This window comes from Apium graveolens, chromosome 11 (genome assembly GCF_009905375.1).
Source record: "Apium graveolens cultivar Ventura chromosome 11, ASM990537v1, whole genome shotgun sequence".
In the NCBI taxonomy this organism is placed as follows: Eukaryota; Viridiplantae; Streptophyta; class Magnoliopsida; order Apiales; family Apiaceae; genus Apium; species Apium graveolens.
This window is the reverse complement of record NC_133657.1, coordinates 168,437,082-168,496,841: the sequence shown is the minus strand read 5'-3', so window position 1 is coordinate 168,496,841 and position 59,760 is coordinate 168,437,082. Positions and strand designations below refer to the sequence as shown.

General features: G+C 36.7%; 3 protein-coding genes and 1 long non-coding RNA gene across 5 annotated transcripts; 3 read left to right on the top strand and 1 right to left on the bottom strand.

Moving 5' to 3' along the window:
• The first annotated feature begins 18,069 nt into the window (after positions 1–18,069).
• Positions 18,070–19,834, top strand: LOC141696119 (uncharacterized). The gene is made up of 3 exons (XM_074500305.1): positions 18,070–18,246; positions 18,520–18,861; positions 19,292–19,834. The coding sequence occupies exons 1-3, from the start codon at positions 18,202–18,204 to the stop codon at positions 19,832–19,834; spliced, it is 930 nt and encodes a 309-aa protein (XP_074356406.1). The 5' UTR covers positions 18,070–18,201.
• A 2,271-nt stretch (positions 19,835–22,105) lies between these two features.
• On the bottom strand, positions 22,106–26,334 carry LOC141698337 (uncharacterized). Its single transcript, XR_012565068.1, has 3 exons — positions 26,272–26,334; positions 23,092–25,930; positions 22,106–22,420 (listed from the first exon to the last, which is right to left on the bottom strand). It is a non-coding gene; the product is annotated as an uncharacterized LOC141698337 (long non-coding RNA).
• Positions 26,335–34,678: 8,344 nt separating this feature from the next.
• On the top strand, positions 34,679–36,682 carry LOC141698129 (large ribosomal subunit protein uL2mz, N-terminal part-like). Its single transcript, XM_074502751.1, has 2 exons — positions 34,679–34,863; positions 35,571–36,682. Exons 1-2 carry the CDS (start codon positions 34,795–34,797, stop codon positions 36,384–36,386), a joined length of 885 nt encoding a protein of 294 aa, XP_074358852.1. The 5' UTR covers positions 34,679–34,794; the 3' UTR covers positions 36,387–36,682.
• A 16,799-nt stretch (positions 36,683–53,481) lies between these two features.
• LOC141697721 (TMV resistance protein N-like) lies at positions 53,482–58,580 on the top strand. Of its 2 annotated transcripts, none has more exons than XM_074502227.1 (6): positions 53,482–54,240; positions 54,560–55,655; positions 55,956–56,228; positions 56,311–57,839; positions 57,925–57,989; positions 58,114–58,580. In XM_074502227.1, exons 1-4 carry the CDS (start codon positions 53,744–53,746, stop codon positions 57,769–57,771), a joined length of 3,327 nt encoding a protein of 1,108 aa, XP_074358328.1. In that variant the 5' UTR covers positions 53,482–53,743; the 3' UTR covers positions 57,772–57,839; positions 57,925–57,989; positions 58,114–58,580. The 2 variants fall into 2 exon arrangements, with proteins under 2 accessions (XP_074358328.1, XP_074358329.1); XM_074502228.1 differs by having other exon boundaries at positions 57,925–58,000.
• Positions 58,581–59,760: the final 1,180 nt, after the last annotated feature.

The window sequence follows — 59,760 nt, the reverse complement described above, 5'->3', positions numbered from 1 at the left end:
ATTCATGATAAGCAACCGGGGAATTGAAGCCAACCCGGAGAAAATAAAGGCGATCCAGGAGATGAAACCTCCCAGAACACAAAAAGATGTGCAGAAGCTAGCAGGGTCACTGGCAGGACTCAGAAGATTTATCTCAAAGCTGGCCGAGAGATGCTTACCGTTCTTTGACCTTTTAAAAGGAGCAACCAACAAGAAAGAAGTTAATTGGAGCCCGGAATGCCAAAGCGCATTTGAAGAAATTAAAAGGTACCTCTCTCAACCCCCTGTGTTAACCAAAGCCCAACCCGGGGAACCCCTTTCCCTTTACCTATCAGCAGGGGCCCTGGCAGTTGGAGCAGCCCTGATCAGGGAAGAGAATGGCAAACAACAACCAGTTTATTATGTGAGCCAAGTGCTAAAAGATGCAGAGACCCGATACCCAAGACTAGAAAGATTTGCTTTTGCCCTGGTCACAACATCCAGGAAGCTCAGGCACTACTTCCAGGAAAGGGAGATACAGGTGGTAACTAACCAACCCTTAAGGAAGATAATACACAAGCCAGATATCTCAGGAAGATTGGTAAATTGGGCGGTTGAGCTAAGTCAATTCAATTTGAGTTTCATTCCAAGAACAACAATCAAAGCCCAGGCTCTAGCTGATTTCATCATAGAATGCAACTTCCCGGAAGAAGAGCCTGTGCCCATAAACATTGACCCTGAGAGAAACACTGATCAATATATAAGAGTCCGGGCTCTCAAAATTGATGGTTCCTCAACAAATGAAAGATCAGGAGCCGGGCTCATCCTAAAGAGCCCATAACGATTCACAATTCAAACAACAATCTCCTTTGGCTTTTCAGCAACAAACAACCAAGCGGAATATGAGGCCCTGATAGCAGGATTGAAGCTAGCAAAAACCCTCAGGATCCGGGATCTAAAAATCTATAGCGACTCGTAGATCGTGGTAAAACAAACAAACGGCGAGTACATAGCCAAGGATCCAGTTCTAGCCAAGTACCAGGCTCTGGTCCAAAGCTACCTCGCCTTGATACCAAAAACTCAAGTCATTCAAATCTGCAGAGAGGAGAATTCAGAAGTTGATACACTATCGAAACTTGTTCAAAATTTGTCAGATCTGGATTGCTCCGTCTACTTCGAAGAGTTACAGAGACCAAGCATAGAATTTGAAGAGGTCATGGAAATAGACAATAGTCCGAATTGATTGACTCCATTCATCAACTACTTGGAGAAGGGAAAGCTCCCGAAAGACAAAGGGAAGGCTCAAAGGTTAAAAGCCAAGGCAACAAAATTCTTCATTGAAGAGGGCGTACTCTATCACCGGACCTTCTCATCCCCAATCCTAAAGTACATTGGCCCGGGGGAGGCACAGTACTGTCTGATGGAAGTTCATGAAGGAATATGCGGGGATCATATGTCCGCAAAGGCCCTAGCTCATAAGATCATAAGACAAGGGTACTACTGGCCAACTATTCATTAGGATGCAATAGATTTTGTGAAAAAATGCAAGGAATGTCAGCTCTTCAGCAATGTAACCCGGATGAGCCCAATCCTACCCTCCTCAGTCTTGTCACCAATTCCCTTAGTTGTATGGGGCATTGACATCATGGGACCCTTCCCTAGGGCCAAAGGAGACCTCAGGTACTTGCTAGTCTCAATTGATTATATGACCAAATGGGTAGAGGCAAAGGCCATAAGAATAATAAACCAGCAAGACTGCATCAAGTTCATGGACAACATCTTGATGAGGTTTGGGATCCCGAGAGTACTGGTCTCAGATAATGGGCCACAGTTCGTTGGATCAGAATTCGAATCCTACCTTCAAGAGCGGGGTATCCGGCACAGGAAATCATCTGTAGCCTACCCCCAGGGGAATGGCCAAGTAGAAGTAACCAACCGGATCCTATTCCGGGGGATTGAGAAGAGGCTCAGGGAAAGCAAAACCAGATGGCCAGAAGAATTGCCTAATGTCCTATGGGCCTATAGGACCAACCCCTGGACAAGCACAGGAGAAACACCCTTCGAACTGGCCTACGGAACAGAAGCGATGCTACCAATTGAAGTAGGATCCCCATCCCACCGAACAATAAACTTTGACGAAATAGCAAATGGGGAGGGGCTCAGAACAAATATTGAGCTAATTGATGAAGTTAGAGACCAGGTTGTTGCAAGGATGGAGAAGTACAAGGAAAAAACTAAAGAGCACTTCAGCAAGAAGTCCCGGGTCAAAAACTTCCAAGTTGGAGACTTGGTTCTTCGAGACACGGAAGCTTCAGATCCCACCAATACTGGGAAGCTAATACCAAGATGGGAAGGCCCATATAAAGTCAAGGAAGTTCTAAGGCCATACACATACAAGCTCATGAATATGGATGAATCTGAGATCCCAAACACTTGGCATGGACTCAGGCTCAGAAAATTCTACCAATAGAAAAAGCAACCAAAAACTTGTAGCCTATGGCAAGCAACCAATCTATGATCCTATATTTTGTATGAACAAAATTTCAAATCAATGAAAAGAATTTTCCTTCCCCAGAAAGTTATTACTTCTTTAAAATTACTAGTAAGGAAAACAAAAAACAATCCGGATATAGTCTCACATCCGGATTGGAAGCAAAAAGTAAAAGCAACCACTATTTACTTAGAAAATTTTTAAGTAAACAGAGCAATCATCAGTCCAGATATGGTGTCATACTCGGGTTAAAAGTAACATTACAAGCAAAAAAAACTCGGACATGCACCCAGATCCGGGTTGAAAACAACCATTATGTACTCAGATTGTTTTCAAAGTACATAAAACAAAATAAGCAATCTTCAATCCGGATTGGCATAATACCCAGATTGAAAGCATTATTATAAGCAAAAACAACCCGGATAAGATTCCAGATCCGGGTCGCCACAACTATTATGCACTCAGATTCATTTCAAAGTACATAAAGCAAATAAGCACCCATCAATCCGGGATTATAGTATACCCGGATTGGAAGCCAATATAAAACAGAAAAACCCGGATAAGAATCCAAACCCGGGTCAAAAGCAACCATCTTGTACCTGGATTATTTTCTAAGTACAAAAAGCAGAAGCAACTAATAATTCAGTTATGGTACTATAACCGGACTGATATACCCGGAACCACCCGGCTATAAAGCCAATTCGGGTTGAGGGACATATCCACAGCCCGGATTAAAAGTCAGGATCCGGACGGCTCATGAGAGCAAAAATTTCCGGGCGGGGTGTCCTACCCGGACCAAAAGATAAGCAGAAAATATTTTCTAGAATGAAAGGAAAATACAAGACAAAGAAAGTAAAATTTAAAGCATAATCCGGATCAATGCCTGACCCGGAACAAATCCAAATATTACAGTCAAGTTCAGAAAATCGAAGTGCGAGAATTGGAAATCCTAGAAAAAGGGAAATTATAGGGGCTGGGCCCAAGAAGCTTAGCAAAGCTGGTCCGGATCTAGAGGAAACTGGGGCTGGGACCGTCATATGGTTCTGGTTCACCCTTGCCCTTTTCGACAACAGATTTCGCAGCAAGGAACTCCTGAATGAAACTGTCCCGGTTGGCCAGAGGGTCGGATTTTATCTGCCTCTCCGCAACAAGCCAAGCTCTGCGGACCTCGGGGACTCCAGCCTGAGCCACCTCGAAGTCATAAACGTCACTAGCCTTGAACTCAACGATTATAGCTTCCTTGTTCAAATCTTCCTTAACAGCAAGCTCGACCTTCAGCCTCTCCACCTTTTTAGCAAGACCCTCAGCCCGGTCCTGCTCCTCCTTCAGCTTCTCGTTCAATCCGGATTCAACCGTCTGGAAGCTCTCCCGGGCCTCCTCCAGCTCACCCTTTAAACCATCAGCCCGTAACTTCTCAATATTAGTCCGGTTGTTGGCCTCCCAGATCTCCATAAAAGCAACATCTGAGCAGATGGATATGGCGCTCCCAAGCTAGAAAAAGACAAGGTAGAAACTAAGTACAGAAACAAAGTTAGGGGGCACAATTTGGGACTAAAAACATAGAAATTCAGTAACTACCTGCCCCCATTGCCCGATTACCCTCTTCAAGGCAACAACCATGTTGTACCCCTCAACCTTCTCCCAATCATCCTCGGAGGGGATGCTGGACATAAACCCGGCAAAGTCGATCAGAGACTTGGTGCCTATCTTCACGGCATTCCCATCTGGACCTTTTCCCTCCGAGTCGCAGATGACCCGGTTGGAGATCACAACTTTGCCCCGGGGAGGCTTGGTTGGGACGAACTTCATTTTCTTCCTCGGAAGATCATCATTACCCGGGATCTCCTGGACCTCAGGCTCAGACTCATGACCCGGATCCGGGATGTTCTGGGGAACAGAAGATTCGACCCCCCCCTCAATATCGGCAGACCCAGATCCGGGGCCCGGGGCCCCCTCACTTGTCTTGAAGGCCAGACCGAGGGTATTGAATGCCGCAACATAAGCAAAAGAAGACATGATTCTGAGGAAATTATGATTGAAATGAGGCAAACCTGCAGAAGTAAAACAAGAGGAGGTCAAATACCCGAAATAAGGGACCCATATCAAAAGCCAACATCTTATACAGACAGATTACAAGTAAAAAAGCAAACAGGACCTTGATTCAGATCATCAAGCGAAGCAAGAGACCCGGGTCGAAAGCCAACATCTTAAACAAATTACAAGTAAAAAAGCAAACAGGACCTTGATCTGGATCGTCAAGCGAAATAAGAGACCCGGATCGAAAGCCAACATCTTATATAAACAGATTACAAGTAAAAAAGCAAACAATACCTTGATCTGGATCGTCAAACGAAGCAAGAGACCCGGATCGAAAGGCAAACATCTTATGTAAACAGATTACAAGTAAAAAGGCAAACATGACCTTGATCCGGATCATCAAGAGAAGTAAGAGACCTGGATCAAAAGCCAACATCTTATGTAAACATATTACAAGTAAAAAAGTAAACGGGGCCTTGATTCGGATCATCAAGCGAAGCAGGGGACCCGGATCAAAAGCCAACATCTTTTCTAAACAAGTTACAAGTAAAAAGCTAACAGAACATTGATCCGGATCAGCAAGCGGAGAAAGGGATCCGGATCGAGGGCCAACATGGTTTAAAGAAAAACTTACAGCCAAGATTAAAAAGCAACTTGTGGTTCATAAACGTGTCCCGGGTCGGCTGGAACTCAAGGGAGTCGCAGAAACACCTCATCTGGGACAAAGCCCGTCCTTCAAGCACAGCCGGGCTGAACTTAGTCTGAACGTCCTCCATTGTAAAATAGGGGAGATAAGCCAAGTCATATCCCTTCAACAGAATAATCTCCCCATTCCAAAATTTCAGAGAGGACTGATGCATGATAGGCTTGGCTCTACCCGGGCCATAACCACACTCCGCGACCCGGAACCTAATCTCGTAAAAAAGCTTCTGACTGGATTTAGAAAGATAGAAGATCTGGTGGAAAAGCTTCAGAGTCGGCAGGAATCCAGATTTGTTGCAGCAAGCGATAAACCAGGTCATCGAATTTATCCCATTCGGTGTAATCTGCATCGAGGATATCTTGTACACATGCTTGCAGAGGTGTTTGATGAACATATGATACCGGGGGCTCCACCCGGATCTGAGATGTTCCATCCAGACCGGAACAAAGTCGTCTTTCGGGTGGTGATAGATCCTTTCATGAGGTTTCGGCCACCTCCACTCGATAACATGAGTCAACTGGAAAACAGCCCGTACCGCTTCATCCATCTCAGCCGGATCCGCCACAGAGAACGAATCTTTCAGCTGGTAATGATCCCGGCTTATAGGAAACTCGGCAAACATCCTCTCGAGAGCTTCCTGGTTATACACCCCGGGGTGACCGTTAGGCTGTCTATCATACCTAACCCTGCTATAATATACTTTATTTTTAATCTCTGCGGGCTTCTCAACAAAATGGTATTTTACGTCTATCCAATAACCTTCCGGAGTGAAGGGGATCGAATTCCCCATAATCTTCTTATACCTAAACTTTGAAATTATCTCAGTAGAAGGGGAGGCTTTCTTGTCCATCTCTACCCGGATCTGTGTCCTCTTGGCCAAATCAGAATCACTCTCCTCGTTACAAAAACCCGGGTAACAGTTTAAAGCTCTCCTGGGAAGCCTCTTGATCCGGACCATATACCTATTAAAATGAAGGTGCGTTAGTCTGGAATCCTACCATTTTTTAAGTTTATGCTAAGCGGTCCGGATCAAGGATGTAAGTCATATGTCATAGACCTATTTGTATATTCGAGGATTCAACTCAACTCAAATAAGAATGTAATAAGTAAATAGTGGATCTACCGTCAGAGAGATCTCGCAAAGTAATATCTGTCAAAGGATTCAGAGACAAGGTTCATCTACAGACTTGAGGAGGTAATTCACTGGAAGAAGTTCAAGAAGTTGATCATGCCTCAGTGATATAAATCAAGATCGTGGATTTAATCAAGTGACAGAGATCTCGTCAGAGTATCATTAATTACAAGGATTTAATCTGAAGAAAATCAAAGTGTCAAAGTCAAGACATGAAGAAACGTCACGGAAGTTAGTCACTCATGAACCAGACAGTACATCGAGTGTCAACGTTGAAGTGGTGGAATTGATTCATAATTTTCAGTGATTTTCAGAAGATTTGCAGAAGAATGGTTGCTGCTCAAGACTAGAATTAATTCTCTATTAATTAATTAAGTCATCTAATTTAATTAAGAAAATAAATTATATCTGCGAAGAATAATTTATTTATTAATTGAATTAATTGATTAATTAATTCTGAATTAATTCTAGGAATTTTAGGAATTTTCAGAAGCTTAATTGGATTAAATTCAAGGCTTAAATCAGCAAAACAAATGGAAATGAACTAGCATGACAATCTGGATTGTCATACCGATTGTCATGCTAGGCCATTCTCCATTGTCATACCGAAAGTTACTCTAGGAGGGTAATTGTCTTGCTAGTTCATTCTGATTGTCTTGCTAGTTCATTCAGATTGTCTTGCTAGTTCATTCAATTGTCCTACCGAAAGTCATACAAGCTATAGGATTGTCATGCCAATTCAATTCTATTGTTGTGCTGATTTAAAAAAAGAAGCAGAAGACTTTTCTTTCAATATCTCAATCATTATTAAAGAACAAGAGACAGCAGCCGCAGCAAAACATTTTATCTTCATCTGCTTATTTCAAAGATCATAATTTCTAGATTGTAATGTTAAATCTAATCCACTAGAAATCTTTATCTTGTTCTTGTATATCAATCTAGCGGATTAAAATCCCTAGAACTTAATCTCAAATCGCGTTTAGCATTTGAATCTTTTTTTATTACAAAAATAGAAAAAGTTCATGTCGAATTTATTCTAGATTTGTGATAATTAATTTGAGATTAATTCCTTGTAATCGATACAGTTGTTGTAACACCTTTCAAGTTTAATAATATTTTTATTTAACTTGAATTTTGTTTCACATTTTTTATTCCGCATTTAATTCGATTATTCGGTACTGTTTGTATTCAACCCCCCCTTCTACAAACACATTGGGACCCAACAATTGGTATCAGAGCCTTCTGATTAACGAACAAATCAAGATCCTAGACTTTTGTGATTTTTCAACTCCTTGAATTTTTATTTATTCAAAAATTCATAATGACTTCACATAAAGTTGGAACCGTTAAAATTCCACAATTTGATAAAGAGAATTATATCATGTGGAAGAAGAAGATGCTATTATTTTTACAAGTTGCAAATCCCAAATATTCAAACTTGTTAAAGAAGGGTATAAAAACTCCGATGATTATTGAACCGGAGGTAATAATAGATGGTGTGGTGACTACTGAAGCTAGAACCTATCCAAAAGAGCCTGAAGATTTTACTCCTGCTGAGAAGGAAGAAGCCTCCTTGGATGCCAGCCTTCAATTAATATTAATTGATTCCCTTGATCCCTTGATGAACAGACATGTGATGAACTGTAAAAATTCCAAACACATGTGGGAAACTATTGAGGTGATTAATGAAGGCACAGAGGAAGTTAGGGAGAACAAGTTGGAAATCCTAACCTCTGAATATGAACATTTCAAATCAAATCCAGGAGAAGGAATTACTGAAGTGTTTGAGAGGTACAATGCGTTGATCAATAACCTGAACATCAATGGAAAGTATTATTCAATCAGGGAGGTCAACAAAAAGTTCCTTTTAACACTACCAGCTCATCTTGAACATAGAATCACTGCCATTAGAGAAGCTAGAGATCTGAGTGAGATTTCTTTGGACAGGCTCTATGGAGTGTTAAAAACCTATGAGTTGGAGCAGATTCAACAGAAGGAAGTCTACGGGAAGGATAGAATGGTCAGCACATCTACTGCACTTGTAGCTGAAGGTCAACAACAACAACAATCTCAACAGTTAGAAAGAATGGTACAGTTTTCCAAGGGTGAGGAAAATGAGTTAGTAGCAGAATATGATCCTCCTACTACAAATCAATCAAGTGATGATTTTTATTCCTTGGAAGAGCTGGAGCAATTGGAAGATGAATCAATGGCCCAAATTGTCAAGAGATTCTCCCATGTCAGATTCAGGAGGAATCCCAAGCTTAAGTACAAGTCCAACTACAACAAATTCCAGAAAGTTGGATCTTCATCCTCTAACACCAGCAGTGGTGGGTACAAAACAGGGATGGTTGATCGAAGCACCATTAGATGCTATAACTGCAATGAGTTGGGACACTTTGCCACAGAATGTAGGAAGCCAAAGCAAGTAAGAAAGAACTCTGAAAGGGCTTATCTGGCAAAGGGAAGAAGCTGGGATGATACTGACAGTGAAGATGAAGATGAAGGAAATCTTGCTCTTATGGCTGTTGATGGAAAAGCTTCATCGTCAAGAATAGAGGTAAAACTTTCTGATGCTGAAATGGTTTATCATCTAAGAGGTAACTTAGATTGTGCACGTCGTGATAATGAACTGTTAAGTTTACAGATCACAGACCTTGAGAAAGAGGTCAATGAATTAAGACTTGTGCACATTAATCAAGACAGATTAAAAGAACAGGTATCTTTTCTAGAGAATAGAGTTGACTGTTATAGAAAACTCGAAACTATTCTCAAAGACAAGATCACCGGTCTTGAGACTAAGGTTAGAGCCTACTTCAATTCTTGTTCGAAGGCTAAAGAGTTCTACAGTAAGCAAGCTGTTAATCAAACATCTGGAATAGGTTATGATTACAATGCTGCTATTGGAGAATTAGGCATAAACTCCCCTCCTCATGTCTGTGCTAAAGGGAGGGAAGTACCACATGTGCTTAAGGGTGTTGATGAACCCCTCTATAAAGCATCAATTGCTGAACCATTTGATGCGACCTCTTCTGTTATTCAAGAAGAAATACGTGCTGAAGATCTTGCTAATGAGAAGATTGTTTCCAAGTCAAGTGAGTCGAAAGTTCCGGTCAAAGTTGTGAAAGCAACTGAGACTAACTCAGACACACATGAGTTGGATAACAATAATGCCATGTCTACCATGCATAAATTGCCTGCTGTTAATCACTCTCATAAAGCATGTGGTGTTGCTAATTGTATGTCTTGTGCTTTTAATATGATGTATGCTTATTTTAATGGTAAGCATGTGTCTAATGATAAGACTACTCCTCGTCAGCATGTGAATAACATGAAGCATGATAGGTCTAAGACTGCTAGTCCTTCTAAGGCTAGAAAGGAGACATTTGTGCCTAAGCTTAAACAGAAATTTGTTAAGGCTGTTTACAAGGTCAAATGTTCAGTCATTGAGAAAGTTGAGACAATTAAAATTAAAAATGTTGTTTTGCCTGACAAAGGACAATTCTACAAGTATGCCGGGCCCAACCAAGTTTGGGTTCCGAAGAAGGTCTAATCCATTTGTAGTGCAGGGCATTAAACAAGTATAACCGGTAGTGTGGATTCTTGACAGTGGATCATCAAGACATATGACCGGAGATAGAGCCCTGCTATCAAATGTGGTTGAGAAAGCTGGCCCCATGGTTACCTTTGGAGATAACAGCAAAGGTTTATCCGAGGGATATGGCTGTTTGCAAGCTGGGAATGTTATCATTATAATTTTGTATATTGTGCTAGGTTATTATCAGGAAGCAGTATCTAACATATAGCACCAGTGACGAGACTTGAGAATATTACGACATATCAGGCACCTGCTGCACATTACACTTGGAATTGGACTCTAGTAAGATGTGTACAAGTGTACTCCTGGTTGGTGAGTTAAAAAAAAAGGAAGTCAGTGCACCACAGTTCATGGACTTTGCAGCTGCAGATCTATTGGACTATGCAATCTCTTCTTCACAATCTCACTTCAGGTTGGTATGAACTAGTATACTGCTCAAGCAATCGTCAAGGACATGGTATGGCACTCTAACTGCAGTTACAATTTTATATGAATAAGTAGAGTCGTCATATTAATAACTATCTTATCACTAAGCACAATCATATTGTTTTATATGTGCAGTGGTATATTATTTATGCAACATAACAATTAGTATCTAAAGTACTTGACAAGTATCGGTCAATGATATCTTGTTAACATTATATTGCAGATATTTGTAAGCTTTTGACATGAATGAGAATTACTTAGACTTTACCCTAAGTGATCAATGTTTTATCAAAAACTCATTCATATTGAAAAACAAAATCAAACTTCTTTCTACATTAGTGATTTCTTATTTCGTGTAAAATCTTTTGAAATCACTATTGTAAATCATTTTCTCTCTATCACCATATGTTCTATGTTACAGGTTCAGTCTCCAATGACTTTCTTTCATTGACAGTCATGAGGTTGAAAACCCACAACGTCTATCCCAGACTGTAAAGACAAACACAAAAACAGAACCAACCAACACTCTCTTACCACTAAATGTAGTATGAATGAGCGTGAGGGAGATAGTGCCTTAGTGCACCACATAAGGAAGGTTCTGTAGTCAACCCAGTAGCTCTGTCTCCTACATAGATGAGTAGTATTTAAACCGAGACAACTGCTAGCCCCCATACATCTTCTCAAAAAGATGTAATGGCTGAAAAGGCACAAAAACAGTTACTAGATTCATTCTCTCAACAGGGTGAGTCTATTGAATTTTGCCTGTCGGCCAAGGTATCCGATGTAGTGTCACCACTTCAAACATAATCAATTCTTGATGCACAAGGAGAGGTTACACACACAAAGGATGAGTTGACGGAAACAAGAGTTTCGACCATTTTAAGGTCAGATTCGATTGTTCAAGGTTCGTTAGTGGACCAATTGCCTTTACAGGTGTTAGGAGAGGATACTGATCCAAAAGCCATATGTCAGTGGTCAGTGTCTACCTCCCCAGGCTTAAATCCCCTGGATGCATCTGCGGATAGTGGATCTGACATAGGTGCAGATCGGCAACTTGTTGACAATGATTCAGATATTACCTGATGAGTCACAAGGAAATGTCTTCACAGGCATTAGAAGGGAACTGTGATCTTTATGCTAAATTCTTTGGATCATTGTTTACCTTCCCAGAATTCAAATCTGGAACCCTAAAAGGGAAACTAGCAACTTGTAGATTATGACTCAGATTTATCTGACGAGTTTAACAAGGATGGGGATTTGTGAACTCCCATTGCACCACCTGTGACCTCCTTAAGGATGGCTAAGGTGATTTTCCTTGCAGGTATAGCTGATTTTTGGAGCTATGAGAGGAGTGATACACTTGTGAGAATGAGTGTAAACACGAGTGGAGAGAAGAGTGAAACACATGTGAGGTACACTAAAACACAATCACACACTCACAGTGAGGAAGAAAGAGAAACACTTGTTATTTCTTTTCCAACCAAGTGAAATATGAGAACTCCTTCAGACGACGGCATACATTCCTTCTTTAAGGGGGAGATAAAAGCTTAAGTAATAGTTTGGAGGATTCCTCAACTAAGGGGGAGAAATAGCAGGGAGGAAGAAAAAGATCCTAAAAATGTACACTACACCACACCATTGTTGTTTGTAACTACGGATCCTATTGTACGGGAGAGGTGGTAAACACAAGGTGATTTCCTAGTAAGGGAAGAAGCTGTTAGGGGAGTACCATTGGTTTTTATCTGCGGATCCTATTGTACGGGAGAGGTGGTAAAACGAAGGTGATCTTCTTTAATCAGTTGATTCTCATAGGGGGAGAAGCAAGAGATATGGGCTTCTCAACAGGAAATGTGGTTGTACAAATGAAGATGGAACTACTTGAAGATATGTTCAGTCTAGAGGAACATCTACTTGGAATCTGGAAAATGTTAAATCTCATCCAGAACTTTTCTACTATTTACTTTGCATGTATGTTTATATCTTTTTCTTATTTGTTAGTTGAGTTATCCTCTAGGTATTTGTGTGTCATTGTCTAACAAACAAATAGGGGGAGATTGTAAGTCATATGTCATAGACCTATTTGTATATTCGAGGATTCAACTCAACTCAAATAAGAATGTAATAAGTAAATAGTGGATCTACCGTCAGAGAGATCTCGCAAAGTAATATCTGTCAAAGGATTCAGAGACAAGGTTCATCTACAGACTTGAGGAGGTAATTCACTGGAAGAAGTTCAAGAAGTTGATCATGCCTCAGTGATATAAATCAAGATCGTGGATTTAATCAAGTGACAGAGATCTCGTCAGAGTATCATTAATTACAAGGATTTAATCTGAAGAAAATCAAAGTGTCAAAGTCAAGACATGAAGAAACGTCACGGAAGTTAGTCACTCATGAACCAGACAGTACATCGAGTGTCAACGTTGAAGTGGTGGAATTGATTCATAATTTTCAGTGATTTTCAGAAGATTTGCAGAAGAATGGTTGCTGCTCAAGACTAGAATTAATTCTCTATTAATTAATTAAATCATCTAATTTAATTAAGAAAATAAATTATATCTGCGAAGAATAATTTATTTATTAATTGAATTAATTGATTAATTAATTCTGAATTAATTCTAGGAATTTTAGGAATTTTCAGAAGCTTAATTGGATTAAATTCAAGGCTTAAATCAGCAAAACAAATGGAAATGAACTAGCATGACAATCTGGATTGTCATACCGATTGTCATGCTAGGCCATTCTCCATTGTCATACCGAAAGTTACTCTAGGAGGGTAATTGTCTTGCTAGTTCATTCTGATTGTCTTGCTAGTTCATTCAGATTGTCTTGCTAGTTCATTCAATTGTCCTACCGAAAGTCATACAAGCTATAGGATTGTCATGCCAATTCAATTCTATTGTTGTGCTGATTTAAAAAAAGAAGCAGAAGACTTTTCTTTCAATATCTCAATCATTATTAAAGAACAAGAGACAGCAGCCGCAGCAAAACATTTTATCTTCATCTGCTTATTTCAAAGATCATAATTTCTAGATTGTAATGTTAAATCTAATCCACTAGAAATCTTTATCTTGTTCTTGTATATCAATCTAGCGGATTAAAATCCCTAGAACTTAATCTCAAATCGCGTTTAGCATTTGAATCTTTTTTTATTACAAAAATAGAAAAAGTTCATGTCGAATTTATTCTAGATTTGTGATAATTAATTTGAGATTAATTCCTTGTAATCGATACAGTTGTTGTAACACCTTTCAAGTTTAATAATATTTTTATTTAACTTGAATTTTGTTTCACATTTTTTATTCCGCATTTAATTCGATTATTCGGTACTGTTTGTATTCAACCCCCCCTTCTACAAACACATTGGGACCCAACAAAGGACGTTATGTTAACTTTACCATAACCTAACGATCCGGACCGCTAATGCAAGTCCAACCTGGAAAAATATCAACGATCCGGATCATGTTAACTACAAGCCAAAAAACTTAACAGCAATGGACCCGGATCCTGATAACAAACACCCAGATCCGGATCCAAAGCAGCCAAACACTTTGAAAACCACGTTCATATAATTCTAACCAAACAGGTGCCACGGATCCAGGATCTACACCCCCACCCGGGTCCAAAATAAAACCCCAACCCACAAACACTTACATCGAGAATCAAAAAGCAAAATATACAAAACAAACATATACATGCAAATATTTTCCTCAAGAATATTAAGAACAAACCCAAAAAACCCAGCAAAATCAAACACGAAAGCCCAATTCCCCGTGCAAAAAATGCCCAAAAAACCATCAGATCTTAACATGCACAACGAAAAATAGTCATATCAAAAACAAAACACAACAAAAACACTGATCCGCGAAGAAGAATACAGATCGACGCATGTAAAATTCGGTGAAAACCAAAGTAACTCGAAGAGAAATACGGTAAATACAAAGACGGAAAGAGAGAGGCTTACAAGTTAATCGGAAGCGAGATTAAGAAACGGCGGAACGACGGTGAAAAATCGAGCAGCAAAAACGCCAAAGCTCCGAAGAAATCCAAGGAAATTCAGAGAGAAAAGAGAAGGGAGAGGTGACTTTTCATTTTTGAGGAAGAATAAAAAAGAAAACAAAGGGAGTAGGCAGCCTTTTATAGGGACAAGAGGGAGTAACTCCTCTGCCACGTGGAAGCCGAGGATTCGCTTATCCAGCAGTTACAATATATGCATATATAAACATATACATATATCAATCACATTTAAACCCCATAATCATTGTGGGGCACTTTTCTAGGAGTACAACTGTCAAAAATTCTAATACCTTAATCCGGATTGGAATCAACTACACCAGATCCGGATTGGGGGGCAACCAGGGAGCAGAAATTTTTCAAAAACATCAAATTTCTTCTACCTTAATTCGGATTGGTCTCTACTGCACCAGATCCGGATTGGGGGGCAACCAGGGAGCATAATTTTTTCAAAAATAGAAAATTTCTTCTACCTTAATCCGGACTGGTCTCTACTATACCAGATCCGGATTTGGGGGCAACCAGGGAGCATAAATTTTTCATAAACAACAAATTTCTTCAACCTTAATCCGGATTGGTCTCTACAACACCAGATCCGGATTGGGGGGGCAACCGGGGAGCAGAAATTCTTCAAAAACAGCAAATTTCTTCTACCTTAATCCGGATTGGTCTCTACTATACCAGATCCGGATTGGGGGGCAACCAGGGAGCATAATTTTTTTAAAAATAGCAAATTTCTTCTACCTTAATCCGGATTGGTCTGTACAACACCAGATCCGGGTTGGGGGCAACCAGGGAGCAGAAATTTTTCAAAAACAACAAATTTCTTCTACCTTAATCCGGATTGGTCTCTGCTACACCAGATCTGGATTGGAGGGCAACCAGGGAGCATAATTTTTTTCTAATGCAGCCAAATTCTTATACCTTAATCCGGATTGGCATCCACTACACCAGATCCGGATTGTGGGGCAACCAGGCACAGGAAATTTTCTAAAGCAACAAAATTCTTCTACAATAATCCGGATTGTCATCTAATACAACAGATTCGGATTGGGGGGCAGCAGAGAATCATAATTTTTCTCCAAAAGCAACGGCTATTTGAAAATACTATACTCCCTCATCTAGAAAATCTGCATAAGGGAGTGGGGGGGAAATGACAGGGTATAAGTAACCTGACTAGGATCCAACCTGGACCTAAAGGGTATCAGGCTCAATCGATGGACCAAGACCCCCCTCTCCCAAAATAATCAAGTGGAGAGACCAGGCCCGGGGCCGACCCATGACCCGGATCATCTCCCAACACGGATCCAACCTGGGACCTGGATCACCTGCTCACCAGGATCCAGCCCATGACCTGGATCACCTGCTCACCAGGGTCCAGCCCATGACCTGGATCACCTGCCTACCAGGATCCATCCCATGACCTGGATCACCTGCCTACCTGGATCCGGACCAGGACCAAGATCACCATGAGGGGGGGTCCCAGCTAGCACATGCACACTCCACAACCCGCCAGGGAAGGGCACGTGGGCACGTGACGGTGACAGCTATCAACAACCAATATATCAGACAAACACGACGCGTGTCAGAAGGCCGTTAGGACACCCTGGAGGTGGTCCTCCCCTGGACACGTGTAGGCAATCCACCCAAGCCAAGCGTCCTCCGCCCCCAAGAACCAACGGCCCTGATCTAGAAGTAACAACCCCTAAACCCTACATTTGGGCTATATATACCCCCAAAGATGAAGGGTTTAGGGGTTAGAAAAAACATTCACACTATTACACATTCACACTCTCACATTCATATACACACACAACAACCTTGCTATTACATACATACATCTTCATCTTCTCCAAAACCCTATTCTTATTCTTACATCGGAGGCGCCGTGGGAGCCAAACCCCCCTCCCGGTATTGTTTTGCAGATACCCAACCAACAGCTACACCTCATCAACACCCAGAAGGTCCAGGAACGGTGTCGGACGGAGCCGCCCCACTCACCGGAGTTATTAACAAATTTCCTTCAAAACCTGCCGGCTGCCGCAATGGCCCCAATTAAATGTACAACTGAGTCTCTCGAGCAACCACTACTAGAATTATGTCAATAGACATCGGTCCTTAGACATCGGTTGCTCAGACGACCGATGTTAAAGTTTTTTTAGACATCGGTTATTTTAAAACCGATGTTACTGCTTGTCTTAGACATCGGTCGAGAAAATAACCGTTGTCTATAGTTATTTTTCAAAAATGAGAAACGTTAGTTAGACATCGGTTTTCTATATAACCGATGTCTTTGCTTTATAGACATCGGTTGTATTTTACAACCGTTGTCGATGGTTAACTTAAAAAAATTAAAAAAAACACGCGGAAACTTTCCCCCCTTTATTCCCCAAATATTCCCCCTTTAACCAAAAAAAAACCTGTTTTCCCCCTAATTCTTTTTCTTGTCTCTCTCTCTCACTCTCATTCTCTCTGCTCTCTCTCACTCTCACTCTCTCTGCTCTCTCTCTCTGAGCTCTCTCTGTTCTCTATGGTTCTCTCTCTCTCTCTCTCTTCTATCTCTCTGCTTCTCTCTCCCTCTCTCTCTCTCTCTCTTCCATCTCTCTCTCTCACACACACACAACATATCAGTTGATTGCAAGTATATAGGGTCTCAATTAAACCCCAAATTGAAGAACACCCACAATTAATCAAACCCCATCTACGAGAAACCCTAATTTCTGAATAGGTTTGTTTGTTCAATTAGGTTTGTTTGTTCAATTAGGTTTAATTTGTTCAATTAGGTTTGTTTGTTCAATTAGGTTTAATTTGTTCAATTAGGTTGTCTAGAGAGGCTTTTGAGGACGGGACTAGAGAGGCTTTTGAGAGAAAAGGAACTTAAGAAATCCAGCAGGTCACTCAATATAAATGAGGAAGAAGGGAAAGATTTTAAAGGGGATAATGGCACTGTCGAGAATTGCTTCTGCTACCAAAACCAACGCCGCCCCCTCTCCGTCTCCCTTTCATATGCCCACCAGAAAGCCATCTCTCTCCACTCGTTTATTCAGGTACTAATTATTACACACACTCTTGCCTTTTATATTGTGCTATTACGTTTATTATTTACACACAGTGATGATATTTGTGTGTGTTTTGTAGTTGTCCGGTTGAAATGAGTTCGATGCAACCCTATCACACGACCACTGCTTCTGCTTTGATGACTTCTATTCTTACGCTTTCGAGAGTCGGTTACGGTTGGCTCCCCGAAGGTATTTTCTTTTTTCATCCTTTTTTGATGAAAATAGGTTTATGTAGTTTGTTTCAATTTCTGATGTTAAGGATAGCTCTTGCGTGTTTCAGCAATAGGAACTTTTTTCGATAGTTATTACTGTATGCTTATTCGTGATTTGGAATTGGAGTGCGTAGCTTAACAGTTTTTGATGATTCTGTGTAAATGTGAAATTATAGTTACTCATGTATCATGACTGTTACGGAGTCTATGTGCTGAGACCTAGAAGTTGTGCTTTGAAGGGTGTAAATAACTAGAGTTATAAGACCAATTATCAACCTAAATATTGCAGACTCTAAGCAATATCAGTTGCTAAGTTACCTAGTTCGGTGTATATTGGACACTGCATTCCTATGCATTTTAAGCTGTACAATCTCTTGTGTAACTTCTTTTCGGAAACTAGAAAGATGGTTATAGGTAATTTGTTGTTTTGCAGGGCTTATTGGCTGCACACCGTGGGGGATATATGGATTCTCAGAAAGAGGAAGGACCTGCCCCTCTGCTTTAGAGATTTTCAGACTTTCTTAAGTGGGCAAATCTATGTCCTTCAGAACCTGAAATTGGCCATGCTCTGATGCGATTAGTGATTACTGGGCAGGAAATACCACATGCCTGTGAGGTACATTATTTGTGACCTTGAAATGATAAATGGTGTCATATATCATGAGATGAAGTGAATTGTAAAATCGTCTTAAGTTTGTATTTGTTGCACATTATGATTTTTTTTGGAAAATTCTTGTTTTGGGCATGGATATGATATAATAGAATAATATACTTAGCCCTAACAATGGAGCTTCCTAGTAATCGATGAGTAGACTCCTGAATCTAGTTAAATTGTTGATTCTCTTTACTTTATGGAGTTAAGTTCTCACTCATCTTTATGATCTTTTAGGTTGAACTTCTAATACTGTCCCACCACTTTTACAAGTCATCAGCTTGTCTTGACAGAGTTGATGTTTTAGTAGCCCTTGCAGCCACCAGGGTTGAAGCTTATGTGTTAGAAGGTGATTTTTCATGTTTGGCTCGTCTTATAACTGGTGTTGGGAACTTTCATGCGCTCAACTTCATACTAGGAATTCTTATTGAGAACGGGCAGCTAGATCTTCTTTTTCAGAAGTATTCAGCTGCTGCAGACTCGAACTCCAGCACTGCTGAGGCTGTTAGAGGGTTTCGAATGGTTGTTCTGACATCACTGAAGCAGTTTAATCTGAATGACCTTGATGCATTTGCTATGGTTAGTATCCTGGGTTATAGATATTTACTACTTTCATGCATTATTGATACGGAAACATTAAACATAGGCCAATCTAGTGTCCTGATCGTCTGATAGACTATGTAGAGTATAAATTCAGTCCGTTGTATATCATACTAGTCTTTCTAAATAGCAAGCTCAATAAAATGTTATTGAATCTCTGCAGATTGTTAGACCTTTTCAAAAAAGTATTCTTTGCCCACATCTTATTTTGTCCTAAATTTATACAAAAGTGAAAAATACCCGTGAATTAGCTATTTTAGAGCTATAATATGGTCCTACAAGTTTGTATGAAATAAAACTGTTGCAGTGTTAAATTATTGGTACACTGTAAGACGGAAATTCTTCAGGTTCTCAGAAATTCACATGCATGGAAGGTTTTACATTTAACAAAGTTTTCTTGATGTTACAGGTTTATAATCATTTTGACATGAAGCATGAGACTGCTTCTCTTCTGGAGTCGAGAGCTCAGCAATCATCTCAGCAGTGGTTCTATTGCTATGACAAGGATCAAAATGAAGACCTCCTAGAGTCGATGCGCTATTACATTGAAGCTGCTGAAGTTCACTCCTCCATTGACGCTGGCAACAAAACGCATGTTGCCTGTTCTCGGGCTTCCCTCGTGTCCCTCCAGATCCGAATGCCAGATTTCAAGTGGCTAAATCTATCGGAAACTAATGCAAGACGTGCTCTGGTCGAGCAATCCCGTTTTCAGGTGGCACTAATTGTTGCTGAGGCTTATGGTCTTAACCAACCTAGTGAATGGGCTTTGGTAATCTGGAATCAAATGCTCAAGCCGGAACTCACAAAACAGTTTGTTGCTGAATTTGTTGTTGTGCTCCCTCTCCACCCAATGATGCTTGCTGAACTCGCACGATTCTATAGGGCTGAGGTTGCAGCGAGAGGGGACCTCTCCACCCGCATGAAAGGGGATGACTTGAGTACTAGAAATTGAAATATGGTTGATTTTACACATTAGTTGTACTTTGTTTAGAATGATAAACATATTTGATATTAGTTGTACACATTGAGAATTTGTTGATCTTAAATTCAATTAAGTAATAATATATATGTATTGGTTGAGTTTTGAGAATTAAGGTTTTTCAATATTGTGGTTAATACATTATCTAATATTCGATGTTAATAAAGGGATATTAACACATATAAACAAGGCAATAACATCAATTCAAAAATAAACACATGTTGTCTATTTATCATATTAACATCGGTTATTTAAAAAACAATCGATGTCTATTGTTCAAATTGATATCGGTTATTTAGAAAATAATCGATGTCTATTGTTCAAATTAACATCGGTTCTTTAAATACAACAGATGTCTAATAGGTTATAGATATCGGTTTTTTATTTGTAATCGATGTTATTTTATAAATGGGTTAAATGGCATTTGGGTCACTCAACTGACTGGAAACTTGCAGTTGGGTCATCCAACTCAAAAAGCTTTCAATCACATCATTTTACTCTTAAAACTTTTCATCCAGGTCACTCACCGTTACATTCCGTTAAAAACTTAACGGAATGCTGACTAAGCTTGGTGACTTGGCTTAAATAAATATGTCGTGGCATGTACAGTCAACGGATGCGGCATTTGGGTCACTCAACTGGCTTGAAACTTGCAATTTGGTCATCAAACTGAAAACACTTGTATTTATACCACCGACCGTTATTCCCATTAAAAATTTATAAGAAAACTGAACGAACAGGTCTCCTACAACAACATTAAGGACCCTCCTATCACAACTCTTTACAACAAATACACAGATTATCATCAATGATTTTACTCACTGGAAATTAGAGGTGACACAAAGGTCGGGTTGGTCACGTTAAAATGAATTTTCGCAACCCGATCCAAAGTTTGAAATTTTTTAACCCGACCCAAAATATGAATTTTATAACCCGACCCTTAAAAAATAAAAATGCAACATAACCCTACCATTTGTTCGTCGGTTTGGATCAGACTGAATTGAGTTGTACGGGTTATTAAAAGTCATTTAAAATAAAAAATTGTTAAAACAATATATTTATGATAAGAAAATATCTTGCAAACATACGAGTCCAAAAATAATAATCACGTTACAAGTCATTATAGAACAATTTTGAGATTTTGAAATAAAATCCCAATAAAAATTTTGAAAACAATTTTCAAAATTCTGAAAATTTTAAATTTTTTGAGATATTTTTAGATTTGTAACGACTTAAATATGGGAATTGAACAACATATTGATACATTTATGTATTGCATTTATATGTTCCAAAAATTTTTAAGAGAGAAAAGAGTGGTTGTAGGAGAGCTCTTCCTTCGGTAATTTTTTTTCAATTTTTAATGGACGTAATAGTTAGTGACTTGAATGAAAACTTCTTTAGTATGATGACCAAATTGCAAGTTTTGAGCCAGTTGAGTGACCAAAACGCCGCTTCATCTAACTGTACATGCCACGATAGAATTATTTAAGGCAAGTCACCAAGCTTAGTCAGCATTCCGTTAAGTTTTTAACGGAATATAACGGCGAGTGACCTGGATGAAATATTTTAAGAGTAAAATGATGTGATTGAAAGTTTTTTGAGTTGGATGACCAAAATGCAAGTTTCCAGTCAGTTGAGTGACCCAAACCCCATTTAACCCTTTTATAAATATTGCTTGTGTGTTATAGTTTTAAATAGGCCTAATCGTCCTAATATTACATTTCTGAACTTGACATTACACAATTATATAACATCAATATGAATTAGACATCAGAAATTTTCCAGAAACGATGTGTAATATTACATAGACATCGGTTATGATAAAATACATTTAACATTAGTCGCGAAGACATCATACATTTTTTACATAGACATCGGTTTTTAACCGATGTCTAAGGTCTTTTTTCTAGTAGTGAACAACAGCAAAAGCATATGTATGGTTGCGTCAACATTTAGAGATGTACAAAAGACCTGATGGGCCAGCCTTTTATCCGGGCCTAAAAAGTCCGGGTTTTTTATAAGAAAATCCGGGCCGGGCTTTTCTACAAAATGGGTCGGGCCGAGCCGGGCCTATTAGTGAAATATGTGGCATGATTTGTGTCCGCGGGCTGGGCCGTGCCGGACCGGGTTTTAACCAGGCCTCATCTCTCAAAAAACAACTATATTCACATTTTTTTGTAAAAATCTGTGACTTCAAAAGTTAACTTGAAAATAATGTTTTGAGTAATTGAGCTACAACTTAGAACCAGAAATAGTAATATTACAAAGTTATAAGATTTTAATTGCAACTAATATATTAGAAAACAAACTAAAATTGTGGATCAATGGTGAAATTTCCACTCTCATGAATCGTTCCAGATGAATATGTCCGTCTCTCTTTCAAAGTTGGAGTACTACTAGTAGACTTCTGGTTTCCAGGAACTTGAATATCATTTGACAGTTGTGAACTTGATTTGCTATTTACTTTGCTAGACTAAATATCAAAAGAACTTCTTCATCATTGTTCCTTCAACTTGAATCTTTAATGTCAAACATCAAAAATAGAAGCAATCTCTACACCTGTTGCAAAAAATATTACTAGAACTGTTAAGATTGTAGAAGAAGGAAAATGTATAGAAGTAAATAATACTACTGAATTCTTAAAAGTAAATATTAAGCTATAATCTTACACCGCAAGAGTGTAATAATACTACTGAATTCTTCTCTAAAATTTGGAGCAAGTCACAGTGAGGACTTTGACTTTTTTGTGTGAGATTAGAGGTGACATAGAGTAGTGATTATAGTCGCAAATAAGCAACTCTAGCATTAGATACCTTATGGATCTGCAATAAAACTGACACAAACTCGGATGTGGCACTATCTGCACTTAAAGCACATTTCCTATCCTAGTCCTGTCTCCTGTATCATACCACTTGTTTGCTTAAATTAACATTCTATCTTATGTGTACATCTACGTTTGTCAATTTAGGAAAGGATTCCATATATTGGTTGGCATTCAGCGTTCTGGTGTTCTGTATTTAGGACTACGAGGTTATTTACCAGACATGGCCATCTCCTTTTCCTTATCATATGTTGTAGAGTATATATTCAAGGAAAACACAGACCCAAATACCAATGCTGGAATTAAAGTCCGAGACAGTAGGAGATCATTCTGGGATGAACAATCCCAAACTAAAAACTTTATTGAGAAAACATCATAAATTAATTCAAAAAGCATAAACTAAACTTACTTTTGATGTGTTTGTCAGCTGGTTTAGTCCACTACTCTTTCCCATCAGCGAGTAAAACAAGACCCGACAGACAAGTGCATAATATCATTGGCACTAGCAGAATTCCATATTCAAGGAATTCCAAACTACCTTGTTCCCATTCCAAATTACCTCGTTCCTTTCCTTCCAAATCTACCAGCATAACATACCCGCTTCCGCACATTTACAGCATTTCAGTCCTGAAATAGAAGCAACAACCAAGAGCCAAAATTATTGGACTCGCTTCTTCTTACTCCTGAACGCACCTTACTTCAAAAATTACATGCGAAAGCTCAATTAATCAGCACATGGTTTATCGTTTCTACTTTCTAGCCCCTGGTTACCAAAAGAGACAACTCAAACCCACTCCTACATGTTTCAAATTTAACTGAAACTTGGTTGGTAAACAACCAGTTACAGCACACCATAACAAATTATTTGCTTTCAGAAGTATCTTTAGGTTCCAGGGTCTTCGCCAAAAGCCAAATAATTGTCCATATTCGCTCGACCCTTCAAAGATTGTTGCAGAAGATAAGCACTCTTGCAGTGTATATTCCTGATATTTCTTTCGACCAATGCCATTGATCACGTGCAGAATTATCATCTTAAAATCAAACCTCTGTCCCTTTCACTTAATAAATCAGTGACTAAATGCACATCCCAGGCTTTACAATCAGTTCTCATCAAATCTAAGACAAGCATCTACCGGAGCAGGGTGCCTAGAAGTCCAACAAGCATTCTGATCATCGGAAAGCCATGGCCCCCCGGTACTTGAATGGAATTTCCAGAGCCCACACATCATTTAGCACCATACATCACAACCTGCTTTGCTTCCGATATGTTTCTCCAAATAAAACTGGGATTATACTTAATTTTTCTAAGTTTACTACGAAGCAAATAGAAACCAAGAAAATTAATTTTAGTCGATTTGGTTAAAAGACAGTTAGGTGCCTAAACTACACACCTCACGACACTGACTCTCAAAATAAAAACAAAGAAGGAGCAGCACATACCAACCAATAAGAACTTCTTAGTTGCAGGGTGGGGTGGCCTTCGGCTTAAGATAAACATCACAGACTTGTAGGCAACTGATGCACAGTTCAGATTCTGTTTTTGCCAGTTCTGAGTTTACATGTTTCCTTAGTTGCTCAATTATGGAACAGTGAGGTTTAGTGTGTATGATAATATATACTATAAATTTTTTTGTGAACATCACTGCTTCACAAATGTTCCAAATGATAGAGAAATCTATATTAGTGGACTCAACATTTCAACTTCAGTATACTGCATAGATTTTTGGTCAGAAAATACAACCAACTATGTAAAAAAAATCATCAAAGAGCTGATATAAGGGATTTTCATAATCTTGATTAAGGATTCTTAAAACCTTTATAAATACATGGCTGACCCGTGGATTCAGACTAGTATTTAAATTTTTTGTGATTGTCTTAGCCAAACATACAAAGGAAAAAAATAATTACGGGTAACAAGGTATATCAAAAAGATTCCATCAGAGATTCAGAGTGAAGATTTCATAAGAGGTTCAGAGCAAAGTGAGTATAGAAACTATAACAGTATAAAAAAACTAAGATTGTCCTTAGCACTTTATTTGCATTAGAGATAACAATTCTTGTTAGGTCAAATGTGATTACTAATCAATGCATCAGGCTAAATACAATTCAATTTTTACTAGTTTCGAATATATCAAGAATTGACATACGTTCCAGGTTGAACACATTTGAGATAACCGTGCCTCTACCCCTTTCTCTTTACTATGGTACAAAATAGTCATTGACTCATTTCTAAACAAAGGAAATTTTACCTTGCCAACAATGGAACACAGCACGAGAATAAACTACATATATTTTTCTTATAAGCCTTGAAGGGAAGGGCTATTGGGTCTTGACAATCACATTTTTTGGATTAGAAGAAAACTTATGTGATGGAAAACTCTGTGACCTATGGGAATCTGCAGTCGACGACGACTCTGCAATTAACCCCGTGAGCGTATAACAAGCCAATACCCCCACAATAATTAAAATCTTGGAGTTTCTCAATGAAGTGTGTGTGTCAGCCGATGTGAAACGGGTCGAGGATTAGATGCAGGTAGGGATGGCAGATTTTTAAAAACTTTAGAATTTAACTCATATCTAAAATCTGACTTAATAATGGAATAAACTTTTATTTTGATAAGTGGGCTTCAACTGTGAGCTATATGCACTACGGAGATGCAATTTTTTTTTCTTACACCACACTAATGTTTGGATTCAGTAATTAACAAGAATACAAGCAATGGTACGATCATCAACAATTCCTGTCTAAAGGTTCAGAAAAATATTTCATATAACAGAGGAGGAATAACAAATTTCATTTTTCGTGAGCAACTCCAGTCAATGGGCTTAAGAACTGTCTGACTTGTTTGATATCATTCCTCAAGTCGTCTATAATTTTTATCAGTATGACAGCATGACCATACTGACAAGCCTACAAACGATGGCATTACCACAATACATAATATGCAGTGTCAAAGTACACATCATGGGTTCGAGATAACATAAAATTCAACTTGTAAAGCCGCCAAGTAAGGACTTATAGTCAACCTACAACATCTATCATTTAAAAGTAACCTGTCCTCGTGCAAACGAAACCGGTCATTACAAGGGTAACAACTAACAAGTACATAATTAAAGACAAGTTGAAAACCAAAGAAAATGAGCATTCATACATAATTAATTGGTAAGACTCCTCCAGAACTATGGAGATTCTGAGTGACATTCCTCTTTTAATGATCTCGATGCTTCGGGATATCATTTACGTCTTTCTGCAGCATGGTCATCACACAAAGCAATTACTTACAAAAGGCAAGCATAAATAGCAAAATTTAGAGAATAGCTAAGTGTATAAGGCAAGAAAAAAGGGCGCATAATGTATATTGTTAAGTGTATAATGATTAATGGCACAACTAAAAGCACTGTAGTCTATACACATGGTGAAGAACATAATAAGCAAATCTACGTTCTGATTCTCTACTAAAACTAATTAATCAAAACTTAGGGGACATATAGACAAGAAATCTCATATAATTAAATTTTGTTACAACGAAAACATAATCACAATGCCAATAAATTGAAAATAAAAAGTAGAGTAATAATTTGTTCAGACCTTGCGGAATTTTGACAACAATGAGTTTTGGTATGCCTCGAATTCAGCACCACTACAGAAAATATTAGAAAATTAGGATTTTAGAGCTTAATTTAATTATGTTCTTGATGTTAATCCTAAAATCTAATGATTGGAAATTGTTCAATGATATTTGAACTTAAATTTTCATGTATGGTTTTAAGAATTTTCTTAATGAAATCCATATGAAATGAGAGTTGAAAGTAGCTTGGAAAAACTTGAAAAATTTGAGAATGTTTGTCCCACAGTTGAAATAAATAAAGGGGGTTGTGTGCTTTATATGGTATTACCCACATGAGTAGTATACAACTACTAAGGTGTGTGATGGTCCATTGTGTTGTTGTGTGCTTCACGCGCGCCCCGCCACGCACCGGGTCGGGTCGAAGGGCGATTTGGGCGAATGTCTCGGCGTCTCGCGTACGCGAGGCGACCTGGGCGAGGATTTTATTTATTTGAGAATTATTTTAATTCGAATTTATTTATCGGTGATTGGATTATTGTGCTGGGTTCTGAAATAGGCTAAGTAGTCTAAATATATTGAACCTGCAAATAATCTGATCTGTAACAAGTTCTGATATAAGAATCAGAACTTAAGAACTGATGAATAAAATCAGAACTTAACAATGTGGGTGTTAATGTGAAAAGCTGTTACAAATAATTTAAATTCAAAAGCTGTTCAGTTTTGATTTTTTCATTTATGAATTCAAAATCTGATCAGTTTTGATTTTTTCATTAATGGAGCAGTTTAATTCAGACATTAAGTGTGTGGACAGTTTCATTTTTCCTCTCCTATAAATAGAGGCTAAAAACTTAACAAGTTCTGATAATAATGTGGGTGTTAATGTGAAAAGCTGTTACAAATAATTTAAATTCAAAGCTGTTCAGTTTTGATTTTTTTCATTTATGAATTCAAAATCTGATAAGTTTTGATTTTTTCATTAATGGAGCAGTTTAATTCAGACATTAAGTGTGTGGACAGTTTCATTTTTCCTCTCCTATAAATAGAGGCTAAACTGAATGAATATACAACACACTACATTCTCATCTCTTCTCTTCAACCTCTCTGCATTTCTCTCCCACAAGAATTGAAGTGCTGATATTTTTCCGGCGACTGAGGTGCTGGTCGAAGTGGAGGTTTTGTTGCTGCTGTTAACATAAACTCCGAGCTGTTTTATCCTGGTGGAGATATTGCGCACATCCCAAACGCAGCAGGTAGGGGGCAATAATCTCTTCAAGAGCAGCCATGACTTCGAGCAAGGCCTGGTGACTCAGCTGTGATTATTTTCTTGGCATTTTGTATCTGTAACCCTTTATTTCAGTCACTGTTGAAAGCTATGGTTTCGGGTACATCTTTGTTTCTCTCTTCGTTATTTCAGTTACTGATTTTGTTTACCTGCATGTTTTGTTTTGTTAACTGTGGTCTTGGCCTAAACTTATTAAATTCTTTATACACTTGCCTCTATGTTGCTATACTTGTTAGTGAGTTTCTCAACATTCTTGAAAAGATTATTGGTTATTTAGAATTTAGCATAATGGTTAACGAAAGTGAGGTTATCGTTGGTGGTGGTAGCAGTTCGGGTGTAACTGCTGGGGCCATTGATTGGACCACCTATAGTTTCCCACAGGCTGTTGAACTAACCGGTTTACCGGAGAAATTCAACGGTGGCATTGGCTTTTCTCGCTGGCAGAAAAGGATGAAGCTGTGGTTGACTATAAAGGGTCTGTGGCCGGTTGTGGAATATGAGAAACCAGTAGTGGATCAAGAGAAGGCTGACACAGTTAAGGCTTTTGCGAAGTGGGCTGAGAAGGATGGAGTGGCTAGAGCGGCCATTCTTGCGGCACTAACAAACACTTTGTTTGATGTCTATTCTTCTGATGCCTACTCTGCAAAACTCTTATGGGAGAAGCTGGACCAGACACATAATACTGACTCACAAGGTCTAGAAAAGTATTCTGTGGCAAGGTTCCTCGAGTTCAAGCTGGTGGACAATAAGTCCATGACTGAGCAGGTGCATGAGTTCGAGATGATAGTGCATGCTTTGAAGGAGTCTGGAATGAATCTCCCGGAGAAGTTCAAGGTGATGAGTGTGATTGAAAAACTCCCGAAGTCTTGGGAAGAGTTCTCTCTCTCCCTGAAAAGACAGAAAGGAGAGATCACCTGGACCAACCTTATGCTGGACATCTCGGTACAAGAACAACACATGTCCAAACAGGGACATGTGATGCCAACTGAACACAGTACCTCGAAGTTAAACATAGCAACTGTAGGACAAAAGAGGAAGGCTTTTGCTAAGAAAGCTAATAGTAATAAACCTAAGAGTGACAAGGACAAGGCCAAAAAACCCAAGGCAAACAAACCATGCTGGTCTTGTGGGCAGGTTGGGCACTGGAGTAAGGACTGCCCTACGAAGAAAGCGAAGAAAACCGAGGTAGCGCAAGCAAATGTTGTGCTTGGAACCGCAAGTGGGCCTGTAGTGAACATGGTTGTTGGTGAGGCTACGGCTTCTGAAACCAACGTTGACCGGTATGTATCCTACAACCCTGTGATATTTTCTACCTATCTGTCAAATGAATGGTTGATAGATACTGGAGCTAATGTACATATTTGTGCTGATATTAGTTTATTTGTATCTTATCAACAGAGTCATAGCCTGACTGTGAAGATGGGGAATGCTAGTGCTGCTCAAGTACATGGAGTTGGAAACGTGGATCTGAAGTTCCCTTCAGGACGTATTCTATCTCTGACGAGAGTGCATCATGTTCCCGACATGCGTAGAAATATAATAAGTGGAAGCTGTTTAGTTTCTAGTGGTTTTGAAATTTCGTTCAAGTGTAATAAAGTAGTTCTTATTCACACTGGTACATTCTTTGGCAAGGGTTACTTGTCAAATGGTTTATTTGTTATTAATGCGGATCCCGTTTTGGGAAGTTTGAATAATAATGTTATTCCTACTGTTAATTGTATTGAATCCTCAAATATATGGCATGCTAGACTAGGTCATTTAAACTTTGGTGCTCTTAAGAACATGATGAACTTAGAGTTGATTCCAAATTATACCATAGAAAAGAATTCTAAATGTCAAGTATGTGTGTCTGCTAAACAGATAAGGAAACCTTTTCATAACGTTGTTAGGGATTCAGACTTGTTAGATTTAGTACACACTGATATTTGTGAATTTGGTGGTGTGTTGACCAAGGACCAGTTTAGATACTTCATTACTTTTATAGATGATAGTAGTAGATATTGTTATGTTTATTTACTTAGACATAAGGATGAAGCACTTAGTAAATTCATTATATATAAAACTGAAGTAGAAAAACAAACTAGTAAGTTACTTAAAAGATTGAGATCTGATAGAGGTGGTGAGTATACGAGTAATGCTTTTAATGAATTTTGTGCAAACAATGGTATAGTTCATGAAGTTACTCCACCATACACACCTGAGTCTAATGGGGTTGCTGAGCGAAAGAACAGAACATTTAAAGATATGATTAATAGTATGCTTATTAACTCTGGGTTGCCTAAATACATGTGGGGAGAGGCTCTAAATACGGCTTACCATATTTTGAATAGAGTCCCTCTGAAACACATGGATAAAACACCCTTGGAGTTATGGAAAGGCAGGATGACTAGTCTTAAGTATCTTCGTGTGTGGGGGTGCCTTGCTAAGGTGCTTGTTCCTGAACACAAGAGAAAGAAACTAGGTCCAAAGACTGTTGACTGTATCTTTCTGGGCTATCTTGAAACCACTACAGCTATGAGATTTTTAGTGTTAAAATCTGACATAGATGGTATAGTGGCAAACATGATAGTTGAATTTCGAGATGCGACATTCTTTGAGGATGTCTACCCTATGAAGACTGGAATACCTGAAACGACTTCTGAGGAAGATCCTACTCACACATCAAGTTCTATTCCTGATCATGTGGAAAAGATGACAAATGTGGGGGCGGAACCTAGTAGTAGCTCTATTCCTAAGGAATTAGAGGAACCAAGGAGAAGTAAGCGTGCAAAAATAGTCAAGGATTTTGGAGGTGATTTCATCACTTACAATATCGAGGAAGAACCTTTAACTTTCCGGCAAGCTATGGATTCTTCTGAGTCAAGGCACTGGAAGGGCGCTGTCAAGAGTGAAATTGACTCTATTGTTTCCAATGGAACATGGGAGTTGGTTGATCTCCCTCCTGGGTGTTCTACTATTGGGTGCAAATGGGTCTTTAAAAGGAAGTTGAACCCTGACGGCTCAATAGATAAGTACAAAGCTAGACTGGTAGCTAAGGGTTTTAAGCAAAAGGAAGGAATTGATTATTTTGATACATACTCTCCGGTTGCAAGAATGGTAACAATCCGAATGCTTATAGCATTGGCTTCAGTCCATGGTCTTATCATTCATCAGATGGATGTAAAGACGGCTTTTCTTCATGGTGAACTTGAGGAAGAGATTTATATGGATCAGCCTGATGGATTTATTGCATCAGGCAATGAAAGGAAAATATGTAAGTTGATCAAGTCCATCTATGGCTTGAAACAAGCTCCCAGAGATTGGCATAAAAAGTTTGATGAAACTATATTGCCTTTCAGTTATAAGATTAATGAAAGTGATAAGTGTGTCTACACTAAAGTTAAAGGTAATGAGTGTGTTATCTTGTGCCTATATGTGGATGATATTTTATTGTTTGGAACCAATATTGAGATTATTAACGAGACTAAAGAATTCTTGAAAAGGCATTTTGAAATGAAGGATATGGGTGAGGCAAGTGTGATTCTTGGAATCAAATTGATTCAGTCCACTGAAGGAATAACCTTGACTCAATCTCATTATATAGAGAAATCTATACTTGAGAAATATGGTTATTCACAGTGTAGAATCGCTAGTACACCTTATGATTCGAAAGTTGCCCTTGTCAAGAATACTTCAGGAGTGCCTGTGTCTCAGTTAAGGTATTCTCAGATTATTGGGAGCTTGCAGTATCTTTCTAAATGTACTAGACCAGATATTTCATATTCTGTGTCTAAATTGGCGAGATATACAAGCTGTCCAAACAGAACTCATGGGGATGCTCTTGATAGAGTACTTAGATATCTAAAAGGCACAATGTACCTTAGTTTACACTACAGGAGATTTCCTGGTGTGCTTGAAGGGTACAGTGATGCAAGTTGGATAGCTAAGAAGTCTGGTTCCAATGGAGTGACTGGATACGTGTTCACCTTGGCTGGTGGAGCAATATCCTGGAAGTCAAGCAGACAGACTATTGTTACTCGGTCTACTTTTGAGGCTGAGTTGTGTGCACTTGATGCCACAGGGACGGAGGCTGAATGGTTACACGGACTTATGTCTGCAATACCTGTAGTAAGCAGACCGCTCCCTGCTATTGCTATTCACTGTGATAGTCGAACAACTATCGACAAGATTAGCAGTAAAAAGCATAATGCTAAAACTAAGAGACACATCCAAGTTAGACTCAAGTCTATAAGGGGTTTAGTGACTGATAGGATCATAGCTATAGAGTTCATAGGAACTCAGAATAATATAGCTGATCCTCTTACTAAAGGACTGGAACCTGCAGTGGTCCTTAAGTCAAGGTTGGGGATGGGATTGTCAACCCATCATAATTCATCAACAGTGGGAACCCAATACACATGAGAGGAGATCCCTCGAAGTGTATTCAATGGGTAATAACAAGCTGTAAGGATGAGTTGGTAGTACCTTTGCTACATAGATGATACTATAGTATCTGAGTCTATCCCCTGTAAACCTAGAAGGTACTGACACTGCCAGAAAAGCAAGAGTGTTGAAACTCTGAATGAGATCAAGTCATTTGACGAGATAGAGGCAGTATATCTCTGGAGATGCCCAGCTAAGCGAATGTAATTGTGTGGTCGCAATTAGAGGATAGGGTTAATCCTTGAAGCATTTGACGAACAGGATCGAGACATGACCATTAATGTCTCAAAGCCGTAGATTGGCACCATAACCTTTGACTTGTCGTCGTCTATGGAATATGGTTATACTAAACGGATTAAGATTCAAGGTGAAACATTCCATCTGAGTCCGATAGCCATTGAAGTAGAGGAATTAGGAGGGTTCAAACCCGGAAGGGTACCGACTCTGAAAAACAAGTCATGATGGGAAATTGATCACATTTCTGTATGGATTTGTGGGGGATTGTTAGAAAATTAGGATTTTAGAGCTTAATTTAATTATGTTCTTGATGTTAATCCTAAAATCTAATGATTGGAAATTGTTCAATGATATTTGAACTTAAATTTTCATGTATGGTTTTAAGAATTTTCTTAATGAAATCCATATGAAATGAGAGTTGAAAGTAGCTTGGAAAAGCTTGGAAAATTTGAGAATGTTTGTCCCACATTGAAATAAATAAAGGGGGTTGTGTGCTTTATATGGTATTACCCACATGAGTAGTATACAACTACTAAGGTGTGTGATGGTCCATTGTGTTGTTGTGTGCTTCACGCGCACACACACACACGCGCGCCCCGCCCCGCCACGCACCGTACCGCACCGGACCAAACCGGACCGGGTCGGGTCGAAGGGCGATTTGGGCGAATGTCTCGGCGTCTCGCGTACGCGAGGCGACCTGAGCGAGGATTTTATTTATTTGAGAATTATTTTAATTCGAATTTATTTATCGGTGATTGGATTATTGTGCTGGGTTCTGAAATAGGCTAAGTAGTCTAAATATATTGAACCTGCAAATAATCTGATCTGTAACAAGTTCTGATATAAGAATCAGAACTTAAGAACTGATGAATAAAATCAGAACTTAACAAGTTCTGATATCAGAATCAGAACTTAAGTACTGATGAGTTGAATCAGAACTTAAGTACTGATGAGTCGAATCAGAACTTAAGTTCTGATAATAATGTGGGTGTTAATGTGAAAAGCTGTTACAAATAATTTAAATTCAAAAGCTGTTCAGTTTTGATTTTTTCATTTATGAATTCAAAATCTGATCAGTTTTGATTTTTTCATTAATGGAGCAGTTTAATTCAGACATTAAGTGTGTGGACAGTTTCATTTTTCCTCTCCTATAAATAGAGGCTAAACTGAATGAATATACAACACACTACATTCTCATCTCTTCTCTTCAACCTCTCTGCATTTCTCTCCCACAAGAATTGAAGTGCTGATATTTTTCCGGCGACTGAGGTGCTGGTCGAAGTGGAGGTTTTGTTGCTGCTGTTAACATAAACTCCGAGCTGTTTTATCCTGGTGGAGATATTGCGCACATCCCAAACGCAGCAGGTAGGGGGTAATAATCTCTTCAAGAGCAGCCAGGACTTCGAGGAAGGCCTGGTGACTCAGCTGTGATTATTTTCTTGGCATTTTGTATCTGTAAACCTTTATTTCAGTCACTGTTGAAAGCTATGGTTTCAGGTACATCTTTGTTTCTCTCTTCGTTATTTCAGTTACTGATTTTGTTTACCTGCATGTTTTGTTTTGTTAACTGTGGTCTTGGCCTAAACTTGTTAAATTCTTTATACACTTGCCTCTATGTTGCTATACTTGTTAGTGAGTTTTACAACAGAAAATGACACTAAATCGCCTACCATACCAATCACAATCACCCTGACAATGTCCACAAGGACACCGAGTTGAAGCCGCCTCCCGTTGTTTGTTTAATGTACAAGCTGCTACTGCTGCATGTGATGCTTTACTAGTTGCTGCTGCTGCAGCATCACGTCTTATTCTGTCAATTGATCGTTTGTTACTTCTATCAATGGACTCTTCAAATTCACGAGCTGCTTTCTCGGCAGCGAGATGAGCACGTAATGCTTGCTCCCTTTCATCTACTACACCAGTACGCCGCTTAGAAGAAGAATTATGATCTTGTAATTTCTTAATACGCAGCTTTTGATCAAAACTCTGTCTAGCTTTTTTATCCATGAGAACATTATATAAAGATTGGAGATTGAGATAATTATGATGAGCATCGGGATCATCAGGCCTTTTGTCAGGATGAACTTGAAGAAGCTTGGAACGATAGGCTCTTTTGATTTCATCTTCCGAGAGTTTCGAGCCTTCTTCACCGCTTGCTAACCCTAAAACGATATAATTATCGACATCATCATCATCCATTGCCCTTTTCAGTTTGAACCCAATTCAACTCTCTCTGCAATCAAACTCAGCTGGGCGCGATTTATTTATACAGGGTTTGGGGTTTTTTGAAAATAACCAAGCCGAAAAAGATTTTTGCAAAATATTATCATTTTTTTTATAAAATAGGTTTTATTTTATTTGCAAATAGAATACAATATTTCAGTTTTTTCGCAAATACGGTTTTCCGGAAACCTAATACAACTAGATGCATTTACATGGACTTGTGATGTTGATTAACTGGGCCTATTAAGACCTATATAAAAAAAATCCAGTCCAATACAAGCTCCAACTTCTTCTTGTTTCGTCTCCAACTTCCAACACAGACATACACACGCGCGCGCTCTAAAAAACTATAGTTGAGTAATTGCAGCATCTGGATCAAATGGCGACGGCCCTATTTCTTCGATCTATGAGGCTCCAACATCTTCAGCCCTCTCTTTTATCTTCTTCGGTACTCTTTATTCTTTTCTTCTTTGTTATTATTTATATACTTGTGAGTTCATTTAAGTTGTGAAAACTTTATGTTGTTTATAGACCTTTTTCTATCTGGGTGTCGTTGAAATTGTCTATTTTGAAATGGGTATTTCTTAGAAATGATTTTTAAATGCTACAAGTATATGAATCTGAGCTCATAGTTAGTGTATTTTGTATTGGGGTTTTACATTTTATGCATTTTGAATCTTAATGATTTTATGTTTTCTTAAGGACTAAGCTTATGATGTTTCTGTAACTATTTTTTACGATGTGATGTGACTGTACGATTGTATGTTTCTTTGGAATCAGTTTGATTAGGTCTGATATGATTTAATTTGCAAGTGTGTTTAATTTTCATAAGAAACTGCTTGTTATCTGTTTGATTAAGTCTTACCATGTTATCTATTTCTTAGTATTTATTAGTTACAACTTATTAGGTCTTTTTAGTAAACATGTAAGCTTTGAAGTTAATTCTCTTACATTAAACTACTTGTTTCGATTAAAAGCTTTTAAGTTATATTATGCTTGTGTAAAAGCACTTGTGTAATTGAGAATATATGGCTATAGTATGTTTTTTGGTGTTTTTGATGAGACTTTTGTTGATATGCCACTTGGATAGCTAAGCTGATCAGTTTTTGTTTTATGTGTATTTTTTTGGTCTTGTCTGTGGCACTTGACAATCAGATGCAAAGTGGAGTCAAAGTGTTTCAAGGTGCTCGTCAAATGGCCTCCAAAGCCAATGTACGTGCTAAGAAGGAAAAGAGTAGGAGAAAGTTAGAAAATGACCGTAACAAAACAGACTCGAATGAAGTCGCCACTGGGATGAACTTGGGTGATTATAGGAGACAATTCACTAGAAGTAAAGGGAAGTCAGCGGGTAGGAACTCTGCTGGTCGTATCACAATTTGGCACCGAGGAGGTGGGGCAAAACGACTGCAGAGGAAAATTGATATGAAAAGAAACACTTCAGCTACAGGCATTGTTGAAAAGATAGATTATGATCCCAATCGTTCTTCTCGAGTTGCTCTAGTGCGATGGACTGATGGGGTGAAGCTAAGCCACAGGAGGAAAGGCAACACCATCGGAGAGTTCATTCCACCACAAGAGATTGTTGGACCCACCACTACAGCCATCCACAGTTCGTTCTCGTTCTCTATGCTGCCAGATCAACCAAGTGTTTCTTCCTCGACTCCTGCACTAACAGCTTCTAATAATGCTGGAGGAAGCAAGCTAACTTGTGAAAAGGATGTTTTCTTGTATGCCTACTCCCCGAAGGCCAAAGGGGTGGATTCATCACTTGCCCTTGGTAAATCACTCGGGTTTCCAAGAATGGCTGTAGCTGGGGCGAAGCCTGCATTCTCCTCATTGCGAGCAAAAGAAGAAGTTGGAGAGAGGAACACATTCTCTCTTTCTGATATACAAAAGTGGAAACCGCAGAGTATTGTCTGGGCTCATAGGTTGAAACGGAAAGCAGCGATTTCTTGGCAAAGTTTAAAATGAAGTTTAGGGCATGGGTTAGTGAGAAGCCTTACTGATGATGCAGGGAGATTTTGAAATAAAGCTGAAGGCCTGAGGTTGTGGCAGTGTCTTTGAAGTAAAATATGAAGTCAAGAACAGAGTTTAAGAGCTTAAAATGCTGTAACTTTATTGACAGATGCTTTTATTTTGATTCAACAAATCTGGCCTGGCACTGCTAAGTTTTATAATTGCTTATTTAATTGTTGAATTAGGCCTAAAATCTTTGTGCCAAGTGAAAAGGGAATGAATTGGAGATATTTAACTTTTACTATTTGAAATGCCATGTTTACATAGTACTTGGAGTTTTTATACTATATTGATAATGTGTAATTCTAGTTTGTTCCTTCTTGTGTTATTATTGCACCTCTAGACGTCTGTTAGAAAAATCTATCTATTATTATATATATAATAATGCAACATTGCTTTTTTTGGAAAACATTTAATTCGAAATTATTAATTTGCCCTCGTACTTGAATAAATATGGAAAAATATTATTGGAATGGAGAATTGAACTCATGACATACTTATAACAAGTATATGACTTAAACCAGTTGAGCTAGAGACTCATTTATTTATATTTTGATAATATTAACTATTGAGTTATGACTTGATAATTAGCTGATTACAATACAATAATTTTATATTTATGTGTAACATCGAGATTATAATTATTTTTTTAAATCGATACATTAAATTAATTTTTTTTTAAATTGAATCATTAAATAAATAACTTCTTGCTTTGTGGGTAAACATTTAATTCAGAATTATTATTTTGCTCTTATTTAAATGAATATGAAAAAATATTGTTGGCATGGAAAATTGAACCCATGACACACTTATAACAAACATATGACTTCAACCAACTGAGCTAGAGGCTCATTTGATTATATCTTGATAACATCAAGTATTGACTTACATACTTCTTTATTTATTTTGGGTGACTAGACCTATATAATTCAATATTTATACAGGATAAAATTATTTTAAGACTTGGGTAATTAGCTGATTACAATATAATAATTTTATACTCATGTGCAACAATTAGATTATAATTTTTTTTTAATTTATAAATCAAATAAATAATTTCTTGTTGACAATATATTATCATATTAACTTGTTGATAATTTCTTATCGTATAATAATAATTTATTAATTATCGAGACTCCAGGTAATTAACTCGCTTCGAGATACTAACTTTATACTCGTGTAACAACTAAAGGTATAATTAATCTGAGTCGAGTCGAAAACTGTTAGGCTCGAACTCGATTAAAAATGTCCGGGTTCAAGCACGAACTCCAGTTCAACCGAATCTTAAATTTCAAACTCGAATTTCGAGTCATAAAAAGTTCGATATGCTCAATTTTTTAGGAGAAACATATAATTCGAAATTACTATTTTGCGCACTTGAATAAATATGAAAAAATATTGTTGGAATGTAGAATTGAATACGTGACACATATGTACAAACATGTGTCTTCAATCAATTGAGGTAGAGGCTAATATTGATATAGAATAAAATTATTCTAAGACTTGCGTAATTAGCTCACTACAATATACTAACTTTATACTCATGTATAACAACGAGATTATAATTTTTTTTATTTATAAAAAAATTACAACCATTAAATAAATAACTTGTTGGTATTATGTTACCATATTAACTTGTTGATAATATATTACCATGTAATAATAATTTATTAATTATCGAGACTTGTGTAATTAACCCACTTCAAAATACTAAGTTTATAGTTGTGTACAACAACTAAGGCTATAATCAAGCCGAGCCGAGTCGAAAACTTTCAGGCTCGAACTTGATTAAAAATATTCGGGCTCGAGCACGAGCTCGGTTTCAACCGAATCTTAAATCAAGATTGAAACTCGGGTTGTAAATAGTCCGGTCGCCTCAAGTTCGGCTTGAAATCTTGAATCTGTTTCACCAAATATTGACAAAAACTCGAAATATGATAGGTTATGCTCGAAATCGCTTCTATTAAATATATAAAATATAAATGAAATATTAAATATCTACATACAAATATATTTATAGTAAAAAAGTATCGGCTCGATAAGACTCGTGAGCCTTATGAGCCGAATAATTTGAAGTTCGAGCTCGACCGTGTAAAAAAATTTACTAGTTTGCCCACATATTTTGATAAATATGATACATAAACATTATAGTATTTTTTGTATCTCCGATTGAAAAAATCATTAAAACTTTATAGAAAACCATTATTTTCAATGGTAAGAGTGCATTCTAAACTTTATATTCGTGACATAATATAAATTTAGGGATATCCGTCGTTACATTAGTACTTGTAACATGAGTCACGCAATATTGTATGAAATAACACAAATATCGTAAAAGTACATTAAAAAATAGCAATATTTTTTATAAATAAAGCTACCCCGTGCCTTGCACGGGTAATAACGCCAGTTACGCCTAATTAATAAGTAATAAATTTGGATAATTGCAGCTGTTAGCATAATATACTATATTGTGTTCGTTTGGAAAATCTTAAAATAAGTAACTTATGATTTAAATTGAATAAGTGATTTATAAGTGGTAAGTAAATGAATATTTATAAGTTATATAAGTGTTTGGATAACTTTACTTATAAGATAATTTTTTTTACTTAAATGAACTAAAATAAATGTTTTTTAAATATAATTATCTTAATTCATGAATTTTAAATTAGATTAACATTTTAAAACATATTTTTTAAAATTAAAGTTAATCAGAAAAACGAAAAATCAAAATAAGTTGAGAAAAAATACGTCATTATTAACATTCAACTTATCAGCTTATAAATTATAAATTCAGATTATAAGTTGGGTTGACAAATACTCCCCAAAAAGTTGTTACGGGCTTATAAGTCATAAGCTCACTTATAAGCCCGTGCTAAACAGACCCATTATATAATGACGTAGTTATAAGTAATAGAAGAAATTGAAGAAATTAAAAAAATGAATAAATTTTGCATAATTATGCCTATTTGATACTTTGGTGTTTTGTCTAATGAATCTATTATATATACTAGCTTTATAACCCGTGCGATGCACGTGACTTCATTAATATTTTTATATTATTTAAAATTATAATAATTTTTTTGGATAATTAACTTTATTAGTATATTTTTAAATAATAATATAAATTTTTGTTATTGGCGGGATTCGAACCTGAATCTTGAGTAGTGTATGAATAATAATATAAATATTTGTTGTTGGTGGGATTCGATCTTATAAATTATAAATTCAGATTATAAGTTGGGTTGACAAATACTCCCCAAAAAGTTGTTACGGGCTTACAAGTCATAAGCTCACTTATAAGCCCGTGCTAAACAGGCCCATTATATAATGACGTAGTTATAAGTAATAGAAGAAATTGAAGAAATTAAAAAAATGAATAAATTTTGCATAATTATGCCTATTTGATACTTTGGTGTTTTGCCTAATGAATCTATTATATATACTAATTTTATAACCCGTGCGATGCACGTAACTTCATTAATATTTTTTTATTATTTAAAATTATAATAATTTTTTTGGATAATTACCTTTATTAGTATATTTATAAATAATAATATAAATTTTTGTTATTGTCGGGATTCGAACCTGAATCTTGAGTAGTGTATGAATAATAATATAAATATTTGATGTTGGTGGGATTCCATCCCGACAATTTTAGTATTGTATAAATCATAATATAAAAATTTGGGGTTCGAATCTAGGAGTTAGAGTAGTGTAGATTTTTTTAGTATTTGAATCTAACATAATATAAATATTTATTGTTGGTGGGATTCGAACCGTGGAGTTTTAGTATTGTATAAATAATAATATAAAAATTTGCTTTTGGCGGGGTTCGAACCTGAGAACTTGAGTAGTGTATATATTTTTATTATTTGAATCTAACGGTCCAAATTACTTGATTAAAAAGATCTGATGGTTATAAATAGGGATAACCAAACCAACCAAAAAAACGCATACCAAATTATACTTCATTCCTGTTATTATAGTATAATATAGATAATATAGATTATACAACAACATGGGGGTTTGATGAGCAATTTAATTTATATGACGATTATGCTCTTATTTAATATCTATATAATATTTATTTCATATTTAATATCACAATTAATATTTGTTAGGTGACTATTAATATCTATATAATACTTATTGCTCACAATTAATATGTATTAATTAACGCATCATTAATATGTATATAATATTTATTTTACGTCATCATTCATTTATTAAAAAATATTAATTGTTGCATATATAAATAATATTTGCATACATAAATAATATTTGCATACATACATACATACATACATTAATACATACGTAAATACATATATACATATAATATATATAGTACAACAACATGGGGGTTTGATAAGTAATTTAATTCATATGACGATTATGCCCCTATTTAATATCTATATAATATTTATTTCATATTTATTATCATAATTAATATTTGTTAGTTGACTATTAATATCTATATAATACTTATTGCTCACAATTAATATATTTTAATTGACGCATCATTAATATCTATATAATATTTATTTCACGTCATAATTCATTTGTTAAAAATTATTAATTGTTGTATAATTAATATTTGCATTTATACATACATTAATACATACATAAATGCATACATACATACAATATATATAAATTAGTATATGTGTATACATACATACATACATGCATGCATGCATACACACATACATACATACACACGTACATATACACACATGCACACATGCATACATAGATACATACTCATGTATTCTTATTTATCATCAATTTAACATCGTCCTCACATGTACATACATATTTATCCTCACAATTAATATTTGTTACTTGACTATTAATATCTATATAATACTTATTGCTCACAATTAATATATACCCCCTCCGTCCTCCTCAATTCTTTACACTGGGGGACGGGTACTCGACACATACTTTAATACTTTTAGTAAATGTAGTTGCATAATTTTTTTTAAATTTGTTTTTCTTCTAAATAAAAATATAATGTTTAAATTTTTATACAAAAAAGAAAATTTTAAAAATAAATTACGGAACTATACTTTATGTTGCCTTAAAATACGTGTCAAACATGTGAAAAATAATGTAAAAAATTGAGGGGGACAGAGGTAGTATTAATTAACGCATCATTAATATCTTATAATATTTATTTCACCTCATCATTCATTTATTAAAAATAATTAGTTATTGTACAATTAATATTTGCATACATACATTAATACATATGTAACATACGTAAATGCATAAATACATACAATATATATATATGTATAAATTAATACATACATATATATATATACATATGTTTACATATATGTATACACATATACACACACACATACACATATAAATACACATATACATATATAGATACATACAAAAATTGGGTCTACAACAGATAGGGAAATGCACAACAGTAAATGAATTCTATTTTATCTTAAACAACTCATTTACTTCTGCTAAATCAGTTAACAAGAAGAAAGTGCCCAACACTGCTTGGTTGCTAAATACACTTAAAACTCATTGCATGCAGGGCAAAATGAAGAAAGTCATATGGATCATAGACAGTGGATGTTCCAGACATATGACAGGTGATAAGGCCCTGCTATCACAGTTTGTGGAGAAGGCTGACCTTTTGGTGACCTTTATAGACAACAAATGATTCACAATGAAATATGACAAGATTGTTTCTGGAAATGTTGTCATTGATGATGTAGCATTGGTAGCTGGTCTTGAAGTAAATCTTCTCAGTGTCATCCAGTTTGCAGACAAAGATTTTAAAGTTTTATTTGACAAATAATAATGTATTTTCATCAGCAAGAAAACCAATGAAGTTGCTCTAAAAGGAGCAAGGAAAGGAAGCTTATTTATTGCAGACTTGGACTCAACAAATGAGGATGATATTTGCTGCTTCTACACCAAGGCATCTATAGAGCAAAACAACTTATGGCATAAGAAACTCTCACATCTGAACATCAAGACAATCAACACCTTGGTCAAGAAAGAGTTAGTGAGAGACATGCCAAGACTAGAGTTTGCTCAAATTGAAGTTTGTGAAGCTTGTCAGAAAGGAAAAATGAAAAGATCAAGTCACAAGTCAAAAAATGTGAATTCCAGAAGTGCACCATTGCAACTTATTCACATGGACTTGTTTGGACCAGTAAATGTCTTATCAATTTCAAGAAACAAATATGCACTTGTGATGGTGGATGATTTCTCAAGATACACTTGGGTAGAATTTATGCACTCTAAATACGAAACTCCACACATTATAATTGAACACATCAAGAAGATAGAAAAACAGGCTGAATATCATAATTATATAAAGAGATTGAGAAATGATAATTGAACATAATTCAGGAATGCAACATTGAGTGAATTCTGCAAAAGCAAAGGCATTGTTCAAGAATTTTCAACTGCGAGAACACCTCAACAAAATGGGGTAGTTGAAAGAAAGAATAGAACATTAGTAGAAGCTGCTAGGACAATGTTGCAAGATGCCAATTTGCCAACAAGTTTTTGAGAATAAGCTGTTAACATTGCATGTTATACTCAAAACAAATATCTCATTAACAAGGTACATGGGAAATCACCTTACTCAATCATGTCTAAGAGAAAGCCTACTGTGAAGCATCTTCATGTATTTGGAAACAAGTGCTACATTTTGAAAGACAACTCTGAATATGTGGGAAAATTTGACTCAAAGGTTTTTGAAGCAATTTTTCTGGGATTTTTATTGGAAAGAACTACCTACAAGGTCTATGTAATTGATCAAAAAAAGATCATGGAAAGCACATATGTGACTTTTGATGATGACAAGTGTCCAGGCTTAGAATGCCTTGATAATAATGAAGCTGAATCCCTTGCATTTGAAAACCTCAACATTAACAGTGATTCTGATGAAGAAGATGAAGTCAATGCACAACAGATGATGAATGAAGAGATTACTAAACAAGAAAATCATGGTAATTGAAGCTCATCTTAAACACCTGAATTTGATAGCACAAACTCAGGGGGAGAAAAAGAAGAAGGATCTACAAGTCATACCAATGATGAAGAAAATGATGAAGGCACAAGTCAACAAACTCACACAAGGAAGTGGGATAAAAGTCACACTAGGGAAGCAATTATTGGTGATCCAACTGCTGATGTGAGAACTAGAAGTGCAACTGCTAATGAGTTCCTACATGCATGCTTTCTATCTCAAGTAGAGCCTAAGAAAACTGAAGAAGCTCTAATGGATCCTGATTGGATATCTGCCATGCAGGAAGAACTGAATAAGTTTGAAAGAAAAAAAGTTTGGGAATTAATTCCTGCACCAAAGAACAGAAGTGTAATTGGAACAAAATGGGTGTTCAGGAACAAGATGGATGAAAATGGTATAGTTACCAGAAACAAGGCAAGGTTGGTTGCAAAAGGCTACTCACAGGAAGAAGGAATTGATTATGATGAAACTTTTGCTCCAGTTGCAAGACTTGAAGCAATAAGGATTTTTATAGTATTTGCTGCACATTCAAATTTTAAAGTGTATCAAATGGATGTCAAGAGTGCCTTCCTAAATGGAGAGCTGGAAGAAGAAGTTTATGTGCAACAACCACCTGGCTTTGAAGATCCAGAATTTCCAAATTTTGTGTACAAGTTACTCAAGGCTCTATATGGACTAAAGCAGGCATCTAGAGCTTGGTATGATACATTGTCAAAATTCCTACTTAAATATGGTTTTATTAGAGACACTATAGATAAGACTCTCTTCTACAAGAAGCATGGTGATGATATGATCCTAGTTTAGATTTATGTGGATGATATCATCTTTGGTTCTACAAATGAAAAGTTTTGTCAAAGATTCTCCAGACTAATACAAAGTGAATATGAAATGAGTATGATGGGGGGATTAAGTTACTTTCTTGGACTTCAAGTCAGTCAAAGAAGTGATGGAATCTTCATCGGCCAAACTAAGTATGTCAAAGATTTATTGAAAAGGTTTGGTATGGTTGATTGTTCACCTGTAACTACACCTATGTCTACAGCAACAAAGTTGGATGAAGATAAAAAGGGCAAAAGTGTAGATATTTCAAGCTATAAAGGGATGATTGGATCACTGCTTTACTTAACTGCAAGTAGACCAGACATCATGTTCGCTACATGTCTGTGTGCAAGATTTCAAGCCAATCCAAAAGAATCACATTTGATGGCTGTAAAGAGGATTTTCAGATACTTGAAGGGAACTCCAAACTTGGGATTATGGTATCCTAAAGGAACTGGTTTTGAAGCCGTTGGCTACACAGATGCAAATTTTGCTGGATGCAGGGTTGACAGAAAGAGTACTAGTGGAAGCTGTCAATTTCTTGGACAAAGACTTGTATCCTGGTATAGCAAAAAACTAACAATCTATGTCAACTTCTATATTAGAGGCTGAATACATAGCTGCATGAAGTTGTTGTGCTTAAATGCTTTGGATTAGAAATCAGCTAATGGACTATGGCCTAGTGTTACAAAAAATTCCAATTATGTGTGACAATACTAGTGCTATATCTATAGTGGCTAATCCAGTTAATCATTCTAGAACAAAGCACATTGATTTTAGGTACCATTTTATTTTAGAACATGCTACAAATGGTACCATTGAGTTCATTTTTGTTCCAACAGATTAATAATTAGCTGACATTTTTATTAATCCTTTGGATAAAGCAACTTTCACTAGACTTGTAGGTAAAATTGGAATGCTTAATTCTTAATCCTAAGGCAAGAACTCATCTAATGTTTTGCAGCAGATTAATTTCTATTAAATCAAAATTAATTTCATTTAATTGAAAATTAACTGAAATATGAATTATAAATATTTCAGAAATCTCTGCATGTTTAATTTTCAAGAACAAAATTCAGCTTGGAATTTTTTAAATTCTAAGAAAACTGTCTGGCTGTTAATTTACATCCTTAATATGTAGAATTAACACAAGGCATAATGAAAGTGATCAAAAGTATATAGAGGACTGAGTTCTCGATAAGTCTAACTGACTTATCGACAAGCCATTTTAAGACTTCTCGAGTGAGTTCTCGATAAGCTTTATTATGACTTATCGATAAGTCATTGTAGAGTTGTCTAATAGTGTTAACTCACAGAGTTCTCTACAAGTATAACTTTTAGACTTAACAATAACTCAGAACTGAAATAATTTAATTTAATAAATTATTTTGGTAAAATACTTTTGGTAAATTTATTTTGATTTATTCAAATAAAATTTGGAAACAATTCAGTTCATTTTTGGACAAACTGGGTATTTATTTGACATCTCGATAAGTTAATTTTTAGTTCTCTACAAGAATAAATAAAATGACTTATCAAAATGTTTTTCATATTTCAAAATGACTTCTCGATAAGTATACTCCAAACGTCTATTTTTGACTTCTCGACAAGTCATTTGCTTTTACTATAAATATCCAGATATCTCGATACATATACATACTTACACCTTCGAGAACTCTAAGTGACCTAGATTTTTCAATCCAAAACCGATTTCTCTCTCGTTTCAACTCCTTTCTCACTAATTTTTCTTACCCACTAAACTTCATACTCTTAGCATTGGCAACCAACAATATTGTACCTTTCATCCCAAATGAGACTAACTTCCTTGCATTCTTAGATGCAAACCAAGCACCTGAAACTTTCCAATGTTTTATCAAGTTCTTTTCTGAGACCTACTTTGTAAGGGCTCTTACTACTAATCCAGTGCTTTACTTGGATGTGTTAGGAGACTTTGGAACACACCAGTAACAAGGACAATTGTGCATGAGAACCAGACTGTATTAATTGTAATAAACTGGACAATCAAGGGGCAATATATGGAGATCTTTGAGGATGATGTCAGTATGGCATTAGGAATCCCTACTGACAAGCTGGTGGAGGCTCCAACTCAGGATGAGCTGTATGAATTCATGGACTTCATCAATTATTCTGAGAAGATCAATCTGTCAAGCATGAACAAGAAGCACCTGAGGAGAGAATGGTCCTTCCTGTTTGATTCAGTGATAAGGGCTTTCACTTGCAGGAAGTCAGGATTTGACAGCATATCTAGTGTTATCCAGAAGCTGGTCTACTCAATGGATCACAACAAACAGATCAATGTAGGACACTACATACTGGAGGAATTAAGCACCAGGCTAACAATGCCATTGGAGTCAAGAGGTAAGGAAATTTTTCTTCCTAGATTTATTATGTCTGCTTTAAATCATAAAGTCAATGACATACATATGCTTGAAGGAGTAAATAGGTCATTAATTGGCAACTGTAGGCAAGTGTCCAAAATTCTATTTGGATCACTTCTTACTAAGAATAAGGTTCCAGTGGGTCTTAAGTTAACACCTTTCATGATTGAAAGATTTAAGACCTACCCTTATTCTATGCTAGACATGAGAACTAGTACAAGTCAACCTAGTGCAACAATGGTTCCTGAGCCTGTGAAAGCAAAAACACAGGCACACCCACATGAACCTACCCATATTGAGCCTATTCCTTCAAACCATTAGCAGCTAAGAAACCAACCACCTCATCTTCTCAAAAGGAAGAGGTGAGTAAAAAGAAGAGAAAGGAGATAACTTTAACTGTTATGAATGAGAGTGGTTAGGAACAAACAGAAGCCGAGTCACCATTGATCAAGAGAACAAAGAAGAGTAAGAAATCTGAGCTGACCACTAAAACCACCTCTGTATCCTCCCAAAAGGATGCAGTTCTAAAAATGGGGCCTAAACAGACTCTAGAAACATCCTCTCAACAGGGTGTTTCTATTGATAAAAGCATTCTCCCCACTACACCTTGTAAATAGTCTGCACAACCAACACTTGAACAAATTCAAGTGTATGGTAGGAGAAATAAGGATGGCACACACAGTGAGAACATATCTATTGAAGCTCCCTCATCCATTCAGGGGGAGCTGCCAACACTCACTTCTGAACAAAAACTCTTAGTCTCACAAATTTGTTCTTCACATACAACACTTGAATCCATTCCTCAAGTGCAAGCTCAATCAAGTGACGTGGTTCAAGAAACCTTGCTCACCACCCAAACACAACAATCAGATGGTGAGAGGTTACCGGCTGGCGTAGACCTTGATGACACCATCAAAACTATGGGGGATTCATCAGTTTTTACTGAAGACCCCATGTATGTTACAAATGCACCTTCATGTGAAAATTAGCCTTCACAGGCTGTTAGGTTTGAGGGTAGTACTCCTGAGGGGGAGCTATCTAGATCCTTTCCAATTCAATTGGAGGTTCCTGTTCCAGGAACAACTCCCCTAAAAACCCTGGCTGAGATTGCCTTGACAATTAAAGCTGGGAGTACAATTGCCAATGACCCTGCTATGGGGGAGGCAAGTTTATCACATTCATGTGACAATGATTTGCAAGAAGCACAAAAGTTTGAGACTGGTGCACATGACAGTAACCCAGTCAAATCCCCTCCAATTCAATTGGAGGTTCCCATTACATGTGAGGAACAACAACTTGTCATAAACACAGAGAAATCTAACTATGACTTCAGACACAGGTGGTTCTGACCCTCAACCTTCAACCTCAATACCTCAACAACCACACCTCCTCTCAAACTGGCTACAAGAAGCTGCACCTACATCTAATCTTGAAGATTTCAGGGTGGATCAGCTTGCAGAACTAACACAAATCTCTCAACAGTTGCTGACCTCAGATAAGTCTAACCAGGACTATCAAGCCATTATGCTCTTCTATCAAATAGATGTCCAAGAGCAACAAGACAAAATTATTAATGAAGCTGAACATGATGGCAACTGTGATGCATGGCTAAACAAGGACTACAATCTGGAGATGAAGGGTGTTTTAGCTAAGTTCAGGGAAGATTATTTGACCATTTTGGGCAGCAATGCTAAAGCACCGACTCCTGGTGAGGTCTATGATGCAATCAATAAAGTTTCCAAGGCTCAACTCAAAGCTTTCCATCTCTTTGAAAAAGCTCTAGAACTCTGATTGATTGGTCATGAGGACAGGGTGAGGAAAATGGTAAATGAGAAGATGGATGAGATTATACCTTCTCAGGTCAAGATCACCTCAAAATTTCAACACTTTACTGACCAAAAAAGACTAGATTTGACCACTATGGAAAAATATATCAAAAATCTCAGACAGTCTTTCATTGCTCTCCATGAAGTAGTCCAACAACAAATCACCAATGCAAATGACATAAAGGTCAAACTGAAACAGCTTCACCAGAGCAGATATGAGCCTTCTGCCTTGCTTATGGATGGCATCAAACAAGTTGTGGAAGCAAATTTTGGCTCCTCCACTTCTATAAGTTCACATCGGCGTATCTCAACCTCTACAAATCTTCAGGTCCAATCTCTTCAACAACAAGTCTCAGACTTGCAGACCTCCAATGCTTCTCTTAATGCTCAAGTTCAAGCCTTGACTTCTCTAGTCAAAAGTCAACAATCAGATATTCAGATCCCGGTGGACTCTCACAAGCATCTCCAAATGCCGAATTCTGTTGCTTTGGGGGCCATCACGGGGAAGCTCAACATACCATTGCTCTCTCTACCTGAACAAATAAGGCCCGAATTACCAACTCCCTTATTCATGCCTGTCACCAAGACTAAGGGGGAGATTGAGGCTAGGATTCAACAATCCAGGGATACTAAAGCTAAATCTAAAGAGCCTATTCAGGTTGGTCAAAGCTCAAGTGCTCAAATTAATGTTGGAAAAGAAAGAATTCAAAAGGCTGCAGAAGGACCCAATCAAGACCAGAAATTCAGTAAACTTCTTGCAGTCCTAAGAATCTCTCTTCAAAGAAATTATGTGACCTACAAGAAAGCTTTAACCAAGAAAATTAATTTCATCTGTGCAGTGGTTGTGAAAATTGATGACTTCTTGGAGAAAATGATTGTTGTGAACATTAATGATGGTGGTGTGGACAGGTGTCTTCAGGTGACTTATAAATCTTCAAACTTTAAGAGCATTTGAACTGTATGTAATGATTGACAGAGTAAATCCAGTTATTCCAGAAGACACTCAACTTCTCCATGAGCTCAAAAAAGCACAGATAACAGCTTTTCATGAAGCCTATCTATATCCAAACAACTGAGTAGTCTATGTTTGTCCTACAACCAATCAAGCCATACATCTCCTTGTTCCTAAACATTGTGTAAGATCAAATATGAGGCTGATCATGACTTTGCAGTCTGATCTAAAGTACAAAAGAACAAGAAGCATGAGGATGGTGAGATGATAAGGATCTTGGACAGATATCTTGTAAATACTGACACCATGTTGCCAAACACTCAATACAATCTAAGAAATGACAAGGATGATGATGAGTAGAAGGATGACAAACAAAAACCTTCTTGCTCAAATCCAAGTCAATCCTCCAAGGCAACTGGTAGCAAGGATAAAAAGCAATAAGAGAAGAAGGATGAGGATAAGAAGAAAGGGAGTGAAAAGAGAAGCAAGAAGAGACAAGATGGCTCGGAACCACATCAACCAACCCTAAAAATCCAAAAAACTCAAGCTCAACCTTCAAAGCCAACAATCTCAAACATCAAACCACCTCAAACCTCTAAGCCCAAATTCCTATACAAGCAAACTGCAAACACCTTTCTAAAATTACCAATCACCTCAAGCCAAACATCTCTCAAGAAAATAACAAACCTACCTTCTGTCAAACCATCACTCAAAATCAATTACAAGTCTGTTGGGAGGAAACCTAAGAAAGTCAAGCCTACAGAAAAAGTAGAAGTCACTGAAAGGGCCATCTGGAATTGTTTCAAGCAAAATGATTTTCTACCTATAAATTGGTGCATCTCAGATGAAGAATATTTTCAACAACTAGCTGAGGAAATAGTTAGAGTCTGAGTTGTAACTCTAAGGGAAGTGAGAATTTACTATGAAGATGGGTCCTTCACATTTCTAGGATGCAGCTTAATGGACTCTCTCTCTCCCACATAAATCAAGAGAGTGATAAGTTTATTGAAGGATAAGGATACTGCTACAAGAGCATGGAGATCTGTTTTGGATGAATGATTGATTGTAAGAGAGGAAAAAAGAGCAAGGAATGGAGCTAAATATGAGGAGGGGATAATGAAGTATGATGAGGAGATTGAAATGTACATGAAAAGATCAGATGAACTCAAGGCAAAAGGAATGAGCAGAATCTCTAAGGATGAAAAGTTTCTAAACATTAAAGCTAGCCAATTCACAAGATTTAGGATTGATTTACTAGATAATTATCCAAAGACTGACAGACTCATACTTGTAGAAGTTCTAAGTGGGACACGTATCATAGAAGAACTTGAAATTCTTGTTTACTTAAAGGATCTCATTAGAGAAGAAGCATAAGCAAAAACAGTCTTTACCTGATGCTTGTAACTATTTAAACTCTGTAAATTTCCTAATGTATAAAAGTTGTAATTGTGTCAATTTTTATGTATTAATCTTATTTTCCATTATAACTTGGGGTTAGTCTTATTAACAGGCATGGATTTGTGTTAAGCAATCTTCTCACAAATTGGGGGAGATTGTTGTACAAGACATGCCTGTAAAATAACAAGACTAAGTCAAATTGACAACCCTAAGTAAGTTGTATTGTAATCTTAGTTTGCATTTTGTATTGTAACATCTAAAATCTGTAAAAATGTCAAAGAGCAGGCTAAAGTCTTTTTCTTTAAACAGTATCAAGCCTAAGAATTATATATGGAAGAAGATCAAGAAGATCATGCCTCAGAAGAATTATGAAAAAGCTTGGAGTTGAATAAATCTGTTTTGAGAAAAATATTTTAAGTCAAGATCTCTACAAGTCACAAATTTAGTGTTATAGAGAAGTCATTCGAGAACTCCAGAATGAAATATAGAGAAGTCAGGAAATCTACTAGAGAACTCAGAGATATCGACAAGCCAAATTGAAGACATGAAGATTGGAGACATCGACAAATCATTTCTTCACTAGAGAACTCAGAGTTATCGATTCGTCAAATATCATTAGAGAACTCTGATATATCGACAAGTCAAATATCATTAGAGAACTCTGGGATATCGATAAGTCAAATATCACTAGAGAACTCTGGGATATTGACAAGTCAAATATCACTAGAGAATTCTGAGTTATCGACAAGTCAATTAGTCACTAGAGAACTCATAGATATCTATAAGCCAAAGTGAAGACATGAAGTTAAGAGATCTCGATAAGCTAAATTTTCTTATAGAGAATTCAGAGACCTCTACAAGTCAAAGCAACTATAGAGTAATGAGAGATCTCGATAAGCCAATATACTTATCGAGATGTCAAGTTCTCTATATACCAAACTGGAGATCTCGAGGTAAAACTCAAAGTACAAAATGCAGACCAGTTCCATATACAAGATTAACAATCAACAAACAATGCACTCAATTGGATTGACAAGTCTACAAAAGGCAGCTTGAGGCGTGCAAGATCAAGGGTGAAAATTAACTGACAAAGGAAGATCAAAGTTAACACATTATGCAAAGATATGCTAAGCCAGAAATGGAAGATATACTTTTCCTAAAATGAAATGATTAGTGACAGTTTACTAAAGTGAATAGCATCTCTTATTACACACTGTTTAAACCAGTAGTTAACTATCATATAAAGTTAACACCGGTTCTTTGTTAGTAGTAACAATTTAGATCGGAAAAATCTTGTATTCTCTCAAGAAAGAAGCTAAGCTCTTTAACAACAAAAAAACCTAGAAATTTTGTAGCAAAACATTCTTAATTTTAATTATACAATAACTAATAATTTTTAATAAATGAATGATGAGGTGAAATAAATATTTAATAGATATTAATGATGCGTTAATCAATACTACCTCCGTCCCCCTCAATCAGAGATTTGATGATACAAATATGTAATATTAATGTCTGGTAGTTAATTTTTCGAAATAGTTTTTTAATTTCAAAAATCTAATTTTGAAAAAATTAGTAGGAAAAACCTTTTTAGATATTTAAAGGTTTTTTTATTATGTGCGGCATATAATAAGTTTGAAAATATTGTATCTTGATTCTTTAGTTTTTTATAGTAATGATGGATCCTACATTCACATTAACTATCAACTGCATCAATGAAATTGACCTAAACTTATAAATTTTCGAGATTATCATGTATGTATCCACGAACATACAATAGAAAAATCGAATACTAAATACAAAAAATTAATTAAAATATCTATTTAACAAATAATTTTATTCAAAACACTAAATTTAATCAATTATGGAAACAATTAATCTATGGGCTAATCAAAACAGTTATAGCTGACATCTAAACATAACCAAAGTTAAGTAGATAACCGCAGCTGCTACCATTCGGATGCTTACCGGGTAAACCCTACATGCTTATGCAATAGCCTACAAACCACGTGTAAACCGCATTTAAGTGATATTATAATCATACATTCTCCTACCTTTGCGGAGAATAGTTGACTATACTATATGCACAGATCTGTTCATCTTCTACTTACCAATCTTACCAGTTGTGGTATTTTATAATTGCACAAAATATTAAATAAAATTAAATTTATTTTTTAATTAAATTTTCCATAATTTCTAACCAATTCTAATATCATAATCACAAAAAATAATCACTTTATCAAAATTATACATAGTAATTTATTAGTTTAGAATATTTACATTGTAACAGAATTTTAGATCACCGGAGCTCTCAACTCACCGTGACTCCTTGTTCCCTTTTCTTGCATCAACTGTGGGATATTGGCTTGGGCACTATGAGTACTCAACAGACTTCTCCAAAATGCTGTTTTAAGATAATATTTCTAACCTAATAAATACTAAATATAATTTCATAATGTAACCTTTCTGATTTTATGATATTGTGCTTGGATGAAATTATGGAAAATAGAAGTGTTTAGTTACGCATGAGAGAGATAAGATAAAAGGAGAAAGATGTACTGATCCATTCCAATAGTAAAAACATTACAAGCCCAATGTAGTTTTACTACAAAAGGCCCATCAATAATACCATATTACAGCGCAATGTAGTTTAACTACAAAAGACCCAACATATTACTACTTTACAAGCCCAAAAGAATTTTAAAGATTAAGAAAAATGCAAGCCAGAAATGCTGAAATGATAGAAGACAAAAAAGAAAAAGGAAATGACAATGAAAATAATGAAATGATAGAAGACAAAAAAGAAAATAAAGACATAAAGGACAACTATACTATATGCACAGATCTGTTCATCTTCTACTTACCAATCTTACCAGTTGTTCTATATCTGCATATTTTAAGTAATGGCTTCCACAAGTTATAATCAAATCCCATCATCTTCAACTCCACCTCATACTCTATGGGATGTTTTCTTGAGCTTCAGAGGTACAGATACGAGATTCACATTTACCGATCATCTTTACAAAGCCTTACATCGCACTGGTATTCGAACGTTTAAGGATGATCCTGAGCTACGTAGCGGAGAAGTAATCCCAGACTCATTGATCCAAGCTATTCAAGATTCCAAGACTTACATAGTTGTTTTCTCGCAAAACTATGCTTCTTCACCTTGGTGCCTTGACGAGCTCGTAGAAATCCTCCGTTGTTACAAGACAACAAAGAGATTGGTTGTTCCTGTGTTTTACTACATTGATCCATCTGTTGTTAGACACCAAATTGAGAGTTTTAAAGAAGCTTTTAAAAAACATAAAACTCGTTATGATGTGGAGAAAGTGAACAATTGGCGCCTTACACTAAACGAAGTTGCCGACTTTTCAGGATACCATATATCTAAAATCAGGTAAAACAACTATATTGTGTTTCGTTGTTCAACTGAGATTTAGATCAAAACAGGCCTGCTTGAGTAAGGTTTTTTTGCTGACTTATAATTTGAGAAAACTAGCCAACTTAATTTTATTTAAATAATGGATTTTAACTTATTAGTCAAGAATAATTTCAGCCAAACGACCTGAATCATTTTAACCATGTTGAAGTATTGCACCACTTAATCTTATATATATTTTCATCAGACAGGCAACAATACCACACTTTTCAGGACTTTCTGAATGATATTGAAAGAAGTACTCCTTAAGTCATTACGCCCTATGATTGCATTGCAGGTCTCAAGCTGATATTGTCGACGAAGTCGTTAAAACTGTTCTACTCAAAATATGTCCAGTAACTTTAAATGTTGCCAAATATCCAGTTGGGTTGGATTCTCGTGTTAAAAGCGTAACATCATTGTTCAACAGTGACACAGAAGGTGTGATTAGGATTGGTATACATGGTATGGGCGGAGTCGGCAAAACAACTCTTGCCAAAGCTGTGTATAACCAAAACTATCAACAATTTCCAGGCAGTAGCTTCCTATCAAATGTTAGGGAGGTTTCAAGGACAAAAGGACTAATATGTCTACAACAACAACTTATTAATGATGTTCTCAAATGTAAGAACATTGACATTGATAGTGTCGACCGAGGCATTGAGTTGATAAGAGATAGACTTTGTTTAATCAAAGTCCTCATTGTCATTGATGATCTAGACGACCCAAGCCTGCTAGACTTCTTAGATGGATCATTTGCTTGTGGAAGCACAATCATAATAACAACGAGAAATGAAGATCTGTTGGATTTAATCAAAGTGCAAGCTAGATACAAGGCAGTTGAACTGGATGATGATCAGTCACTTGAGCTCTTTTCCCGACATGCTTTTGGAGTAAACAAAATACCTGATACAATCAGGGAATTGTCCAAAGAAATTCTAAAGCGCGCTGGAGGGCTTCCATTAGCTCTAAAGGTCTTTGGATCGAACTTGCTTAACCAACCAGAGGAGGAATGGAGATGGTTCATTGACAAATTGAGTCGAGTTCCGATTGACGATATTGAGAAAAAACTCATGATCAGCTTTGATGCGTTAAAATTGGTTGACCCTATGCTGCAGGATATTTTCCTTGATGTTGCTTGTTTTTACGTTGGACTGCAAAAAGAAATGGTTGTTGATGTATTACAAACTTGTTATACGTTTGTCAATCGCAATATTGACTTTCTAATCAAAAGATGTCTACTAACAATTAATGAGTCTGGGATACTGGGGATGCATGATCTGCTTCGAGATATGGGCAGGAATATTGCACGTAACAATTCTCCTGATGAGCCTGAGAAATATAGTAGATTGTGGGTATCGGAAGATATAGACACTGTTTTGAAAAATCACAAGGTAATATTAACATATAAACATCTCTATATAGGACTTGATTTAAATAAGATCCATGAAAAGCGTGATGTCTACACTGGTTTACATGGATCTTTACAATTTTTTGGTTCTCCATTGAATCTGAGATTCAAAAATGATTTTCAATTCATGTGACTTTAGATGATATAATATGATCAATCAACCTCTCATTCTTATCAATATATCCATGTAAAAATATTGCTCCTGAAATCATATATGTAAAATTGCTATTAAATTTATTTATTAAACATTGGTCATAATTTTTTTTCATGGTATATCTGTCAGGGAACTGAAGCAATTCAAGGTATCATCTCTGGCTACCACTACTTTCACAAAATGGAGGGAGTGACATTGGCTGCAGAATCATTCAAAAGGATGAGCAAATTAAAATTTCTGTGCCTTAACAATGTAAATCTCACTGGAATCTTTAAACAAACATTTAAAGATTTGAGGTGGCTTCGTTTGATGTTTTTTCCTCTGGAATGTTTGCCTTCTCAATTTTACGCGGAAAAACTAGTTATCCTTGAGTTGCCTTGCAGCAATTTGAGAACATGGGAGGTAAATATGGTAGGTTCACTGAGTAGGTATATATAAAATTGACTGTCTGATTTAATTCCTTTCTGTTACATTCATTTTGCAGCCTCCATGTGAGTTCAGAAAGTTAAAGACTCTAAACATGTGTGGCTCTCAAAAACTAGAAACGACGCCAAACTTCAATAGATTACCATGTCTTGAAACTTTAAATCTTGAGGGTTGTAGTAGTTTGGAGGAGGTCCATGTTTCCATTGGAAGTTTGGAGAGACTTGTTCACCTGTATTTGGGGGATTGTAAAAAACTAAAAAGTCTCCCGGACAGTATTTCTAGCTTGAGTTCCTTGAAAATACTCAGTGCGTGGGAACTAAGTGTTTCAAAATTACCAGATTCGGTCGGACATCTGAGTAATCTTCTTAAGCTGGATTTAAGTGGCAATAAGAACCTTGTAGCTCTTCCAGACAGTATTTGCAATATGAGATCATTGAAAATTCTAAATATTAGTGAATGTGATAAGCTAAAAGAATTGCCGGATCAATTGGGAATGATTACAAGCTTGAAGGATCTAAATTTAATGGAGGATACTATGTTAGAAATGCTTCCTGATATAATTCCGCTCTCAGACATAAAAGGTCTTGATCTTAGGGGTTGTTATCATCTGGAACATATAATAGCAGAAGATTGTACGTCGTTAAGAAGACTACCAGACCTATCCGGTTTAAAACATCTGAAGAAGATGGACCTTACAAAGTGTGAAGCTTTGAAAGAGATTCAAGGCTTGGAAGAAGTCACTTCTTTAAAAGATCTTTGCCTTTGGAATTGTAGGTCTTTGGAAAGATTACCAAATCTATGCAATTGGAAACACTTGAAGACATTCGTCCTTACAAACTGTGTAGCTTTGAAAGAGTTTCAAGGCCTGGAAGAAGTTACTTCTTTAGAATATTTTTGCCTTTATAATTGCTGGTCTTTGGAAAGGTTACCAAATCTATGCAATTTGAAACATTTGAAGAACTTGTTCCTCAGAAATTGTGTAGCTTTGAAAGAGATTCAAGGCCTGGAAGAAGTCACTTCTTTAGAATATCTTTGCCTTTATAATTGTAGGTCTTTGCAAAGGTTACCAAATCTATGCAATTTGAAACATTTGAAGAACTTGTTCCTCAGAAATTGTGTAGCTTTGAAAGAGATTCAAGGCTTGGAGGAAGTTACTTCTTTAGAAGATCTTTGCCTTAATAATTGTAGGTCTATGGAAAGATTACCAAATCTATGCAATTTGAAACATTTGAAGAACTTGGACGTTACAAAGTGTGTAGCTTTAAAATCAAATCAAGAACCGATTTGTGGGATTCATCTGCTGTACAAAACGGATAATACAATGATGAGCGAGTATTGCAGCACCACCGACTATGTAAAGGATGAAAGAAGTAACCCTCTGTATAGTGATTTGAAAAGTAACAACAAGTGGTTGTCTCTTGGCAGCACTAGCACCATTGTGAATGTAGAAGAAGAAAGAAGCTACCCTTCTAAACGCTTCAAACTTTCGGAATGTGACAACAACTGGCTGTCTCTTTAGAAATTGTTGAAACCTGAAGTGCCTTGTTTGATGAACCGGAGGTTTTTGTTTCACACATACAGGAATAGGTAACCAAGAATCAAAACTATGTATGTATATATCAATACATTGTAAAAATGTGTTTTTTAACATAACAGTATTGCAATAATGTAGGCTACACATCGCCATGGGACTGGGGGAAGGCTGGACTTTGCTTATTTGGCTAACATAATGTTCATGTGCGTTCACAGTTACGGAGATCTGTCTTTCTGTCCATAGTTTAGTTTAATTTGACTATTTATTTAATTTAAGTAAATTTGTTGTCCTTGTATATTGAATCTGCACTTATATCCCCAATTTCAGTTTGTGTACCAGTTTTACAGAGCATCATTTCGGGAGCAAGATACGCCAAAATTTAAGAAATTGTTGCAGTTTGAAGGAAAAAGGGAAGTGGTGGAGGAGCTAGGTTAGGATTCTTGTGGAGGTGGAAGAGAGGATGTTAACGAGAGGAGGAGAGGGAGGTGAACTTATAAGAGTGAGGTGGAAAGTGGAGTTCTTCTCTACAAGCATTCTCATATATGTAGTTTTTAAGCATTTTGGTTGTTTCTATTTTAATTTTGTTATTAATTGTTCTCGTTTCTTAATTGTCATTGATGGATTTTGTGAGCATCGGTTATTTCTGGGATTTGTTAAGCGAACGCTAGATAACTATGGTTACTTGAATTCTGAGAACCACATTACATTTCTAGTGCTATTTCTGGGATTTGTTAAGCGAACGCTGGATAACTATGGTTACTTGAATTCTGAATACCACATTACATTTCTAGTGATCGTAGAATTAGCACTGATGTTCTGAGGCTTTATTTTTCCTACTTTCTTTTGTATTTGCTTGGATTGGTGCATCACATGTGCTGTTTGTTTATGTATATGTTTAAAGGGATTTATGTAGTTACTCTCACTACTTGTCCACCCAAAGTTGCAAGTCAGCAATTTAATCCTCAAACCTCGATTACTCAGTCGCAGACTCTGACCTTTTCCCTATCTTCTTCACCTTCATAAAAGTTGTCAAAGTTGCAGTTCACAAGCACACTCAATTTTGTCAGACTCATCGCTTATGTACTTGCACCTGAACAATATAGGTAAATAAAGTCGGGGTAACTCTGCTACAAACTCATCTATCCTTAGTAAATAACGTGTTTCAGGCATTACAGTCGCATCTTCTGATAGACTGTTATTTTGAGACCTGAAAAATTAGTTGATTGAACTACATACAGGCACCACGTTGCAATGGGACAAGGGAAGCTGGACTTTGCTTATTTGGCTAAAATAATGCATGTGTGCATTCAAAGTTAAAAAGCTTTATGTTCATTGTTTTGTTTGATATAACTATTTGTTAAATTAAAAAAAATGTCCTGCCCAAATATATTGAATCTGCATTTATATCCGCAATTCACTAATGTTCCATTTCCACAGAGCATCAGTTTGGCCAAGATGCGCCAACTGAAGCAATTGTTCCAGTTTGAAGGGAAATGGGATGGTGGAGAAGGAGAAAGAGGTAGGTCAGGATCCTTGTGGAGGTGAATTTGGCCCCTGTGGGTGATACACATGCGGAAGAAAGGAGGACGATAAGGGGAAAGTAGAGGAGTGAGATTGCGGAAAGTGGAGTTCTTCTCTAGAAGCACTGTCATATATGGAGTTAGCAAGTACTTTGATTGTTTCTGTTTCTTATTTCATTAGTTGTTTTTTAATTGAAGTTGATGGATTTTGAGAGCTTCAGTTATTTGGTTATTTTGGGGATTTGTTTAATGAAAGCTGGATAATTACTACTGAATTCTGAATGTTACATTACATTTCTGGTTATTGTAGAATTACAGATGTTTTGAGGCTGTTTTCACACTTTTTTGTATTTGTTTGGATTGGTGCATCATATATACTGATTGTTCTTGTCATATGTGATAGGGCATAAGAGACCCGGACAGGAGTCAACCTGGACTAAAGGGGTCAGGCTCA

Coding starts and splice junctions, on each gene's coding strand:
- LOC141696119 (XM_074500305.1), top strand. CDS start 18,202: ATGCGATTAGTGATTACTGGGCAGGAAATACCACATGCCTGTGAG. Junction 18,247..18,519: donor AAATACCACATGCCTGTGAG/GTACATTATTTG, acceptor ATGATCTTTTAG/GTTGAACTTCTAATACTGTC. Junction 18,862..19,291: donor ACCTTGATGCATTTGCTATG/GTTAGTATCCTG, acceptor TTGATGTTACAG/GTTTATAATCATTTTGACAT.
- LOC141698129 (XM_074502751.1), top strand. CDS start 34,795: ATGGCGACGGCCCTATTTCTTCGATCTATGAGGCTCCAACATCTTCAG. Junction 34,864..35,570: donor CCTCTCTTTTATCTTCTTCG/GTACTCTTTATT, acceptor CTTGACAATCAG/ATGCAAAGTGGAGTCAAAGT.
- LOC141697721 (XM_074502227.1), top strand. CDS start 53,744: ATGGCTTCCACAAGTTATAATCAAATCCCATCATCTTCAACTCCACCT. Junction 54,241..54,559: donor TACCATATATCTAAAATCAG/GTAAAACAACTA, acceptor ATTGCATTGCAG/GTCTCAAGCTGATATTGTCG. Junction 55,656..55,955: donor CTGTTTTGAAAAATCACAAG/GTAATATTAACA, acceptor TATATCTGTCAG/GGAACTGAAGCAATTCAAGG.